The sequence below is a fragment of the Vicia villosa genome, linkage group LG7 (genome assembly GCF_029867415.1).
Source record: "Vicia villosa cultivar HV-30 ecotype Madison, WI linkage group LG7, Vvil1.0, whole genome shotgun sequence".
Classification (NCBI taxonomy): domain Eukaryota; kingdom Viridiplantae; phylum Streptophyta; class Magnoliopsida; order Fabales; family Fabaceae; genus Vicia; species Vicia villosa.
This window is the reverse complement of record NC_081186.1, coordinates 89,291,953-89,349,450: the sequence shown is the minus strand read 5'-3', so window position 1 is coordinate 89,349,450 and position 57,498 is coordinate 89,291,953. Positions and strand designations below refer to the sequence as shown.

The following is a 57,498-nucleotide window of genomic DNA, read 5'->3' as shown; positions in this document are numbered from 1 at the left end:
AATTTATATAATATTTTTCATTTGTAATTAAATTATTTATTAAAAATTTATATGTATCTAATTAATTTCATACAATATTAAATAAATTTACCCGTGCGGAAGCACGGGTATCTTACTAGTAATACTAAATAACCCTTTTCACACTCATTAAGAAAGTTAGTATTAAGAAAGTTAGAGCATCTCCAATGGTGGTATTTTTCAATGAGTTATCCAACTAGACATCAATATAATAATTAAATATCGAATCAAAATGCCATGTCATAGTAGAGTTGCATTGCAATGCAACTAGTAAAAAATTGTGGTACCCAATCAAATTAATTTATGAGGTAAAGTTGTGGGACCCATTTGAATTACGTTAATAAAATAAAAATTAAATAAATTATTTTGAGATGATATGACTGGTGGGACCCATAAAGAACTCAAAAATAGGTTGCACCATTGGAGATGGTCTAAGATATACTCCCTCCGTATTTTATTATAAGTCGTTTTGAAAAAATATTTTGTATTTAAATATAAGTCGTTTTACAATTCCAATGAATAGTTAATGCTGTTTTTCCTATTATATCCTTAAATATTTATTATTCCCTCTCCTTTCAATTATATAAATTTATCTTTCACATGTCATTAATGAAGGATAATTTTATAAAAACTTCCATAATTTCTTATTTTCATACAACAATTACTATTTTTCTTAATCTGTGTGTTAAAAGTCTAAAACGACTTATAATAAAAAAACGGAGGGAGTAATTAGTTTTTTTCATTTCATTTACAATGAAGGTAAATTTACTATAATATTCTTTGTTATAATTCATTAATCAAATAACATCATCAAATGCTTTTGAATTAAATAAAAAAATATAATAGTAATATAAGCATTAATTAATTTAAAACTTAATAATTTTTATTTATAATAGTGATCAAGATTTAATGTCACTTTTTATAATAGTGACTACAAAGAATATTTCATTTGAGTTTTTTTCAAATATATTTCTTGGTCAAAATTTTCAATCTAACAAGTTGCTTTAACAAATAATAAATAGATTTTCCGTTAAAACCTCTAGTTGAGTTTGTCCATAATTCCAACAATCGGATAAGATGGCACTGCTTTTGCACAGAGTATGGTTAGTGATTGTTTATACTTGTGTTTTCAGCAAGGCGCTTGAAGTTCAACTTGAATATCAGATGTTGAGTCTGTTCGGTGAGGTTTTATTTGAAATCTAGATTTTGATCCCATGGAATCTAAATGTCATGCTTCTTATATACAAGCTAATTAATTGAGTCAGAACCAAGTTAATAACTAGCTTTAATGAACATGCACACTTAATCAAACAATAGTATACCCTTTTGTTCTTTAAGTACTCTTGTTATCATCAAAATTAAAGGAGTATGAGCATGAACTTATTTTGTTCCAACAACTTCCTATATATGAGTTTTTCAATCTCTTGCTTTATATGTGATAACAATCTTCGGCGTGGTGTCCCTGCACCTTGTAGTACTTGCAGTAACTACTCGAGCTAGACTCTATAACGTCTCCTCTGGGTTGCTTAGCCTCCGGGTTGTGTAGGTCTCGTGTAAGATTCTTTCTCTGCTGGTGTTCAGTGGAGTTAAATATCCCAGTGGCTATCTGTTGAATCTCCCCGAATGAGGCGGTTTGTTTCTCCCGTACATTTGCACCTGCTGTTTCCTCTCCCAACCCTTAAAATCGGGTGGTCGGGCCCTTCTCCCTTGCATATTTGATCTTTTTTTCCGTGTTGCTTTCTTCACCTCAGATGTAACATTCTGCTCGACTAGTGATATCTTCCATGGAAGTGGTGGGCTTTTGGGCCAGCGATTCATTGAAGTGTCCGACCCTTAAGCTGTTCTGAAAATATCCTACAAACATTTCTTGTTTGGGATGAGCGAACTTTTTGGTTTCCTCATTAAAGCACGTTGCGTATTCTCGCAATGTTTCGTCCTGCCCTTACCAGACATTGAGAAGGTTGTTGCTCGAGACCATTCGGTGTTTGCTGGAGAAGAACTAGTGTATCAACTTCTTGGTTAGATTCTGGTAACCCGTCACTGACTGTTTAGGTAATCCCATATACCATCATAGAGTGGCTGGTCGAGAGAAGCCGTAGTATATCTAAGATTTTGTGTATTTGGGATTGCTTGCCGCTGCTGTTCCAAGACTACCTTCTTTATAGTGCTGGTCTGATATGGAATCATCTTGTATTTATGGTTATTCACTATCCCAGTTTCCTTGTCGTGTGGATATCATGAAGATATTGATTATATTTAACGAGGGTGTTTCCTGTCCTTTAAGGGCAGTTTGGTAGGAGGCGGGGTGTCTGGTAAATCTGAAATGTACATAAGCCTTCAAGGGCGGTCTGGTAGGAGGCAGGATGTCTGGCTAATCAAAAAATAGTTAAAGATAAAGAAGTAACAACAAAGATGCCATTGCAACCAAATAGTGAATAACAACTTTTTTTTTGTGTAAGCAAGATATATTAAACCGGAGAACCAAGGGTTCTCCAACCCGATTACACAGAGAAACGGGAAAACCTGACAAAAACAAAATTACAAACCAATTACAACTACGACAAAAAAATCAAAGGATCCTTTATGAATTCGTAGAAAGAGTAATTGGGGTGTGTAATTTTCCCACAAAAAGACCACCTCCATACCAAGTGCTTGATATTCCAAACCGTATTATTCACATTCCAAGCTTCCTTCCGAAAGCAACCACCATTCCTAACTAACCAAATAATCCAAGTGGTAGCCATCCATACCACTCCCGCCTTCCTAACTTTCACCTTTTTACTAACAAAAAATAAGTGCCAATCCGTAAAACTCGACAAACACTCTTCAACTATCGTATCCCCTTTACCAACCCACCTAGCAATCTCACTCCAAATATTTTTCACCACCAAACAACTAAAAAATAAATGATTACAATTTTCCAAATCAACACCACAAAAAAAGCACTTTAATTCATCCAACGGAAAATGAATACCTCAAATCTCCAACAAAACTTTCACCGGAAGCCTATTAAGAAATAATCTCCAACCAAAAGCCTTGATTTTGAACGGGACCTCAAATTTCCACAATAACTCAAAAGCATCATCATACCTATTAGGAGGACCAAAAGGCATACGAAGATTATTATAAAAGTTGTAACAAGAAGCTACCGAAAACTCCGATTCGTTAGTGTCTCTCCACACCACGGAATCGCAACCTTCCTTCCAACCTCTAAAACCTTCCAAACAACCTCTAAAAATCGCAAACACCTCCTCCAATCCGCATTGATCAACATCGATACCGGACACACCAAAATCCCCCCATTGCCACTCCTCATCCTTCCATCCGCCCATCACCGCCACCGAAATAAATTTTAACCGAGAAAGCTCATAAATTTCCGGAAACATCTCTTTTAAAGAACACTCACGTAACCATCTTGCCTCCCAAAACGGAGTGGAGTACCCATTATGGACGGAAAACCTACAAAAATTCTCAATAGGATCAAGGGAAGTAAAATGAACACTATTAATGATATCTTTCCACCAAAACGAACACTTCGATGAAAATTCTATTTCCTCCATCTCCAAAAAACATAAAGGAAGAAACATCTCCATAACGAGATTTCAAAACATTCAACCACAACGACTCTTGCCTTTGAATTATCCGCCATCTCCATTTATTAATAAGAGCCAAATTAAACAAAACAATGTTTTTAACTCATAGTCCCCCTTTATTCAAAGGTAAAGTGACATCCTCCCATTTAATCCAATGAATTCTTCTCCTTTCCTCTACTCCTCCCCAAAGAAAATTGCTTTGAATACTAGTAATCTTCTTAGCTACCTTTTTCGGAACTTTATAGAAAGACAAGGTGAAGATGGCTAAAGAACTAAGCACGGACTTTAGAAGAGTTATCCTTCCTCCCAAATTAAGGAAGCGGTTTGTCCACCCTTCCAACCGGTTCTTTATCTTAGACAAAAGAGGATTCCAAGTGGCTTCTTTCCTAGGATTGAAAGCAATAGGAATACCAAGAAAATAAAAGTTGCTATTTTCTAATTTGCAAGAAAAGAAATGAGAAACCGCTTCCAAAAAATGAATATTAGAATTAATGCCAATCAACTTACTTTTGTGGTAGTTAATTCCAAGACCCGACACAAGCTCGAATGCCCGAAGAACCGCTCGCAAAGCCCACACATGTTTCCAATTGCTTTCCCCCACAATTAAAGTGTCATCCGCAAATTGGAGAATATCCACCGAACAAGAGCCATTTATGTTGAATTTTTGGAATTCACCCACCTCAATGGATTTCTTTACTAGTCTCGTAAGACCTTCCGCCACCAACACAAAAAGGAAAGGAGAAAGAGGATTCCCTTGTCTAAGACTTCTATTAACCGCAAATTCCTTAGTTGGACAACCATTAACTAGCACGGACATGTTACTATTAAATACGAGTAATTCCATCCACTTCTTCCACTTGTTTCCAAAACCCATTTTGTTTAACATAAATCTCAAAAAATTCCAACTTACCTTATCGTAAGCCTTCTCAAAATCCACTTTAAACATGTTGCACTCTTTTCCTTCCTTTCTCGCGTAGTCCACCACCTCGTTAGCCACCACCACTCCGTCCAATAAATACCTACCGGGAACAAAAGCACTTTGGCACGGAGAAACAATAGAATGAAGCACACCCTTTAACCTTCCCGCCAAAAGTTTCGCCGCCACTTTATACATACAACCTACTAGGCTAATAGGCCGGTAATCATCTAATCCGATAGGATTATTAGACTTCGGAATAAGGGATAAAAAAGAGGAAGTGATCGCCTTGGACATGGGTCTACCTTGGAAAAAATAATTAAAGAAATTGATGAAATCTTCTTTAATAAAATTCCAACACTTCTTAATAAAAAGAAAAGAATATCCATCCGAACCCGGACTCTTCGAATCACCACAATCCCACACCGCCTCCTTAATCTCATTTTCAAGAAAAAGTTTCTCAATATTCATCGCCTCCTCCCTACTAATAGAATTAAAGTATATATTTTCCAACACCGGTCTAACCACCTCCGGTTCGATGAACTTGCTCCCAAAGTGCTTAAAAACCTCCTCTCTAACATCCTCCACCGACATCACAATCATTAATAAATAAAATATAACTTTTATTTTTAGATGATAGTATGAAAATTTTAATTCTAATAATAATTTTGATAAAATTAAATATTTGTAATAATTTAACTATTAATGTGACTTATAGTGTAAAAAAATTCAGATTTTAAAAAATATGTATGTTTTGCAGCAAAGGTATAAGTTCCATTGGTTTCTATATCAGTTTTATTCTTTGTTATTTTCTTCTATATCTTTTGAATGAATCAGGGAGAAACTTCAAAGTCCATGTGTCACTAGATTAAACCCTTTGCTAAAATTTAAACTTAAGACATGCGTAGAAGTGTTGCGATGCTAGAATATACAAAATTTAAAATGAAAAATGTGAGTGTAAGATATTGTTGCGAGTGTTTTGAGATAAGCAAGAAGTAGAAGGGAAGACAATATCAAACTTATTACGTTTATTTATTACTTTCTTAAATTTAGAATGTTAAGACACACTCTGTTTTTTCTGCCGTTTTTTATTCTCAGCTAAAATAATGTAAATTGGCAGGTAAATCTGAATGAATCAAAATCTGCCGATAATGTATTTCTAAAATAAAAAAAGTTGAAGTGAAATTTATTCTACTAATAGGTCTAATCATTGTTGTTTTCAATACTACTACGGCCTAATAGTTACCTTATTCTAAAATATTAGTGATGACTGACTCCTTCCATTTGTAGCAGTGAGGGTGACTTGAGTTACAAACATGTAAGTAACTATTTGATTTCAGAGAGAGAAGCTCCTACTTCTCTCTAAGTTTGATGCCTATCTAGGGCTTCTTCTTCAAACATCATGCAGCGCCCAAACGATCGCGAAGGGGGATGGAGGAAGGTAACGAGAAAGCACAGCGTGAGAGAGATGGTTGTCTGGGATGTTGCGGTAGAAGGTTCGAGGAGAGATTCTCGCGAAGGGGTCTCATCTATTTTCATAACTGAGTTCGGAGAGGGGTGGAGAGCAAGCGACTTGCTTTTTGAACTGAAGGATTATGGAGAGATTATTGAAGTTGTCATACCTGCTAAGAGGGACAAAAGGGGACGGAGATACGGGTTTGCACATTATGTTAACATGGAGGACGAGAGGATCTTGGCAGCAAAACTTGATAATGTTTTTTTGGACGGCAAGAAGATTTTCGCCAACCTTCCCAGGTTCTAAAGGAATGAGAAGCAAGGAAATAGGGTACCCAGAAGGGAGCATCTGCAAAGGGGAGCCACGGCGTTCCGGGACGGACCAACACACCAGGGTAATAATTTAGGAAGTTGGGTGGACAAAAGATCTTTTTCGGAGGTTTTGGCGAATATAAAGTTCAAGGAGGAGACGAAGGATGCAGATTTCCAAACAAGAACTTTGAAGATGTTCTCGGATTCGGAGGATCAAATCAGATATGGAAGAGCATACACAGGTGTTTTAAAGGATTCTAGAGACGCTTCAGAGATCAAAAGAATTTTCTTGGAAGAAGGAGTCTTTACAATCAGAGTCACTTTGCTGGGGCCAAATTTATGTTTGCTTGAAGACCTGGTTTTCGGAGAAGTGGAGGTTTTCTTATCAGAGAGAAAAAGCTGGTGGGAAAGATGGTTCCATAGTATCAAACCGTGGGATATAAAGGATGTGGATGCGGAAAGATGGGCTTGGATTAAGATCTCAGGAATATCGTGCCATGCATGGGGAGATAAGTTCTTTAACTTAGCGGCGGAAGCATACGGATCATTAGTAAGATGCGATGTTCACACTATCAATAAGGTGAGAATGGATGAAGCGAGGGTTCTTATTAAAACGAAGAAGCAACTATAAACGAAGAGGTTCAACTTTTGATAGACAGAAAATCGTTCAGAATCTATATAAAGGAGTTCCATTCTAATCTCTTTGAGTCCGAAATCGCGCCTGCCTTCAGGGTTGAGGATGGAGGATCGTAGGCGTTTTCTTCGCCGGCGGAGGGAAGCCTCCGTGGTGATGATGTGGATGAACAGTACGCGGCTCCCGATATCCTGCTGACCAAGAAGGGCTCGAAAGCGATGTGTGAGGGAGAAGGAGAATGCAGAGGTATAGAAGTTATAGAGCTAGGGCTGGAACCTACAAATCTTGATGAGATTGTCATGAATAAGGAGAAAAAGGCAAATTTTGTTTCTATCGAAAAAGTTCTTTTGCACGAAAAACATGCAAAGCAGACACTTTGCATTTAATGATAGCCATGATGGTCTTAATAGGAGCAGTGGGGGTGTTTGTAAAGACAAAATTGACCCTGGGGAGAATTCTTCTGCGAACAGTTATGTGGCGGGGTCCACTTCAGTTAGCAAGAGGTATAATAATGACTTTGGGCTGGCAGATGAATTGGTGTCCTCAAAAGGCCCAATTTCTTTCGACCTTGAATGTAGGAAGGCCCACTCTGCAAAAACAATAAACACGGCCAACAGATTGAAAACAAGAAAAAAGAAAGCAGTGCAGAATTTGGGGAAGGTTGTAGAAGCAAACACTTCGTACTTTGCGTGTATAGCTCCGAGGAAATCCATTGTCAATCAAGCAGGAACCTCTTCGGCGAACACTCATATGGAGGAAGAAGACGATGACATTTCAAATGGTACGTTCTATCCCTGTCTCTCCCATACTGATTCTGAGGTTAATAGATGTAACCAGAGACTGCTGAATCCGCCAGTACCGGATGTTGGAAGGAATATATGGAAATCTATAATCAATTTAGGAGTGTCGGGAAAGAGGGGTGATTGTGATGGAATTAAGAAAATGGCTTTGTTGGAGAGGAGAGGGCATGAGGAGCTGAAGGTGCGGAGGGACGTAAACAGTGTGGTGCCATGATTTTTTTGTCATACAACATTAGAGGGGGAGGTATAGCCTCCAAGAGAAGGAGGATAATCCATCTTTTAAATTCCAGCAAGGTAGACTTTTGTTTCTTACAGGAAACAAAGCTGCAAGATTTCAATGATGGGTTGGCGAAGTCTTTCTAGGGAGGAATCGATTTAGATTGGACGACCAACAATTCTATTGGGGCGGCGGGTGGTTTGGTCATTTTATGGAAGAAGGGCATTCTGGATTCAATTTTCATTTCAGAGGCAGAAGCTACGTTGATATTCGGGTTCGGTGGAAAGGATTGCAAATTAATCTGGTGAATATATATGCTCCCGGAAGCACTTCGGATAGGAGGGTCCTGTGGTCTGAGTTACTCGTTTTAGGTGCTGCTAGTTCGGATGTGTTATGGTGTCTTGGGGGTGACTTTAACGAGGTCACGGCTAGAGAAGAAAGACTGGGAGGTGGTATTAATTCAAGCAGGAGAGGAATGGAGGAGTTTCGGGATTTCATAGGTAGCATGGGGGTGGAAGATATTCCTTGTGTGGGAGGAAAATTCACATGGTTCAAGGACAATGGGAAATCGATGAGCAGGATCGATAGATTTTTGGTTTCGAAGTCTCTTCTAGATGTTTGGGGGGTGGTGGACCTAAGGATTGGTAAGAGGGATATTTCCGATCATACTCCTATTCGGTTGAAATTCAAATTTATTGACTGGGGGCCAAAACCATTTAGGTTCAACAATGCTTGGTTCAAGCATGATGAATTTAAATTTTTTATTAAGGAGGAATGGGCGAAGTTGTCGGTCAAAGGTCGGGGGGACTTTGTGCTTTTTGAGAAGTTAAAAGGTCTAAAGGAGAGCCTTAAAGTTTGGAATCGGGAGACATTCGGGTGGATTGACTTAAAGGTTGAAAAGGAAGCGGAGATGATTAATGACATGGATGTTTTGGTGGTGGATAAGTTTGGGGGCAGCATTGACGACATAATTGAGAAGAGGAGGGAAGCGTTTAGTGAGTTTCGGAACATGATTAACTTAAAAGAGTGTATGCTTAGACTTAGGTCAAGACAATTATAGTTGAAAGAAGGGGATAAAAACACTAGATTTTTTCACAATGCCATGAAGAAGAGCTACCGTAAGAATGCGATATCGGCTTTGGAGGGGATGAATGGTATGGTGGAAGGAGTAGAAGAGGTGAAGGTGGAAGTGAAAACTCATTTTGAAATTTTTTTCAAGGAAGAGGATGTCTTTAGACCGGTGCCGGGAGATTTGAATCTCAAATGCTTAAACGCAGGAGATAGGGTGAGTCTTGAGAGGGAGCCTACGGAAGAAGTGATAAGGGAAGCGGTTTGGGATTGTGACGGGAATAAAAGTCCGAGTCCGGATGGATTCACTCTCGAGTTCTTTCAACTTTGTTGGGAAACGGTTAAAGACGATGTTGTCTCTTTTGTGAAGGATTTTTTTCATTAAATCTAGACTGACTAAAGGTTGCACTTCTTCTTTTTTAGCTCTAATTCCTAAAGTTCAAAATCCTCTTTCTTTAGCGGAATTTAGACCTATTTGTCTAGTGGGGAGTCTATACAAGACCTTAGCGAAAATCTTAGCAAGAAGATTGAGAAATGTTGTAGGGAAGTTGGTTTCTAGGAACCAAACGGCTTTTATACCGGGGCGAAACATAGCGGACAGAGTGTTGGTGGTGAATGAGGTGCTCGACTTAGCAAAAAGAAGTAAGCGAAGTTGTGTGGTTTTGAAGGTGGATTTTGAAAAGGCATATGACCGTGTAAGTTGGAAGTTTTTAGCGTTTGTCCTAACAAAGATGCGGTTCGGACCAAAATGGTTAGCTTGGATGGAAGGGACTATCTTTTCTAGCAGCATGTCCGTTCTTATAAACGGAAGTATCACGAAGGATTTCAAGACGGAGAAAGGCCTTCGCCAAGGGGATCCTCTATCTCCTTTCTTGTTTGTTTTGGTCACGGAGGTTCTAACGGCATTGATGAATAAGGCTATTTCATTAGGAGATTTTCAAGCTTTCAAGATTAGTGAAGTGGAGGAGGTAAGTATGCTTCAATTCGCGGACGATACCATAATCATTGGGGAAGGAGATACTTCTAATCTTTGGAGCATGAAATCGATTCTAAGGGGTTTTGAAATCATGTCGGGTTTGAGAATTAACTTTCATAAAAGTAGCGTTTACAGAGTGAATGTGGGAGAAGGATATCTTGAGGCGGCGTCAACCTTTCTTTCTTGCAAGATAGATAGATTACCTTTTAAATTTCTTGGTGTTAAAGTGGGAGATAGTCCAAGGAAATATTCCATGTGGAAGGAGTTGATAGCGGCTATGAAGAATAGATTAGCGGTGTGGAAGGGCGTGCATCTAAACTTGGCCGGGCGGATTTGTATGATTAATGCAGTGTTAAATGCTCTTCCAATTTACGCCCTTTCTTTTTATAAAGCTCTTACAAAGGTGCTTAAAGAAATTAGCTCCATTCAAAGAAAGTTTCTGTGGAGCGGAAGCGAAATTAAAAGTGCCATAAATTGGGTTAGTTGGGAGATTGTTTGCAAAACTACCGAAGAAGGAGGGTTAGGAGTTAAAAATGTGGAGGTGATGAACATTTCGCTTCTAAGCAAATGGAAGTGGCGGATCCTTACGGAAGAAAATGCGGTTTGGAGGGGTATACTTACTTCTAGATACGGAAATATAAGGAGGAAGGTGTTGATCGGGGTCGTTTCAGTGATAGAAAAGGCGGACTCTATATGGTGGCGTGATCTTATAATATCTGACAATTATGAATCTATGCTGCTCCATAATTTTTCAGGTGCGGTGAAGTGTACTCTAGGTGACGGGAATCATGTTCCCTTTTGGTACGGCTGCTGGGCTGGAAACACTCCTCTGCTGGCCCTTTTTCCAGAGCTGTTTGCTAGAGCCAAGGATGACGGATTGACGGTGGCTGAAGCTGGCAGACCTCGTACAACCGGATGGCAGTGGGAAGAAAACAAGCTGCTGGCTGACAGTAGCAGCAACTCTTCGCTGCAATGGCAGGAGCTGCTGGAGTATATCGGAACGGAGGCCCCTCTATTTGGAAAACGGGACGTTTTCTCTTGGCATATAAACAAAGAGGATGCGTTTTCGGTAAGGTCCTGTTTCTCTTGGTTTTATGCAATGCTGTTCGGTCCAGCCATTGATGAACGGGTTGCTAAAGCCGCTGCTTTCGTGTGGACAATTAAAGCTCCTTCAAAATTCTTGTTCTTCGGTTGGAGAGTGATCCATGACTGGATTGCCACCAAGAAAAACCTCCTCAAAAGGTGTATTTTAAATGGTGCAGAAAAAGGTTTATGCTTGGCTAGGAAACACAATCGAGATTCCCTTGGAGGAATTCATTCTCTTTCCGTTCTTTTCCGCAAATATTAAGTCCTTAGCCAAAAGGAAGGTTGTGGGTGTCATTTGGCTCGCGACATGTTGGAGCATATGGTTGAGCCGTAACAACATCATTTTCGAAAAGGGGAAGTTTAGTTTCCTAGAGTGCATGACGGCGATAGAATACCGATCGTGGACATGAATACAATCGGGTTCTAAGAAGTCTTCTTATTGTAATTTTCATATTTGGCATGTTCTTCCGCTAACTTGTTTCGAATAGCGGTTTATGTATTTTTGTAATCGGGTGGAGCATCCCTTTTGCTCTTTGATTAATTCCATTGCCTATTTAAAAAAGAAAAACATGTAAGTAAAGCTTCAAAGAATGCAGCACTTCAGATGAGAATTTAATAACCAACTATCGACACATTGTGGGAAATTCAATGGCATATATGAAAAATAAATAAATAAATAAATAGAAAAAATTCAATTGATTGCAAAATGACACCATAATTTATTACATGATAAATCTTAGAATAGTGGTTAGGTCTACATAAACATACATAAATGGTGGGTGACCGGATAGCGGAAACCTAGAAACAAATCAGATAGAAAGCATAATTTCCTCTGGTATTTACCCTCCCCTCCATCTACCCGAACCACATAGATGCTCAAAGACCTTATAAATTTAGAACTCATAAATTTAGTACACCAATTTGAATTTCTATCATTGGAGAAAGTGTTAATTGAAAATTGCATGTTAGAGAATATGTTGTTAACATAATTCTTTTGCCAAATGTTATTATTCATAAGTAGAAAGCAATACATTGAACTGAAACTACCAACAGAAACCTTGCTATGTTGTTTTGAATTATCTTAAGGAACCTAATGCAGTTTTTCCCAGTAAACATGTTATGTAAAAATATATAAAAGATAATGGAGCTGATATTTTAAACAGAGTTTAACTTCTTTTTTATATATCCATCAGGAACAGAAGATAGTTTAAGAAAAAGAGTCATATAATATGAATTAAAAGACAATGTTTTTTACTTATAATACAATATATATTTTGACATACATAAAAATCTTAACAAGAAGAATAGCAAGAAACACACACAACAATAACAATAATGAAAAACTTATGCAAGTAAACTAGATGATCAAACAAGAATGATCAAGCTTATTTTAAACATAATATGAAAAACTAACACAGTAGAAAAAATAACCACAACAAGACAATTATGACATTTGTATCATCTGATTCATGGTTGAACCATTGGTCCTCCTCACTCTTGCTCTTCTTCTTCTCACTCTTCTCTTTGGTTGGCCACCAAATATCATCACAAGCCATCTTGGCCTTCCAATTAAGAACATGCAATATCCAAGGCCCATTCCAAACACAAATCCACATCCATATCCAATTGCCACTGGCTTCCATCCAAATCCAAATCCAAATTTCTCCTCACTCCAAAGCTTGTCGGGTGAAGGTGGCGAATGTTGTTCAGGTCCACAGTTCTTTGACAAGGGAAATCCGCATAACCCCAGGTTCCCTTCATATGAATCATTTGAAAATGTATTGAACTGACTTCCTTGAGGTATTTCTCCCACAAGATGGTTATTGGAAAGATTCAAGACTTCAAGGCTTTTTAGATTTGTGAATTCGGCAGGAATCATACCATTTAACATATTTGAGGAGAGATCCAACCATTCCAAGTTTGTCAAGTTTCCCATGGATTGTGGAATGTGACCAACTAGTCTGTTATGAGAAAGATTAAGTCCTTTGAGCGAATGAAGCTCTCCAATATCATTTGGAATCTCTCCTTCAAACTTGTTTCTTGACAAATCAATACTTACAAAGATTGTTAGAATTTTTTTCATTTCCATATTGTTTCCTTTCATTGTCAAAATCATAGAATCATAGTATTCCTGAAAAACCACTGGTCCATCTTTAAATCCAAGTCTATCTCTAACTGTGGCATTCATTAGTTCAGAATTAATAGCCTTTTCCATATATGAAATGCCTTCCGGAACTTCAATAACACTTTTCATGGCTTCAAACTTTTTAAAATAATTTGTTGGTAGTGGACCGCTAAAGTTGTTGCCTGAGATATCAAAAATAATTAAACCATGAAATGGATAATTGATCCTTACATTTGCAATGGAACCATGCAATTTGTTGTCTCGCAAAACCAACACTTTCAAATTTTGCAAAGTTTGAAGCCAGTCAGGAAATTTGTCTTCTATTCTGTTGCTGCCAAGATTTAAAACTTCCATATTTCCGCATTGGGACAAAGTTTTCGGCAAATGACCTTCTAATTGGTTGCCAAAGAGATTCAGAGTTAAAAGTTCGTTTTCCTTTGAAAAGTTATTTGGCAAAGTGCCATGAAGTTTGTTCATTTGTATATCCAAAACTCCAAGAGACGGTAAATTAACAAGCCATTTCGGAATGATACCAGTCAATTTATTGTGTGCAAGATTGAGAAATGTCAGTGAAGTCATGTTGCAAATTGACATAGAAAGTTCACCTTGTAGTAGGTTATAACTAAGATCAAGGGAACTGAACCGATAATTACTTGTTGAGATATGATCTATTGATGTAAACAAGTTTTGAGAAAGGTTTAAAACTCCATTGTCATTCATTGTTTCAAGTAACCAATTGGGCACTCTTCCAGTTAATTTGTTATTAGACATATCAAGATGATACAAACTTACGAGTTTTCCTATGAATTTGGGAAGTTCATTAAAACTGAAAGAAGACAATTCTAATATCTGTAGTTGGAAAAAATTGTAATTGACATTGGACTCAATTTTCAATGATAATTGGGTATTATGTGAAAGAGACAGAGACTGCAAATTTTGAAGTTTGGAAAGTTTTTGAAAATCAACAACACCACTCAAGTTGTTTGATGATAGACATAATATGGTTAGGTTTGAAAGGTTGAAAATGGAATTTGGAATATTTCCCTGTAGTTTGTTGTCGCATAGATTAAGTTCTTCTAAGGAATAAGATGAAATTGCACTTATATGCCCGGTAAATCGGTTGTTTGTTAGAGATAAACTTTTCAAACATGGCAAAGATAACATGGAGGAAGGAATTGTTTCGTTTAACAAGTTGTTATGTAAATTCAAATCAGTTAGCTTTTGAAACCCTGAAATTTTGTCGGTTAGGGGACCCACCAGTTTATTACGAGAGCAATCTAATGTGAGAAGTTGATTCAAGTTAAATAATGAAGAAGGAATTCGTCCTTCTAAATTGTTTAAACTTAAATCGAGTTGTTGCAGTTTAGTCATCCCGCCAAACACATCAGGAATCTGACCCTTAAATGAATTGGCTGAAAGGTCTAAGCTAATGAGATGTTGAAGGTTTGAAAGTGATATTGGAAGCTCACCACTGAAATGATTTTCAGAGAGATGGAGAGAAATTAGAGATGGAAGAGTCAAAAGTAAGGAGGAGATTGAACCGTTAAGGGAGTTCCATTTGAGATTTAGAGAAGTAAGATGTGTGAGGTTAGAAAATGATGGAGGAATGGGTCCTTGAAAATCATTATCTGAAAAATCCAAAATTCTAAGAAAAACACTGCAACTCAATTCTGGAAGGTGGATTTGAAAGTCGTCAGTACCACTACACATGTATAGTTGTTGAATACTTGGCAAGCACAAATTACATTTTTGGAAGGATCCTCTTAATCCTGTGTTTCCAAGATTTAGAGTAACCAAAGTGGAAGAATGATTGAAGATAAAATCAAGGGAGTTTATTTTTATTGAAGACATGTCTGTTTCCTCTAAAAATAGCTCCTTTAAATTTGTTGCATTTTGCACAAGCCTCTTCAAAGTGCTCTCTTTCCAAACTAACACATAATTGTAAGAGAGATCAAGTGTTGTTAATTTAGAAAGGTGTGAGATTTGAGGAGGAACTTTACCTTGAAAGTGACAATAAGACAAGTCAAGATGTGTAAGACTCATAAACGCCCCAAACTTAGAATGAAAATGGGTGTCATAGAAATGATTGCCAGAAAGGTTGAGTGTTTGGAGATGAGAAAGATGGAAAAGGGTACTGTTGGGATGTAATGTACCAGAAAGGCCTTCACAGCCAAGGTTGAGGCCAATCACATGACCAGAGACAGTGTCACAAGTCACCCCATGCCATGAACAACAATCACTCCCATTTTTCCATGATGTTGTTTTCACAGGAGATTCATAACAAGGATAATAAACAGTATCTATAGTGAATGAGGACTTGAATTGAAGCAAGGCGGAATTCTCATGATGATGACATAAGAAATTGAAAGAAGAAGAGAAGGATGGAAAATGGAAGAGAAAAAGATGTAAACACAAAAACAACCACCCCATTGGATGATTAATTCAGCTTTTGGGGAAACTTTATTGGTTTATTTGAAAGAAAGGAAACTGAGAGAAAACAAAGTGTGGATGAAAATAGAAAGGAAGGTAACATAAATATTTATAGTCAAAATTAAAATACAATAATATATCTCTATTTTAATTTTAGTTCTATGGCTGGAAAATATCTATCCACATAAATTATATTTGGCCTAATCATAATAAAATAAATAACATACTTCTTTATTTAATTAATGATCCATTGCTGATCATAATAATATAAACTTAGTTCTACTCCCCCCGTATGATTTTATTTAGACCTACATTGAATTTCGGCTAGCAGGTTGTGTGCAATTTCTTCCACTTTATATCTATAATATTATTTTTATGATATTTAATTAATAATTTAGAGTGAAAACAAATTCTAATTAACGAAAAAAATTATATGATCCAATTTAATTCTTAAAAAGAATTTTTTTTAATATGTTCGTCTAGTGATTTTGGGTGTAGTGGTTCATCTCTATTAATTAGGGCAGAAGTGTCTTCTAGTTAAGATTTTTATCATATAGTCACTAATAAATCAGTTTTATTGGTTATACATATATCTCATGATTCAGATTCAAAATAACTTTCTAGTGGTTCTTTGGATAGGAATTTTTCATTAGTGGGTCTTCTTTCGAGACTTTTTTATTGTACAAGGATGAGGGAAATGATCACACAGTCAACTCTACGCTTGTATTCTCCGAAATTGTAGAGGCTTTAGCTTCTCCCACTTTGCTTAATTTGGAGATGGAGGTCGTCATTTTGAATAGGGAGGATACCATATATTTTATCAAGACTTACCAAGATGTTTAGGACTAGGATCAGAGTGATATTGCAATTATGATTCATCTGGTGTGTGGATCTTAGTCAAAAGGTGCCGATTACTCTATCCCTTTAGAGTCTTTAAGGCTAATGAGATACTTCTAAAAGGAGTTACGTTAGTGGAGCCGAACGATGCAAACAAATACAGTTATGTGGACTCAAAGATGGTGGGAACACCTATTGCATTAAGGCATTGAATAATCTGTTTCGTCATTATCACTTATATATCATCATAATTTTTAGGCTAAATTACCTCTAGGGTTCTTTAAGTTATTTAGTTTGTAACAAGTTAGTCCTTTATGTTAATTATAGGCTAAATTACCTCCAGGGTCCTTTAAGTTATTTAGTTTATAACAAGTTAGTCCTTTATGTTTTTTTCGCTACATGTGAGTCCTTTATGTTAACTAGCGCCTGCACAATTGGCTTTTTCTCAAACTCCTATCCAAAAAAGCTGAAGTGGCACTAATGGTACTGATATGTCCCTTAACATAGGTCAGAGACCATCATTGAATCATATAATAAAATTTTCAAAATTTTTTAGTGCATCAAAGTATTTTTTTTTTGGAATAAAATAGACTTTTATTAGAATTTCAAAAACAGGAATTACAAAGCGATCAGTCGATCCAGCTATCAAGAGGACAAACAAACAAACAAAAAGGAGAAATTAAAAAGCCATATAATTCACAATGTGGCTCTTTAAGTCTTTACATCCCCAGCTTCTATAAACTATTTTTTTCAAAATATGCTCCAAGACTTTATCTCTGTGCATGGCCTTGCCAAAACAAGTGCCATTTCTGTATAACCAGGCCCCATATATAGTTTCAGTAATGGCAAGTCTATGGAGCTTTGCCCTCCATCCTTTGCCTTTTCCTTGCTTTTGAATCCACACAATCTCTTCTTCCCATCTTCTAGGAGAATGATGAATATTCAGCCAATGTAGAACTGAACTCCAAATGCTCCTCATTTCATCACACTCGAAAAAAAGATGATTCACAGTCTCCTCATTATCACAAAAGCCACATTTGTTGTCACTAAGCAGCCCAAATCGACACAGTCTGCTCTTAGTAGGAATTTTCCCATGACACACTAGCCAAAAGATAAACACAGCTCGGGGAGTAGGTGGATTAAACATAAGGAGCTTACTCCATGAAATCAGAGGAGAATCCTGAAAAGCTTTATAGAAATCACTACACTTAAATTTCTGCCTTATATTCATATCTTCCCAGATGGGTTGGGCATCAAAGTATTTTTAAACTAATTAAAATGCACGCAAAAGAATAAATAAAAAAAATAGTAAAATAGAAAAGAAAATTCTCATAAAATTACACGATGTGTAAAATGAGAAGAAATATTTTTAGGAATTTTTTCATAGTTTTTGGACAAAAAAACGGATTTAATATGAATTTTAGAAGTTAAAATAAAATTAATAGAATAAAATAAAGGAGAAAAAGGTCAACGTTGCATGCATTAGTTAACATAAAGGACTCACATGTTGCAAAAAAAAAAACATAAAGGACTGACTTTTACAATTAAATAACTTAAAGGACCCTGGAGGTAATTTAACCTAATTTTTATGACGATAGAACATCATAAAAATTACGATTCTAAGTGTTGATGACGAGACAGATTATCCAATTAATTGTTGTTATTGAAATTTTACTATAATCGAAGATAACAATGCATCTAAGGAGCCATGTCATTATACCATATTCTATATGTAAAAGAACACGAAATGAAAGATAAGACGCAATCATTTCGTAAAACATGGATTGATATAAGTTGATTTTAAAAAAACAATTGGGGTACCCCTCGAGGCCAAGGGTTAAAGCTCCATCCACTTGACAAATCCATAGGAAACCTGTTGATAAACCACTGCAATATTTTAAAAAAACAAATGAAAAAAATAGAAAAGTGATTAAAATAAAATCAAAAAAATAAGATCACGAAACCTACAAATTTTTTGAGAATTTTTTGAAAATATGAAAATAGAAATTAAATCAAATAAAATAGAAAAAGAGGAATTTGCGATTTTCAGGGTCGAATTCCTTTAGGACTCTATTCTAAAGGAGTATTGTTCCGCGATTTTTTTTCTGAACTTCTGGAAAAAATTCGGAGCAAATCGAAACAATAGTTTCAGAATTCGGCCGATAGGCTGAAAAATTTATCACCATGCTGAGGAAGGAGAATTCGGAGAGGATGGCGTTGTGGATCCGTTTTGCTTCTGAAAGAAAATCTTCTTGTTCCTTTTGATCTTTCAACCTGCAAAACAAAAAAAGAAATTGTTACCCGAAAAAATTATGTGATTTGGGGTGTTTGATTGTAATTTTTTAGAGTGACGGAAGGTTATTCGTAACGGCCAGAAAAGATGGTGAAGGGTGTTAGTTTGTGAATAAGGGTTGAAAAATTGTTAGTGACAAAGAATAAATGTTAATTCTGTTTTTCTTTTGAGAATGAAGAAGTGTCTGATTATACACAAAAATTAGGTTAAATAAAAAAGAAAAATTATAATAAAAACTAATGAATCAAATCAAGGCCAAAAAGTTAATTTATTTTAATTCTAGCAAAAAATAAAATCAAAATAAATCAATGAGATTGACTTGTTCCCTAAGATATGAAAAATGCTACAAATAAAACAAATAAGATTAAAAACTTCCCTTTTTTGGATTTTTTTGAATATTTTATGATTTTTGGTGATTTTTTGACTAAAAGTGCATAAAAAGTAAAAATTGATTATTTAAAAAATGGCTATTTAATTAATATGAAAATTAAATAGTAAGAAAAATGCAATTTTTGTGTTTTTTGAATAAATGGAAATAAAGTTAGAACTAAAATTAGAAAGCAAGTAAAAGAGAAAATGTTAGAATTGAGATTCGAGCTCGGGACCTCACTCTTGTACCTTTTAACCTCAAATGCTTACCAACTGTGCTATGCCACTTATTCGAAATAAAATGACATTTTCAAATATATGAGGGCAAATTTTGGGGTACAACACAACTTTTCACACATTTTTCGAAATTGAACCACAAATTTTAAATGGACACTCGCATTTCCTAGTATCCGTGTGGTCTCTTTTAAAATTCTTTAGAGGAGAATGATATTTCCCGCTTCTTTCGCACAACATTGTTGAAAAAGCATTTCTTCTTGTCGTACCATTATCCGATCTTCCTATTACTGCACAAAAACCAAGGCTAGTTGCATTCCTACGAATCCATGTGAGGATGCTTTCACGATCATCAAACTCTAGCTTGTTATTAGAGTCACCGCCGACATCTACCGCCTTTACGACTACCCCTTCAACACTTGTAGAAACATCGACTAAAGGAACTAATTCTCTTGAGATATTATCCGAGTGCATCATACCTATTTGCAAACAATTACCAAAATAACAAAAAATTACAAGAGTGCTGAAAAAACAACACAGACATGTTCCGTAGATGCACTTCCGAAACATGTTCATCTCCAACACGTTCCGTAGATGTACCTACGGAAGTGACAAGACCTTTTTTTACAAAAAATAGATGCATAGTGTGAGCAATGCAATTGATAAAGATGAATATTTACGTGAAATTCAATCTTCTCTCGCTCCCTTTGATTTGTTACACCAAAAGGTTGGAGTTTTGGAGTGGAAAATGATATTGATGTTGTAGGTTTTTAGGTTGTGGAAAGGCGAGTTTAAGGAAGAAATGTAGAAATGAGGGAGTGATCAAGATGGTTCAAATTATACTAGATGCATCTACGAAATATTCTGACGATAAGTCATTCCATAGATGCACATACAGAATTATCCCTAAACTGAATTTATGTGTATTCTTTCCCAACATACATTAGTTTAAAATACTTCCGTAGATGTATCTACGGAAAAAAACAAATTTTTTAAAAAAATGCTTTCAGATGTGCATCAACAAAAACATGGCATATAATTGAAATTTCGCCAAATGACTAAGAGATTCAAGGGATGAATTGAGATATCTCCCCTTTCAATTCATATATTTTTTAATTGCTTAATTAAATAGAAATAAAATCTTACTTATTTTTTTTCCATCAATAACGTTATAAAGGTGGTCCACCTAAGTGTTATTTCTATTTTGAAGGTGAAGTTGTCTTTGATTAGAATTAGGGGTGTTCAAAACCAAACCAACCCATAGAAAACCGCAAACCAAACCAAAATCTCAAAAAATCGCATTTGGTTCGGATTTGTTTGGGTTATCTTTTAACAAAACCGCACGGTTCGGTTTGCGGTTTGTATTTTGTAAACCGAATCAAACCGAATCAAACCGAATCAAACCGCATTATGTTACAACCTAGCTTTTACTTAAATCACATCCAACCCAAACTTAAATCTATTATACCTTACCTTTATGATTACGGACAATTTTCTCATCCTTACACATATGATTTCAGTTCCGATCTTCTCAAATATCTAATAGCATTATCGTTCATTCTTTGCCACATACATCTCCCCTCTTTTTCTCTAATCTCTACTCTCTTATATTATTTCTTTCCACCTTCTCATTTTTATGCAAATGTTTCCTATTTCAGTTTCGTTTTTATCGCACATCTTCTTCTCTAATCTCTCAACTCTTATGTTTTTTCTTTTTCATCTTCACTAATCTCGTCTCTTCTATTTTTTTGTTTCATTATAATAATTTTTATATTGTTTTATGTTTATTATTCCACTTTTGTCTAATTTAATTTTTACATATTAAATGGAAAGTTGTTGTCAAAATATGACGAGTTTTGTTGTTATTTGATAGTGTATGAATGTCTAAATACAAAGTTATGTTGTCATCAATATGTGTATGTATCGTTCAATAAAATATTTGTAAAAAACTGAATCATCCGAACCGAACCAAACCGCATTGATTTTGTTTGGTTTGATTCAATTTTTTTCTAAGAGCCAACCAAACCAAACTAAACCGCGCGGTTTTTCTCTTACGGTTCGAATAATTTTTTCGTCAAAATCGCACAATCTGCACCACAAACACCACTAATTAAAACTAACATTTATGGAACATGTACTTTTTGTCGTTATCTAAATTAAAAACTTACTCATAATTTAAAGAACACGGTTATATTTTAAATATAAATAGACTTTAGTGCTGATTATGAAGTTCTTGTCAGAATTGACTTGGAAGTTGGAAGTCGTCATTCTTGTCTTATAAAAAGAATATTATTGTTGATTATTATAAAATATTTTTTAAATTGTAAGTATTAATCACAAAAATCCTAAAAACTATTTAAAAAAAATCTAACATAACATCAAATTAATTATAAGTTTCTCATTGATAAAATTAGAGAATTTCCAATGCACCCCATGTTTCTCCTAGCCACCACACAAATTTTCAATTTGTCCATATTTTCGTAGATTCACATCTGGAAGTAGCTTTTAAAAAAAAAATTGGTTTCCTTCCGTAGGTGCATTTACGGAAGTATAATAAACTAGTGTATGTGGAGAAAAAATACACATAATTTCAGTTCAGAGATTATTTCGTTGGTGCATCTAAGGAATCACTTAGCGCCAGAATAGGCAGTAGATGCACCTACGTAAGCATCTGATATAGTTTGAATCAACTTGATCACTCCCCATTGTTACATTTCTTCATCAACACTCACTCTCCACAACCTAAAAATCCTACTTCTCCAATACCATTTTTCACTCCAAAACTCCAACTTTTTAGTGCAACCAATCAAAGAAAGTTAGAGAAAACTGAATTTCAGGTAAATATTCATCTTCAATGGACCATTGCATTGTTCATATTATGCATTTAATTTCTGTAAAAAAAAAATAATGTTACTTTCTTAGATACATCTACGAACTTGTTGAGATGTATGAGGTGAGGTTAGAAATTCTCTAAAATTATAAAAAATACAATTTTATTTAGAGTTTGATGGATATGCACTGACAGTATAAAATAATTTTACACTGTCATCCAATAGAAAACAAGCAATTTGTCATGTCATTAAAAAATTTTAATGATAAAAGTGTGATGGAATTGAATACATAGTTGTGATTGGTTAATAGTGTAAAACTATTTTACACTGTCAGTGCATCACCTATTTTCTCTTTTATTTAATCTTAAAAAGTATTTTTTAAAGGGTTATGAACAAACTCCCAAATCAGCATATTAGACATGCATAACCTGCCATCTAATCGGTTAAACTTACGCGGACTAAAATTTAACAAAGTTAAAAAATGTAGTCTAAGATCTGTGCGGTCCGCGAGTTAAACATGGTGATCTACAAACTTCAGTTTATGTATCATATTCTAAGGCAATTTCTTTTCTCACCCTTATACTTTTTCCCTCACCCTTGAAATCCAAAAATGCATGTCTTCGAAATTTTTTGGAGATTTATCTTCAGACGTACCTTAAATCACCTCATCCTTCATAAATCAAGGAACCACCCTGTTTTTGTTAAAAATTGGTTCGAAGATGCATCTCCGAAACTTTCTAAGGTAAATTCGGAGATGTATCTTCGAAAACACCCATGACCTCATTTCCTGCACGTATTTCATTGAAATTGACGTCGTTTCCAGTGACTCTCTGTCGATTTTAATCAATATTAGAATTATATGAATTGTATTCTCGCGTTCTAGCCCTTGCGTTCCTGTATTTCTGACCTTTACGCGACCTAACATAAAAAACTCATGTTTTAAAAAAAAGCGACTCTAAATCAAAATTTTACAATTCCAAATGCCTTGTTTTTCTATTTTAATTATTTATTTTTTCAAAAAAAAATAAAATAAAAATTGTAGAGACTTAATTTAATTTTACTTGATTTTTCATTATAATATCTTTATAATTTTATTTTAATTCTTTTTGTATTTTCTAATTGTTTATTTTAATATGGACATTGTTAATATTTACATATTTGTTGCATTGTTGATGCATGAATACTAAGTCTGCTTATATGAATACACCAAATACTAACTTAAAAAAATACAACAAATTTTCTTTTAGATATGAATATTCTAAAATATTTTTTTCTGCAAAAAATAGATTTATTCAGATATGCATCTCCGAAATTAAATAAAATATGGATGATTTGCTCGTTTGCGTTTAATTTTACAAAAAAAAATTTGATGCGTTTAAAGATGCGTGTCTGAAAATTCAATACATTTTTGAATTTTTGTAAAGGACTTGAAAGAAAAGATAAGGGTGAGAAAAAAAATTGTCAAATTTTCTTTGGATCTGTGTCAAAGTATTTATATTGAATTATGTAAATAAAATTAGGGTTAATACCACTTTATCCCCCTGTCATATAGGCGTGTTTTGCTTTACCCCCCTCTAAAAAAAAAATTTATTGGACAAACCTTACCAAAAAAAGATTCCAAAAAATTTGACCATGGATCAAAATTCCAAGAGAATCTGCATACGTGGCATGCACATGTTGCATTTTTTTATTTTTTATTTATTTTTAATTTCCATGTGGAATTTTGTTTTTTTTTTTTCAATTTTTTTTATTATATATATATATATATATATATATATTAAATTTTGTTTTAATTATTTTTTTCCAAATTTTTTTATTGTTGTTTTTTTTTTTTAAAATTTATTTTTATTATATATAAATCCGCAGGTATTGTCAAATCTGCAGGTATTTTCAAATCCGCAGGTATTTTTAAATTCATATGTAAATTCGTGGGTATTGTCAAATTTGTAGGTAAATCCGGAGGTATTGTCAAATATTTTTTAAAAACGTAAAAAAAATATTAAAAAATAATAATTTTTTTAAAAAAAAAATTAATAAAAATAATTTTAAAAATAATTTTCACGTGACAGTGCTGACTGTGCCACATCGCTTATGTGTTGTACAGTCAGCACTACAAAAAATGCCACGTAGGCAAGATTCTAAGAATCTTGGCCAAAAAAATTGATCAGGATCAAATTTGATGGAATCTTTATTTGGCAAGGTTTGTCCAATAAATTTTTTTTTTAGAGAGGGTAAAGCAAAACACGCTTATATGGCAGGGGGTAACGTGGTATTAACCCATAAAATTATTATATGCTTAGATTATGAAATAATATAATACAAGTTAATTACTTTAAAAAAAATTGCTCAAAGGAAAATGGAACGAAAAGATTATAAAACCAATTTGTAACCTCAATTCCATTTTAAATTGGTTTAAACGAATATATTGGTTAAAAAAATTAATTTTTATAAACGTGACTCTTAAAAACTTAATCAAACTATTTATTAAAAAAATCTCAAATAGTATATTAATTACAGTTTGAAAAAAAGTTTATATATCAAATAATATCACTCACCAAACTAGTTTTCTAAAAATGAGTTAATCTAAACTTTACTTCTAATATTATTTAATAATGTTCAATTTAATTGTAGAATAATAATAATAATAATTATTTTTATTTTAATTTTATCAAAAATAACTTGTTGAGAATTTTATTTAAATATTAAATTATCAATAATTTTACACTTAAAAAAATAAAATATAACTATTTTTTATTACTAGATTCCTTTCAATTGTTGACGAGGACAACAAATGTAGAAACAGACTTTTACTTATTTTCTTGCCAGTGCAATACGTTATCAAGGTGGTCCTCAAAAACACCATTTCCATATTTGTCTTTATATAGTCATTGTCTAAATTGAAACTAAACGAATATTCTAACATGTCTTCCATTTATACTTGCTAGGGATTATATTTTCAATTTTTTCTCTATATTGAGCCACACATTTTTTTTATCATGATCTAATTTAGATATTTACTATTAACTTAAAGAATACTCCTCCACGAGTCACTTGAGTCATTGACAAGCTTTAGTATTGATCAAAGATTAATTACTTTAAGCACAATAAACAAAGGAGAGTGATTTTTATGATGATGATAAGAATATAGGAGACGAGAAATGGAGGAGACAAAGAGAATTGAGAAAAGAAGAAGAAGACGGTGTGTTCATGGTAATCAAAACCCAACCAGACCAGGAACTAGATCCCTAACTGGTTTGTTTAGACTCGAAAACCAGCATGCAGAAGAACTGAGATTTAAACCGGAAAACCAGTCAAAAATCGGATAAAAATCGAAAAATCGACGGATTAGGTGATTTTTAGGGTCGGACGCGATTTCGCTTATGATTTATAAAAATATGATAAATAAAATTAGTTTTGAATCAAAATAATACATGATTTAAGTTTTATTTTTCCAATCACTCTTGTACACATTATCGTAGAAAATTCAAAGTACAAACAATTTTAAATTCTTTTGTTATTATCTATTTATTCGATGAATGAAATTAGATTTTGTATATATAATACATATATACGATAAAATACAGTTCATCGCATAAGAAATGTCGTGGACAAATAATTGATAAAGTTATTAGATTATTTATTATTATTACCATTATATTAAAATGAAAGTTTTGAGCTTACTTATCTAACCTATTAAAAATATAAAAGACTATAAAAAAATTAAAAAACGCTTAAGTATTAATTATATAGAAATTCTCAATAATTTCTTTTATTATTTAAAAAAATATAATTTTTTTTGCATTGATATTCTTATATATATAATAAAATATTTATTTATATATAACCGGTTAAACCTGAGTTCAACTCCGGTCAAAGCTTAAAACCCTAAATCCATATGTATACCTATTCAATGTTTGGTTACCTTTTCAATGTTTGGTCCAGTTTTGGTTACCTTGAAAACAATACATTATACCATGAAAAAAAAAATTCCACTTATAACTCTTCATCTCCTAAAATATTAATTACGGTTTTATAAAAACATACATGCAAAATCATATAATTATATATTGAATAATATATTATATATAAAAAGTAAATAATATGGCCGAGGTTGGGAAGTCTACGGTGCAAATGGTAATTTCCCGATCCCCTGAAGACTCATTAGAAAAACTTTTTTCCATCCTTGTCTCCACGGGATAAAAGAATCCCCAACTTCAAAACTCCACATAGATAATTCTCATGGAAACTTTCATTAACAAATATAAATTGACATCTGTATCACTAATAAACAACGAGCAGGATTAACAAGATTATAGAGAAGGGTTTGAAAGGTTTTTTTTTTTTTTTTAAATTTTTTGGTTGATGAAAATGATAAAAATAAAGAATCCTAACAAGTTTAAAATTATTTAAAAAAAATTCAAAGTGGTCTATTTTTTTAAGATCGACATTTTAAAAATTAATTATATAAACATTAAAATTTTATCAATTTACAAAATGTTAAAGACCGATTTAATAAATAGGTCAAAACAAAAAATATTGCAGTCTAATTATTTCTATTATTTATATAACTTTACAAGTTATTAACTAAAAGTTGTTATACTGATTATTATAAAAATACTTTTTATATGTGCTCCCCAAATTATAAATTGTCACACCATCATAAAAATATTATTTAAAAATTTTAATTTCTATACATTGACGTGTAGAGAAATTTTACACTATCAATTAATCGTGACCGTTAGATTTTAATTAAAATTTGAATTTAATTTTAATCATTTATAAATTTATAAAATAACATATATGAATGGTTGTGATAAATTGATTGTATAATTTTTTTTACAGTATGTAACAATTAATCTCTTATCTAAATTTAAAAGAAAAAAATCATAATGAACATGTGATAGTATGGCCTAGTTCTAATATGTTGATATGAAAGGTATGTTTTGATCTATGTTTAAATTGACTTGGAAGTCTTCTAACAGGATGGAGTTCGTCTAATTTATTCTTTTATCTCATAAATTGCATGCATGACAAAAAAATTCCTATGATAGGGTGGAATGGTCTTTTCTGGATGCGGTTGGGGTGTCGGGTGACTTATTAACTATGTGGAAGAAGGATGTCTTTAATCTGGTCTATAGTTTTAGAGAAGAAGGTTTTCTTGGTCTTTGTGTGGAAAAGGATGGAAAATTGATTTACTTCATCAATGTATACGCTTCGTGTGATATCAAGTGTGGACTGAAGTCATGGAAGATGATGGTTGAGTTTAAGAAGAGTAGTGCTAAGGGAGCTTGGTGCATAGGAGGGAATTTCAATTCCATTTCTTCGTTGGAGGAAAGGGTAGGTAAATCCGGTAGGAGTTATAGAAAGGAGATGTTGAAGTTCATTGGTTTTATAGAAGAGATGGAGGTGGTGGACCTTCCAACAATAGGAGGAAAATTCACTTGGTTCAATAGTAATGGCAAAGCTATGAGTCGGATAGATAGATTCCTTCTATCGGAAGATTTTATAGAAGATTGGAAGGTGGAAGGACAAATTATTGGAGAAAGGGACATTTTCGATCATCCTTCGATTTGGTTGAAAGACAATAGAAAGAATTGGGGACCCAAACCATTTAAATTCAACAACTCTTGGTTCAATCATGAGGATTTCTCCTCTTTTGTGAAGAAGGAGGGGGCAACCATAAGTAAAAAGGGGAGAGGCGATTTTTGCTTGGTAGAGAAGTTGAAAATTCTCAAGGAACATTTATCTTCGTGGAAGAAAGAGGTTTATGGTTGGATCGACCTCAACATCGAAAAAACCGGAGAGGAGATGCAACTTTTAGATAACTTGTTTGCTCATTTTGCAAGTAACGTTCCGGAGGAGGTGGTTCAAAAGATATCTAAGCCGATGGCGGATTTTTGAGATAATCTTAACAAAAAGGGAAGCATCCTTCGGCTTAAATCTAGACAACTTTGGTTATCCGAAGGAGACGGTAACACCCGATTTTTTTCATAATTATACAAGGGAGAGAAGGAGGAGAAATTCACTGTGTTCTATAGGCTCAAACAGGGGTAGATTGGAAGTTGTTAGCGAGGTTAAAGACTTCATTTGTGCACATTTCAAAGATTTCTTTAAGGAGGAAGTAGTTTGTAGGCCGGAGCCTATGGGGATCAGCCTGAATTCTTTGTTGTCGAATGAATCAATGGATATGGAGAGGCCGTTTTCAGAAGATGAAGTTAAGGAGGCTATTTGGTCGTGCGATGGGAACAAAAGTCCGGGCCCAGATGGTTTCACTCTTGAGTTCTTCAAGAGATTTTGGTCTCTACTAAAAGGGGATTTAATGGCTCTATGTAATGATTTCCATTCTAAAGGAAAGCTTGTGAAAGCTAAAATTTCCTTTTTTCTAACTTTGATTCCTAAGAGCAAAAATCCTCAAGATTTGTATGAATATCGTCCAATTTGCTTGGTGGGGAGTATTTACAAGATTTTAGCGAAACTTTTAGCTACTAGAATTAAAGTGGTGATTGGGAAATTGATCTCTCCTAATCAAACCGCTTTTGTCCCGGGTAGAAACATGATGGATGGATTTCTAATGGTTAAAGAGATCATTGATTGGTCTAAAAGAAAGAAAAGAAGTTGTCTATTGCTTAAGGTTGATTTTGAGAAGGCTTACGACTCCGTTTCTTGGAATTTTATTAGGTACTTAATGAAGAGAATGGGTTTTGGAAAGAGGTGTATGAAATGGATGGAAGCTTGTGTATTTACAAGCCATATGTCCGTTTTGGTAAACGGAAGCGCTACTAAAGATTTTTCGGCTCTAAGAGGTTTACGTCAAGGGGACCCTTTGTCTCCATTTCTTTTTGTTCTCGTCATGGAAGGACTAACAACCCTTGTCAAAAAGTCGGTTGAAGTGGGGGATTTCAAACCTTTCAAATTTGGAGAAGAGGACGTACGTAGTGGATATCCTTCAATTCGTGGACGACGCTGTTATTTTAGGGGAGCCTACTTGTGATAATCTTTGGAGCTTGAAAGTGTTGTTGAGAGGTTTTGAACTTGTGTCGGGGTTAAAAATTAACTTCACTAAAAGTAATATTTTTGGTGTGAACGTGGGAGATTGGTTGATGCATACGGCAACATCGTTTCTTTCTTGCAAAAAAGGGAACTTTCCTTTCAAATTTCTTGGTATTTGGGTGGGCGCTAATCCTAGAAGCTAGAAGACGTGGAAGGAAATTTTAAACAACATCAAGAGTAAACTAACATCTTGGAAGGGGAGGAACATTTCAATAGGGGGAAGGTTGACTCTCATTAATACGGTACTTAACGCTATTCCTACTTTCACTCTTTCTTTTTACAAAGCTGCGAAGAAGATCATACAAGAGATAAGAGAGATCCAAAGCAACTTTTTATGGAGTGGTAATGTGAACAAAAGAAGCATTCATTGGGTGAAGTGGGAGATAGTGTGCAATCCAAAAGATAAAGGTGGATTGGGGGTTAGGGACGTTAGAGAGATGAATATGGCTCTTCTTCTAAAATGGAAATGGCGAATTCTAACGGAGAAAGATGCAATATGGAGGAGATTCATTGATTTGTGGTATCACAATCCCAAAATCAAGGCGCAAGCGAATAATGGGGATACCATTAATCAGGATGATTCCATATGATGAAGGGATGTCATGACAAATAATGTGAACATGGAAGGTTTAGAGGAAGGCTTCTCTAGTTGCGTTGACTGTCATCTAAGGAATGGTAAAAACATTCTTTTCTGGGACAGTATTTGGTTGGGAAATCAATCTCTTCGCGACAAATTTCCAGATTTGTATGATTTATCAACCGAAAAACTGTGCTCGGTAGCTGAGATTTTTCACAAGCAGGATGAAGCTGTTCTCTGGCCAGCGAACAGTCTGTTCGGTCATAATTCCTCCACTGTCCAGGGGCCGGATCAGGTTATGGCAGTAGCGGGAAGAGCATCCGTTCAGCAACAATGGCAGGATTTGCATACAAACTTGCAGCCGGTATTGTTGAATAACTTGGAAGAAGATCTTTTTGAATGGAACTTGAATTCTAACGGTGAGTTCTCGGTTTCTAGTGTTTCAAATTTGGTGGAGGAATCAAAAGAACTAGCATGGTCGTATTCAACTGTTTGCTTGATGAAAGTTACATGGTCTTTGAAATTACCTATTAGAATAAATGTGTTTTCATGGAGGTTCTTGTCTGAAAAACTTCCTCTAAAAGACCTTTTGATTCAAAGAGGAGTTCCAAGCATACCTTCGATTAATTGTCTTTTTTGTGAGGTTCATTTGGAGAATTTGAATCACTTGTTCTTTGATTGCTTGTCGGCGAAATCGGTTTGGAGAAGAGTTTATGTTTGGTTGGGAGATGATTCTATTTTCTCGTTCGCAGAGTTCTTGAATTTTGGTTCCATCCAAGAGAAGGTGAAGATAGTCAATCACAAGAACAAGATTAACATCATTTGGATATCAACTATTTGGAGCTTATGGATCATGAGAAATGCCATGATCTTTGAGAATAAACCTTATAGCTTTGAGATGGTTCTTAATAATGTAATCTTTTTTTCCTAGAGATGGTTGGCTTTAAGTCAACCTTTGTCCAATTGTAGTTTTTATGATTGGTACAAGTTACCCTTGTCTTGCTTCAGCACTGTTTAGACTTGTCTGTTGTAAGGGTTGCACCCCTAGTGCGATTTCTTATATATCAATTGCTTATTGAAAAAACATTTTAGTAAATTGAACTAAAATTTTTGACCACCTTTATGTCAAATGATACTGAAAGTTTTAAAGAATTTATATGACATATCATAATGATATATTTTCATGACAGTGTAAAACTATTTTACACGTATATCCATTAAATCCAAAAAAAATTGTCTCAAATTATAACACTTTACAATTCCAATACAATGTTAATGACATTTTTTTTAATATATTCTTTCAATTCTCTTAATTTCTCTTTCCTCTATAATTAATAAAGAACAATGGTGTAAAATGATACATAATTTCTCTTTTCATTATTGTAATAATGCTTATGAATAAATCCACTCTATTGGATTCTCAAATAAGTAGAAGTATAGATATCACTTAGGATACATATAAAAAGTGTTATCAGAAAGAATAAACAAAGAAAATTTACTTTCAGAGGAGGCACAAACTTAACAAACCCGGAAAATATACCTCCAAGGATAAAACTAGGACCAGACATGATAATACCACAATTTATTAGTGGAAACGGAAACGGAAACGTATATATGAGCTCATAGAGTTTGTTGGATATGAGATTAAACTTTATCTTACAATAGTCTTGCAATGTCCCGAACACCGATTCCCTTCACATGACAATTTTTCCTACATGATTTGAATGTCATTCTTTCAGCAGTGAATTGTACTCTTCCTTTAACAACACCAAGTGGGATACCAGCTTGTTCGAGCACTGGACTCTGCTCAATGCGGAAAGAACTCTCACCCCAATGCCAATGCACCTGACAACTGTGAGAGAAAACCAAGAAGAGCAGATATCAAAATTGCAGATGAGCTGTTAACGTTCCACATCAATCTACAACAATATATTTTCAAGTCTAGTTATTGAAAACTTAAATTTACGTAGGCAAAATTGGATAGTATCGGCTAGTACTTACGAGTTACGCCAAAGCTGTCCAGTTTCCTTACTGCTGTAAATTATACCATAAAATTTTATTTATAGCACTTGGAATTATCAATATAACTGCGTGTATGTTTGGTGCAGCATTGGATTTGCCGCAGATTTGATTTTAGAGAAGCTACTATGTGTAGCTTTTGCGTCAAAGGTCCCAAATAACTACCAAAATGCCACTGCAGATGTGATTTTGCTAAAAAAAACGCATTACCAAACATATACTGCAACTATAGCACCAAATAAATTGAACTCTAAATCTGATACAGTTGCAACTGCTACACCTACTGATACATAAACAAATAAAGGGTTGAAACTTGAATGAAGTCGTTGTTTTTTTTTCTTCTAGATATATGAAATGCTTTGTGAAATAGAACAAAAAAAGGTGAAAAGCAGAACCCAAGGAGGGACGTAGTGAACAAACGTGAGGAAAATTGGGCCTATCAACAACAAAGTTATAACAAAAATTCATAATGATGATAAATTTGTTAGCCATTATGATACCAACTGCAACCATGAAGTTAACCGATAATGCGACCACACCAAACGTTTGAAGCAAAAGTTTCATATTATTTTGTTATTAAAAAGAAAAACCAAAAGTTTCATCACCACACCAAATGGTTGGTAGCATTGGCCCTTATTATTACAGTATTTCTTAAATTTTATGTAATTAAGTACACTTTTTCATTTAATTCCAATTCCAATCTATTTGTTAAACTCAAATAAAACAAATACAAAACACATTACAACTTTAACAAGAACACCTCAACAACAACAACAACAACAATGGAAAGTTTACGACACAAAATTAAACTAGCTGATCAAACAAGAATGATCAAGCTTATTTTAAACTGAATTAAAAACTGACACAGTAGAAAAAATAAACACAAGAATAAAACTATGACATTTGTATCATCTGATTCATGGTTGAACCATTGGTCCTCCTCACTCTTGTTCTTCTTCTTCTCACTCTTCTCTTTGGTTGGCCACCGAATATCATCACAAGCCATCTCGGCTTTCCAATTAAAAACATGCAATATCCAAGGCCTATTCCAAACACAAATCCACATCCATATCCAATTGCCACTGGCTTCCATCCAAATCCAAATCCAAATTTCTCTTCACTCCAAAGCTTGTCGGGTGAAGGTGGAGAATGTTGTTCAGGTCCACATTTCTTTGACAACGGAAATCCGCATAACCCCAAGTTTCCTTCATATGAATCATTTGAAAATGTGTTGAACTGTTTTCCTTGAGGTATTTCTCCTACAAGATGGTTATTGGAAAGATTCAAGACTTCAAGGCTGTTGAGATTTGTGAATTCGGCAGGAATCATACCAGTCAACATATTTGAGGAGAGATCCAACCATTCCAAGTTTGTCAAGTTTCCCATGGATTGTGGAATGTGACCAACGAGTCTGTTATGAGAAAGATTAAGTCCTTTGAGCGAATGAAGCTCTCCAATATCATTTGGAATCTCTCCTTCAAACATGTTTCTTGACAAATCAATAATTGCAAAGATTGTTGGAATTTTTACAATAGGTATATTGATTCCTTTCAATGTCACAGTCACAGAATCATTATATGTCTGAACATACCCTATTTCAGATTTTATGATACCCACTACTACACCAATAATGGAAGCAGTTTTCCTATATGAATCGCCTTCCAGAGCTTCATTAACATTTTTCATGGCTTCGAACTTTTCAAAATAATTTTTTGGTAGCGGACCGCTGAAGTTATTGCCTGAGATATCAAAAATAATTAAATTGGGAAATGGATAATTGACCTTCAGATTAGCAATGGAACCATGCATCTTATTGTCTCGCAAAACCAACACTCGCAAATCTAACAGAGTTTGAAGGAAGTCAGGTAATTTGTCTTCTATTCTGTTGCTGCCAAGATTTAAAACTTCAAGACTTCGGCATTGTGACAAAGTTTCAGGAACACGGTCTTCTAATTGGTTGTCAAAAAGATTCAGAGTAGAAAGTACACAAAAGTTTGAAAAGTTATTTGGCAAAGTGCCATAAAATTTGTTCATTTGTAGATCCAAAACTTCAAGATCCGATAAACTAACAAGACATTGTGGAATGGTACCTGTCAATTTATTGTGTGCAAGATTGAGAAATTGTAGTGAACTCAAGTTGCAAATTGAAGCAGAAAGTTCACCTTGTAGTAAGTTATAACTAAGATCAAGGTAAATGAGCCACTGATTACTTCTTGAGATCTGATCTATTGATGTGAACATGTTTTGAGAGAGATTCAAATATCTAAGTGAATTTACTGTTTCAAGTAGCCAATTGGGCACTCTTCCATTAAACTTGTTATTGGACATATCAAGAGAATACAAACTTGGGAATTTTCCTAGAAATTTGGGAAGTTCATTCAAACTCAAAGAAGACAATTCCAAAGTAGTTAGTTCAACAAAACTGTAACTGACATTGGATTCAATGTTTAGTGATAATTGGCTATTATGTGAAAGGGACAAATATTGCAAATTTTGAAGTTTGGAAAAGTGTTGAAAATCAACGGCACCACTGAAGTTGTTTGATGATAGACATAATATAGTCAGGTTTGAAAGGCTGAAAGTGGATTTTGGAATATTGCCTTGTAGCTTATTGCCGCATAGAGAAAGTTTTTCTAACGAATATGATGAAATTTCACTGATATGCCCCGTAAATCGATTGTTTTTTAGAGATAAACTCTTCAGACACGGCAAAGATAACATGGAAGAAGGAATTGTTCCACTTAACATGTTGTTATCTAAATTCAAATCAGTTACCTTTTGAAACCCTGAAATATTGTTGATTAGGGGACCCACTAATTTATTATGAGAGCAATGTAATGTGAGAAGTTGATTCAAGTTAAATAATGAAGAAGGAATTGTTCCTTCAAAATTGTTTGAACTTAAATCAAGTTGTTGCAGTTTGGTCATCCCACCAATTCCAAACACATCTGGAATCTGACCCTTAAATGAATTAGATGAAAGGTCTAAGCTAATGAGATGTTGAAGGTTTGAAAGTGATTTTGGAAGCTCACCACTGAAATCATTGCCAAAGAGATCTAGAGAAATTAGAGATGGAAGAGTGAAAAGTAAGGAGGAGATTGAACCGTTAAGGGAGTTCCAGTTGAGATTTAGAGAAGTAAGATGTGTGAGGTTAGAAAATGATGGAGGAATGGGTCCTTGGAAATTATTTTCTGAAAAATCCAAAATTCTAAGAAAAACACTGCAACTCAATTCTGGAACTTGGCTTGGATGGTCGTAATAATTAGCTTGTATGTATAGTTCTTGAATACTTGGTAAACACAGATTATATTTTTTGGAAGTTGTTCTTAATTTTGTGTTTCCAAGATTTAGTGTAACCAAAGAAGATGATTGATTGAAGAGCAAATCAATGGAATTTAGTTTCATTGAAGACATATCTGTGTAATCCAAAAACATGTCCCTTAAATTTGTTGCATTTTGCACAAGTCTCTTCAAAGTGCTCTCTTTCCAAATTAACTCACTATTGTAAGAGAGATGAAGTGATGTTAATTTAGAAAGGTGTGAGATTTGAGGAGGAACTTCACCTTCAAAGGAATTAGAAGAAGAAGCAGAAGACAAATCAAGATGTGTAAGACTCGTAAACCCCCCAAACTTAGAATGAAAATGGGAGTGATAGAAATAATTGTGAGAAAGGTTGAGTGTTTGGAGATGAGTAAGATGGAAAAGGGTACTGTTGGGATGTAATATACCATCAAGGCACTCACCACCAAGGTTGAGGCCAATCACATGACCAGAGACAGTGTCACAAGTGACACCATGCCATGAGCAACAATCACTTCCATTTTTCCATGTTTTTGTTTTCATGAGACAAGTGTCATAATCATCAATAGTGAATGAGGACTTGAACTGAAGCAAGGCAGAATTCTCATGATGATGACATAAGAAATTGAAAGAAGAAGAGAAGGAAGGAAAATGGAAGAGAAAAAGATATAAACACAAAAACAACCACCCCATTGGATGATTAATTCAGCTTTGTGGAAACTTTTGTGATTTTTTTGAAAGAAAGGAAACTGAGAAATTAAACTGTGAATGAAAATAGAAAGGAAAGTAACATTAATATTTATAGCCAAAATTAAAATACAATATAATTTTAGTTCTATGGCTGAAAAATGTCTATCCACATAAAATAAATTTGGACTAATCATAATAAAATAAATAACATACTTCTTTATTTAATTAATGACCCATTGCAGATCATAATAAAATGTTAAGGGACGTATATAAACTTAGTTCTACTCCCATTATTACAAAATAATCGGAATATTATAAAATAATATATATATATATATATATATATATATATATATATATATATATATATATATATATATATATATATATATATATATATATATATATAACAGTACTTTAATAAATACTATAACATGATTATTTAAAAATACTATTACATATTTATTTTAAAAAATATTTATTATATGTTAGTTAACATTTTATTGTATTTAATATTATTAATTTATTATTTAAATATTTATTTCATATTTAATAAATTATTTATTATATATTTTTAATTTAAAATGTTTAAATAATATTTTCTTCTATAAATATTGAAATATATAATTATAATGAAAGTATAATTTAAAAATAATTATTTTCCTCAAATAAATATTATATAAAATAAATATTATATTTGAAACACACTATTACATAATTATTATGAAAAACATTTCATATATGTTAGTTATATAATTATTTTGAAAATTATTAAAATATATAATTAAAATGAAAGTGTAGCTGAAAAATATTTATATAATATGATGTAATTGAAACAGTATTTATAAATATTATAAATTAGAGATCTATTTAAACATTTATATAATAAACATTTATTAAATGTGAAATACATATTTATATAATAAGTATTTTTTAAATAAATATTTATTAATTCTGTCAAAAAATAAATAAATATTTATTAAATAAATATGTCTTCATAAAATATGTAAAACATTTAATAAATATAAATTATATAATTATATAAAAAAATTTTAAAAACTATTTTTTGATAATTATTATATAATAAATATGAAATAAAAATGAGTTTAATGGTAGTACACTGTCAGTGTAAAAAAAGATTACACATACATTCAATTAGAATATTTTAAGAGTTTTAAGATAGTGCACTGTCAGTGTAAATCAATTTTACACATACAACCAATTAAAATGTTTTAATTTGCCATGAAATTACAATTTTTTAAAATTAAAAATGGGCATTATTCTAATGCATGTCTCTCATTGGTTGACAGTGTAAAAATATTTTACACTCTCAGTGCATTTTCTTTTTTCCCATATTTTAAAGTGTCACATCATAAAAGTATTTTTAAATTTATAGTATGACTTGGCGCTTTACATGGTCGTCATTGATTGACAGTGTAAAAAACTGTCAGTGCACTATCCTTTTTCTCAATAAAAATATAAGTATCGAGCCTTTTATAAACCTACAATCCAGCAGACGCAAGCAATTATATTGGATGCAAGTATGAAATAAATATGAAATACATATTAGATGCAAACAATTATTATACAAATGAAACAAACTTTATATGATAATAAACTTTAATGCAACGGTGAATTCATTTGAAATATTACTTAATAATTAAATAGAAACAAAATCTTAATTATTTTCCTCCCCGTCAACAACATTATAAAGCTGGTCTACCAAAGTACTATCTATCTATAATATAAGATATTTTTATATATGAAAAGTGATATTTATGATCTAAAATTTTTTATTAAAAAAAAATATACGGTAAGAAATTATTATTGATCTAAATATTTTTATATATAAAAATTTACTATTGATTCAGATATTTTTGTATACATAATAATATTTGTATATGGGAAAAATCTATTAATGATCTAAATATTTTTATATATAAAAAATGGTATTTGTATCAAAAAAACTTGATACAAAAATAGTATACCGAAAAAAATCTATTATCGATTTGAATATTTTTATATACGAAAATTTACTATTGATCAAACTATTTTTTTAAATGATACATAAACATAAATAATATTTTTATACGTGAAAAAATATATTATTAATTTAAATATTTTTTTTAACCATAGAAGATATTTATGATTCAAAAATAATATATGGAATTTTTTATTTAAATATTTTATATAAGAAATTTTTTATTATTAATTTAAATATTTTTTTAATTTTTAATTTTAAATAAATATATTATGTAAAAAAAAATCTGTGTGTATGGACGACTTTGTTAGTGGTTTCTATTTTGAAGTTGAAGTCATTGTCTTTGTCTTGATTGGAACTACACAGACAAAGGAACAGTTATGGACCATGTACATGGACCATGTACTTTTTATCGTTATCTGAATTAGAAACTTACTCATAATTTAAATAAAAAATATATATAACTGTTGATTATTTTAAATAGATTTTAGTGTTGACTATAAAATTGTTGTCAGAATTGACTTAGAAGTCATCATTCTTGTCTTAAATAAAAAATATATATAACTGTTGATTATTTAAAAATAATTTTTTAAATTGTAATCACAAAAATCCTAAAAAAAAATTAATTTCTTTTTAACATAACATCAAGTTAATTATAAGTTTCTCATTGATAAAATTATAAGGAATACAATTTTATTTAATCTTAAAAGTATTTTTTAAAGGGTTATAAACAAACTCACAAATCAGCATATTGAATTTGTACTCCTTCAATTTAATCGGTCAAACTTACACGGACCCAAATTTAACGAAGTTCAGAAATGTAGTTCAAAATTTGTGCGGTAGGGGTGGGCATCGGTTCGGGCCCAAATTTCCCAACCGAAGCAATCCTCGGACTAGACTTAGAGGCCCAATTCCGACCGGGTTATTATTCGGATGTCTCGGGTTTGGGTTAGGTCGGGTTCATAGGTCTGTTAACTGCGGGTGCAATTTTCTAAACAGGCTTATTGGATTTTCAAGACCAAATCCAAAATAATCACTTTAACTGTTTTATTTCTTAAATTTTATGGATTGCACAGTTGCACTAGTTCAGAATACAAGACTCAAGCCCAATTAAAAATTATTTCAATCTCATAATAAAAACTAATTGCTTGCAGAAGCATAAAATTCATTACAACTTTATAATTATAAATAATTGCAGTAGCATCTTGTTAGGCATAAAATTCTGTAGCAACAGAGTTTAGAATACAATTTTATAAATAAACTTGACAAGCTATATAATAACACAACCAACATCACTTCCAATTCTTATCCATCATCACTATTTCCAGTTTTAGCACCCAATCAGCACAACTTCAGTTGAAACAAAAGTTTATCTGCATAAAGTTGAAACATGGAACTTATTCAGTAACAGTTTTAAACATTAAGTTTGTTTATTCGGAACAAAAGTTTAAAACATAAATTTTCATACTCAAGTATCTCAAATTGCTTTCATACTGAAATTTACCTTCTGACAGTAGTTTAAAACCACTTGCATTCAGACTTGTAATCAATTTTTCTGCGACGAGAAATTCTTATAACCACTTGCTTTGGTGTAAACTTCCACATAAGCATCTGTTGCTGGGTGCTAGGATGAGTGAAAGCCAAAGAAAATTCAATGGCTATTCAAAAACAATTATATTATCATTAAATTTAAACCAGTACATCAACAAAAATATCATTAGTTTTATCCAAAATACAATTTTCCACTTTAATAGACTCTGCAAGATCCAAAATACCATTTTCTATAGGCTTTGCAAGATCCAAAATTAATAAGTGGCTATTCAAAAACTAGAATTCCTGTTATTCAAAAACTAGAATTATTTTTCTAAAAATGAGTTAATCTAAACTTTATTTCTAATATTATTAAGAGAAAAACTATATTGACACTATATTTGACCTTACATCGAATTAGTATCCATCAAATGTATTAGTTTTATTTTTTTTAAAATAATTTAACCAACTTTGATTTTTGTGCAGTATATTTTATTTGGAGTGTGTTTATTTGATGGATTCAATTTACAATTCTGAAAATGTTATTGTTAAAAAAATAATTCCAACCAATTTGTTTGGCTGAATATTTTAAATTTATTTATGGTTAAGTCTAGGGTGAGGGTTCAATTAAGTCCCTCACCGGTGAAACCCCAAAAAATAACCAACAGATTAAATGAATGATGTAGATCTAATATAATAAAAGTGAGAACATATAACATCACTTGTATCTGATTTTTATTTTCAAAATAATGTTACACTATTCTTAATTTTTTTTCTTTATTTCAGTTTTTTTTTTCTCATTCTACTCCATGTTCGTCATGCTTCTTCAACTCCCCTAATCTTCATCACTTCATACTGTCTACTTCAAGTTCTGCTTCTTTAACTTTTCTATTCTTCATCACTTCATTGTAAAACCTACTCACTGCTACATCACAACCTATTTATTTATTAACAAAATATTAAAATAGTGAATTGTTCATATTTGGAACTCAAGTCACCACTTGCGAAAATTACTAAAACTTGCAAGATAAAACTTAATTACTCTAGTTAAAATTTGAAAACTGGGTAGGTATTTTCCACAAACACTTAGCACCCATTCGCAATCGCTAGTTCAACACAAACATGCCCCCTCCCCAAGTTCGTTGTATCAACTCTCCAATTTTTGCATACGTTTGTGCTTTTCATTTTAGGTTGCAGAGAAACATAGTATCACTCTCTCCATCGAATAAGCAGAACGTGAAGTACGACAATGATTAAGTGACCAAAAATAGAGAATTTGAAGAAGAATTACATGAAATTGAATGAGAAACAAAACTGAAATCTAAGGGATAAAAAGTCTTGCGAATTGAAAATAAAAATCAGATACAAGTGATGTTATATGTTCTCACTTTTATTATATTACATCTAAATCATTCATTTAATCCATTGGTTATTTTTTTAGGTTTCACCGGTGAGGGACTTAATTGAACCCTCACCCTAGACTTAACCTTTATTTATAGTTTTAAAATTTTAAAAATAAATACAAAAATGTTAAAAGTAATATATAAGTGGGTAGTTATTGGTGGTTATTTTTTATTTCTTATGGGAATGTAGGATTCCCACTCATTAACATGAGAATAAATCTTTCAAATTCCATGAGTGAATTTTATTCCAAGGAATAAAAAATATTTAAGAATAATTTCTTAAACCTTCAGACAAACATGGTTTTATCAGATTCTCAACCTCATACTCCCGAGAATCCTGTTTGAATCCATCAAACAAACACTCCCCTTAATTATTATGTATGGTGTAGAATACGGTGTAAGAGAAGTGGTGTAAAAATATCACACCTCTATTATTAATAATGTTCAATTTAATTGTAGAATAATAGTAATAATAAATAGTTTTATTTTAATTTTTATCAAAAATAACTTGTTGAGAATTTTATTTGAATATTAAATAATTTTACACAAAAAAATTACAATATAACTATTTTTTATTAGCAGATTCCTTTCAATTGTTGACGACGACGACGACAAATGTAGAAACAAACTTTTACTTATTTTCTTGCTAGTCCAATACGTTATCAAGGTGGTCCTCAAAAACACCTTTTCCATATTTGTCTTTATATAGTCATTGTCGTCCACGAGCCAGTTGAGTGAGTCATTGACAAGCTTTAGTATATTGACCATTAAGTTCTTTTCTGCATTGACTTGGAAGTCATTGTTACCGTTTTGGTTGGTCCCATTGTTTTGATTTTGATTTTAACATTTTTTACTAAAAAATTATAATTCTTTTTATACATTTGTAGAAAAAGATTGGTAACTGATCGAATATCAATGTTAGTTAAAGATAGACTAATAAAATCTTTCAACCGTAATTTCGTTTCTTCCAGTGATTAGGCTGAGCAAATATTTTTCATTTCTTTGATTAACGGTTCTTTAGCAATAAATGCATAAATATAAAGCAAAATACGAAGTCGTTTATTTTTGCCGCTAATAGGAAAGTATGATGGCTCACCTTCAACTTATGGCAGATGACAGTAGCGAGAATTTATGAAGTATTTAAGCTATATTAACGGGTTTCGAAATGATCTCCGGTTTAAAAGTTAACTTTTACAAAAGTAAGTTTTATGGCATTCATGTGGGTGATTGGTTTATTAATGCTGCTTCGACTTTCCTTTCGTGCAACATCAACAATATGCCTATCAAATTCCTAGGAATTAAGGTTGGGGACAGCCCTAGAAGATTGTCTATGTGGAATAATTTAATTAAAAATATGAAGAGTATGTTGGCTGTTTGAAAAAGGAGACACCTATCTATAGCGAGTCGTGTCGTGTTAATCAATTCGGTGTTGAATGCCATCCCTATTTATTCTTTAACTTTTTATAAAGTGCTTTCAAAAGTGTTACTTGAGATTCGTGGTATCCAAAATAACTTTTTATGGCGTGGTTGTGAGAATAAAAGGACGATACATTGGGTGTGAGTTGAAAAGCTGTGTGCAAGCCTCATAATCAAGGTGGTCTTGGTATAAAAGATGTAGAAGTTTTGAATTTGGCGCCAATTAATAAGTGGAAATGGAGGATTTTGAAGAAGCAAATGAGATCAAAGTGTTGATCGGTGACAATAGCGTGCTGCATAATGGTGACTCAATTTGGTGGCGTGATTTGGTTCTATTCGATAATTCTATTGCTTCGGTTCAAAACTGATTTGTAGGTTCAGTCTTTTGTGTACGTGATTTCCAAAATATTATTGGAAAGTTGAATTTATGTATAATACATATATATTTCTACTAAACTAAATTTGCCCTCATTTTTTGCTGATGGAATTATTTTATTTCAGGATTTTTTGAGATTATTGCTATCATAAAAATGCTAGTTACCGTTAACACGACCTTTGGGTGAATGGATACCTCCTTAGCCAACTAAAACAACACGTTGATTGTTGAATATTTTGAACACGTTAAACAATAAAATGGTTCATTGTTCAGATGCATAATTTAATTCAAAGAGTGTTTCTCTTCACTAAATGACACAAACTTATCTATAAATAAGTGATACTTGGAAAGCATAAAGGACACACGAAAATAGAAATTTACACACCCATTTTTCATCATTTCAATTATTCTAAATCATTGTTTCACTTTATTAATGCATGAGTAAAGTGTAGAAAACATTTTTAGGTAAATTATTATCAAAAGATACGTTTAGTGTGTTTGTGCAATTCACATTAAGGAATTTAAAGTATCTTGAAGGGAATTTGCCAATAATCACAATTGCATCCAATATACAATAATTGGTGGTGGGGGCGAATTATTCCTAAAGGTTAGTGTGAAATTCACACGCTTTGAATTTTAAAGTACGATCTTCATCGACGCTTTCTTTGTTCAAGGGTTGCCACATTTCCACCAACAACCACAGATATCCAACAATCTTTAGGAACAATTTTTTATTTAATCAATGACGCCATCACTCAAAGAAATGACATCTAATTTTGTAAAATTGGAAAAGTTTGATCGAGACAATTTTATCCGTTGGCAGAAAAAGATGAAAATTTTGCTTACAACTTTGAAAGTCGTATATATATGTTATGAATACAACAAGACCAGAAGAAAGGGAAGAAGAATTAATCGATGAAACAAGAGAAAGGAAAAAAATGAGACAATGATGATTACATTTGCATGGGCCACATTCTCAACGGTATGTCAGATTCCTTGTTCGATATCTATCAAAATAGTCAATCTGCAAAAGATCTTTGGGATAAACTAGAGTCAAGGTACATGCAAGAAGATGCGACAAGTAAGAAATTTCTTGTTTCCCATTTCAATAATTATAAAATGGTAGATAATAGACCTGTTATGAAACAATTACATGAAATTGAACGTATTCTTAATAATTACTTACAAACGTCACAAATTGCACATGGATGAAACCATCATTGTGTCTTCCATAATAGACAAACTCCCACCTTCATGGAAGAATATAAAAAGGACCCTCAAACATAAAAAGAAGAGTATCATAAAGAAGATGATACTAAAGACCAATTTACTCATGAGAAAATACATGTTGTGGAAGATGGAAAATCTAAAAGGTCTCATGATAATATGAAAATAGATGGTGAAGATGTTCATGACAACAATGGAAATGTACAAAGGAAAATAAAGAAAGGAAGTTGCTTCTATTGTGGCAAACCGGGACATTTCAAAAGTGAATGTAGGTTCTTGAAAAAGTTGAACCAAGAGAAGAACTCAAATGCACGAAAGGATGATCTTGTTGCGTAGAAGTAACTTCTAGAAATTATTCACTTTTAAGACTTGTTTATCCAATTTTGGATAAAGTTAAAATTAAGGTTGTGTTGTATGTAATAAAGTGTGGATTTATTTGGTTTGTATAATTTTATTGTGTGATATATTTATATGTAAGTGAATTTGTTTTTATTTACAAAGAAATTGAATATGAAATTTGGTTGTTAATATTTTGATAAGTATTGATAATAAATTATTGAACTTGCCTTTAATAAAAGTTATGATATAAATGAATCTACATATAATGAGTTTAATATGTTTTCAACTAATCTCATTTGATTTATCTATAAAATGAATGTTGTTTTCTTTAGTTTATTAAATCCACTTAAAATTCAATCTTATTTAAAATATAATGAAGAATAGTTGTATAAATTTTTTTAAATAATGCATGTATGTTTTCTATAAATGATAAAAGTTTATTTAAGAGAATTAAATTAATCTAACTATTTGGATTTAATTTTGGCACGTGTTTATAATTTACATGGTTGAATATATGATATAATATATGACCATTATTGTTGTCTTAAGGGTTAAATATATAAAACCCCCTGTAATGTTAACGAGTTTTGTTTTTAGCCCCTGTAATTTTTTTTTTTTGCAATCAGCCCCTTGTAATTTTTAAATTCCTTCAAGGACCCCCTGACTGCCACATAGCAGAAAAGATTCTCTCTTGCTGCTTACGTGGCAGTCCACGTGGATTTTTCATTTTAATTTTAAATTCTATGTGGAATAAATAAAATTTAATTTTTTTTTTAAACTTTTTTTTAAAATTTATTTTTTAATAATTTTATTACTGTTTTTATTATGAACACCCCCCTGTAATATTAGCGAATTTTTATTTACCCCCTTATAATAAAAGCAGTAACAAAATTATTAAAAAAAAATTAATTTTCTTAAAAAAAAAAATTAAAAAAAAATTTATTCCACGTGGTATTATAAAATAATTAAAAAGAAGAAAAATTCAAGTGGACTGCCACGTAGGCAGCAAGAAAGAATCTTTGCTGCAATGTGGCAGTCAGGGGTCCCTTGAGGGAATCTAGAAATTATAAGGGGGGGATTGCAAAAAAAACTTTATCAGGGGTTAAAAACAAAACTCGCTAACATTACAGGGTTTTTATATATTTAACCATTGTCTTAAATAGAGAAATTTGATAACCATGTTAATTGTGGTTGATTTACATGTTTATTGTATTAACTATAATATGTAGTATGCTTATTAAAATAAAAATGAAACTTTAAATCTTATTTCTTGTTATTAAATGGTTTAATAACAAACGTTGAATGATTTAAAATGATACTACGGGATACAAAGTAATTCAATAACTTCATTGTCATGATTGTGTGATAGTTGGTTAAACTATTAAAAATAAATAAAAGATATATCTATGTATGTGTTTGAATATTCAAAATCAATTAATAAACTGAAAATATCTTGCAATTATTTGATGAAATAATTGACAAGAATACGATGTTGAAGACATCATGTAGGGATGTGAAACAAGCCCATATATTATTAATCACCAATGATGGAAACTCAACTCACACTCGTTTAACATCACGTCTTTAGTTTAATGATTAAAGTACATTATTAGAGTGATTGAAGTACTTGAAAAAAGATACATCCCAAGGGTTAAAAGTACTTGGACCATAAGAATAAATGTGATAGGATGAAGTTTTCTTCTTAATAGACATATAGAAATATACACATCCATTTTTTCTCATTTCAATTATTCCAAATCATTCTTTCACTTTATTAATGCATGAGGAAAGTGTAGAAAACATTTTTCCGTAAACTATTATCAAAAGATACACTTAGTGTGTGCAATTCACATTAAGGAATTCAAAGTATCTTGAAGGGAATTTGCCGTTAATCTCAATTGCATCCAATATACAATATATGGTGGGAGCGAATTGTTTATAAAGGTTAGTGTAAAATTCACACGCTTTGAATTTTCAAGTACGATCTTCATCGATACTTTCTTTGTTCAAGGGCTGCCACATTTCCACCAACAACCACAAATATTCAACATTTTGCAGGGTTAACAATAGTTGTGGGATATCATTTTGGCACTCAAATTGGTTGGGTAATAAAGCTTTGAAGATTGTGTATCCGAAAATTTACGATCTGGCTGTCAACAAGGAATGCAGTGTGGCGGATTTTGTGAGCTGGGCTGGAAACGCGTGGTCTTGGAATTTCATGAAAATCGTGGATAATATTGATGAAGTCGAGCCCAGTCTGTGGGGGGAATTTTCGGAGCTGCTGCAGGAGGTTAATTTGGAGAGGAATGCTTGTGACAATTATGAGTGGTTGAAAGAGGTTGGTGGTAATTTCACGGTAAAGTCTTGTTTCGATCTTTTCAGTGCGGGTACTTACAAATCCGTTCATTCTGCTGCTGTTTTGAATGCTCTAAATCATTTGTGGGAGATTAAGGTTCTGTCTAATTTATTAATTTTCGGGTGGAGATACATTCTCAATAGGATCCCTACAATGAATCATTTGTTTAGACGGGGAATTTTGAAGGATAGTAGAGACTTAAGTTACGCTTTTTGCTTTAGGGAAAATGAACCCAAATTGCATATTTTCGGGTTATGCGTATTCCCGGCCAAAATTTAAAGTAAGATTTATGATTGGATTGATACCCATGCGGATCTTTCCTTGGGTTAGCTTGCAGATTTCTTATTCCATTGCGAGAAGGTGAAAAATAAGGTTAAGAGGATAACCATTGTCGTGATTTGGTTAGCAACCGTTTGGAGTATTTGGTTGATGCATAATGACGTCCTCTTCAAAGGAGCCATTTTTAATTTTGACGAGTGTATGTCGGCGATTGTTCATAGGTTGTGGATTTGGTTGTGTTCAGTTTGTAAAACCGTTGATTGTTGTAATTTTTACGTTTGGAATACTATGCTCTTTAGGATATAGAGGTTTTCCGAGTTGTTGCTTCGGGCGGAGTATCCCGTATACTCTCTTTTATTGAATCATTGTCTATTAAAAAAAGTGTAAATAATTCTTTTTTGTTGGGGTTAGGTGTAGTCATCTTTTACTCATGTATTAAGTACGGTCAATGCGTTTTATGTAATTCTACTTAAGCTTGATTTCGATTAGCTACCTAAAACATGTTTCTCGACTTGACATTTGAGATGTGTCTATCATGACTAGATTCAAGTTTCCATCTATTGGATACTAATGCTTAAAGATAGGGTTAGTCACAACAAAATCTACTCATTCAACACAACAAATTCGATTCTTTGTTGATCTTCATCAGATAAATATCACTTACATTGTACAACTTTTCTAAATCCAATACATATAAAAGTGTCCATAAAAAGTCAAAAAAGAACTCCTATTAGGAGAGGAGGCACAAACTTATCATGTTGGGCCGAATTAAAAATGAAGAGAAAAATAAACATTTTATATCAATTTCTAATAGTAACAAACATGACATGTTTTCAACAAACCCCGGAAAATATTCCACCTACAATAGAACTAGGTGCAGAAATCATACAAAGTAAATGGAAAATCATAACATCAATATATAATAAGCAAAAGATAACATACAAAGAATATTTTCAATATGTATTCACAGATTAAGATTTTTCTTAAATTTAAATTTATGTCCGTTTCAAAGGAAGCATATAAAGAAGCAAATCAAACTAAAAATTACATTAAATGTAGTGATCTCAAGAATCTGATTATCTAATTTTCTTATCTGTTTAAATTTTCAATTAAGTAATTAATGTCTCCTTGCCATGTGTATTAATTCATATGACTTATCTTTAGAATACATTTAATTTACTATTTTCCAAATTTCTGAATGTTGAGACTGAAATTTTAAATTACTGTATACAAATATATACAATAATGACTTAAGAAGTCCAAAATAACAAACATGTTAGAGAGAAAGAGAGCCTGTTGTAGGCTTGTGTATGCAAGGCCAGATGCATAAACCATCATAACACCAGGCGCAAATATAGAAGAGAACAGAGTTGTTTTAGATAGAAGAACCGATATTGTTTTGAAAACTGCAAGCAAAACCCAATTCACTGGAAAATGAAGAATGCATGAATGTAGGAAAAATACAGTTTGCTATAAATCATACAAAAAAATAAACTCAATTACAATGATATTAAGAAATTAAGGGAAAAAAACCTGTTTCGCTTGCATCACTGTCTTTTCTTTTGCTGAATTTGCGTCCGTTTCCAAACAGTGAATCCAACCACCCCATTACAACCAAGTTTATTCATGGACACGGATCACATATTAAACCTAAATGCTTTATTTATTACACACCTTTTTGTAAAACTCAATTCTGTAACAATTACTCACAAAAACAGAATTGAAAAAGTAAAAGTCTCATATAAATATGAATCATGTTGCTTATAATACAATCAATCTGGGTATATTTTGATATACATAAAAAAGAGAGGGAAAATACCCTTTTTCGTCCTTTAACTTTGGCACGGGGTCCATTCTGGTCCCTTAACTTTTAAAAAGTGCAAATCAATCCTTTAATTCTTAAAAACGGAGCACGTTTGTCCTTTCCATCCATTTGGAACAAACGGCCGTTTGATTCTGCATACGTGGTACATGACATGGATCTTCTATTTCATTCTCCATTGCTCCCCCAGAATTTGCCTTAGCCGCGTCCAGAATTGGGATTAGGGATAACGTAAATTGGGTTCTTCTTTCAATTCGTCTCCATGAAACATCAAGTTAGGGATTTAGGGATAACATCAAGTTTCAATTCGTCCTCCATGAAACAGAAAAGCGAAGATAGTATGAAAACCAGTTCTTTTACGGTGGAGAATCTTCCATGGAAGCCAAGTTGTCATTGTGGAGATGCAGCTACTCTTCGCAGGTCATCAAGGTCGAAGAGCTATGGAAAATATTTTTGGGGTTGTTCTCATTTTAAGGTATGTTTGTATTTTCGAGGTTGTTCTCATTTTATCTCCATTGTTCATATTATCTCCTTTGTAAAATGCAGGGAACAAGGCAACCTGGGTGTGGATTTTTTGAATGGTTTTATGAGGATGTTCAAGATGACAAAGGTCATGTTATAATGGCCAGATTGGAAAAGTTATCAAAAAAATTGGATGATGCAACAATGGAGATTGAAAAAGTAAAGCTGACAAATGAAGAATTAAGGAAGGAGATAAACAAGATTATGAAGTTTAAGAAAATCTGGATGTTTGTTATCTTAGGTGCAGCTTTTGTGATTATTATGTTCTTGATGAAATGAAACGAGAAATATTGTATTGTAATTCTTCATCTATTGTAATGTAATGTTTAAGCTATAATGAAGTGAGAATTTTTGTTAATTTCAGTTGTCACAAAATTTCAGTTTAAATGTCCTTACGAACATGCTCTGATACCAATTTGTAAAATATTGACTGCTACTTTTTCACACTTTTAACACTATACTTCCACTGGTGGAAGACATGCTTTAAAACTGCACAGAACACTTTTTACACTTTACTTCCACTGGTGGATGTCTTACTTTAAAACTGCACTTTTTACTTTTTTGTGAAAAATAAAGAGTCTCTTGTAGTTGAAAGGCCAAGAGTTTTGTACTGGAAAAGCCAAGAGATAATGGCATATTAAGAGTATTTATTTGTTTTAATTTTCTAGTATAGCAGAAGTCTTTTAGGTCTATATAAGACTTGTTTGTATTTTCATTTTCAACAAGAAAGTAAAAAGTGCAGTTTTAAAGTAAGACATCCACCAGTGGAAGTATAGTGTAAAAAGTGTTCTGTGCAGTTTTAAAGCAAGTCTTCCACCAGTGGAAGTATAGTGTTAAAAGTGTGAAAAAGTAGCAGTCAATATTTTACAAATTTTTCAGAATTGTTGCTATACAGAATTTTTGTTGATTTCAGTTTAATCCTGTATTAGCATTGCAAAAGTAACAGAAAAGAAGAATATGATGTGATAACACAAAAGTAACATACTGAATTTCAGTCAATAGTGCCTTAACATTGCAACACAAAGTGCCACACATTTGCATAACACAAAATACCAGTACACAGATTGAGTTTCAACATGAAAAAGAGAAACAGTTAAGATAACCTTGTTCAACATGACACAAAATGACATCAGTACAAAATGACACAAAATGAGTTAAGACCATTACACAAAATGACATCAGTACAAAGTGCAATACATTAGCATAACATTAGACACTCCTCCTAATTTTTTTTCTTGGGTGTTGTCCTCTTGGTTGGTGTTGTTCTCCTTGTAGTTGGGCCAATCATATTCTTGGCAGCACTAAGTCGTGTAGTTGGTCCAGGGGGAACAAAAGGGGTTGTTGGTCTTCTAACACCCAACTTTGCTGGCCTTGTAGTTGTCTTCTTGGATGGTTGAGTAGATTTCTTGGATGGTTGAGTAGATGTCTTGGATCCTTGTGCAGATGCAGGCTGAGACAGGTTCACAGCAGGTTGAGACACAGATTGAGACAAATTCACTGCAGGTTGAGACACAGTCACTAGGGGTTTGGACCTTGCTTCAAGAATAACACTGTTGAAAGATTCAGACAAGTTATTCACTACAACATCACATTTATTAGTCCCTCTAAAGTAAGATCTACTCCAAAATCTTGGAGGTGTCTTCATCATATGTAGGTATGCTTCTTCATTTATCAGCCTCATCCTCTTCATCTCTCTTTCCCAGGCCTGAGCATAAGTAGCCTTAGCAGCCCTCCAGATTATTTCCTTAAGCATTTTCCCAGGATATCTTTTCCTGAAATTGTTGTACAAGTGCCTGACACAGAATCTTTGCTCTACATTGGGCAACAGTTCATCCATGGCTGGTAATAATCCCTGCAACACAGTCAAAGAAATAGAAATAAAAATACAAAATTCAATAGAAACCATAATCAAATTAATTAAAAACAAAAGAAAGGTAATACCTTTTGCTGGTCTGACATGAAGGTGTATGTGAGGCACTCATTTTTTCCACCAAGGTCATCAATCAATAACTCCAAGAACCATGTCCAACTGTCTCTATTTTCTCCTTCAACCACTGCAAATGCTATAGGTAGCATTTGATCATTTGGATCCCTACCTATAGCAGCTAGTATTTGCCCTCCACATAGCCCCTTTAGAAAACAACCATCCAACCCTATTACATGCCTAGAAAACTTAAAACTTTGCTTACATGCTGCAAGGCATATATACAACCTTTTGAAGTATGGCAAATGATTTTGTGAGCCTTCTTGAGATGGTTCAACACCAACCTTCACTGTGGAACCTGGATTTGTTCTTAGTAATTCATGACAATAATCATAGATTCTGGTGTAGTCCCCTAGGAATGACCCATCAACCATATCTCATGCTTTAACTCTTGCCCTAATTGCCTTGGTTTTGTTCACACCTACATTCCATTTCTTTTGTGCCTTTGCCTTGATATCTTTGATTTTCATCCTAGGATTGGTTTTTAAGGATTTTTGTAACCTCTTGCTCAGCCACTTGGTAGTCATCATTTTCACATTATAATCCCTACTGCAACTATGTACATCATTCACCTTCCTTAATTGCCAAGTTTCTTCCCTTGAGGATTTAGCACAATAGGCTTCCCAATCACATCCATCCTTACACTTTACCCTCACTCTTACATTATCATTTTTTGTGAACTTTAGGTTTCTTCCACTATGAACAGCATATGATGTGATTGCCTCTTTGAAATCATCTTTTGAACTAAAGTAGGAACCCACCTCCCATTTGAAATCAGCCATATTCTTTTGAATCTTAAACATAGGGATATGTTTTTTTTTGCACACCATAACTGTCATCACTGTCACACCCACTAACCAAACCTTCACTCTCACTACCACTCCCAATTTTAACACCCTCATCTCTCTCTTCATCATGTTCAACTAGATTGTCCAATTCATCCTCATCTATATCTTCATAACCATCAGAAGAATCATTAAATTCAACATCAAGAGCACTGTCATATTTGTACTCACTATCATCACTACTTATGGAATCATCCACTTCACCACTATCAGAACTGTCATCTTTCTCATTTTCCATACAATCTTTCTCAGCCTCCCAAATAACATGTTCAGCATGTTCAGCCTCCAACACAACCTTCTCAGCCTCTAACACAACCTTCTCAGCCTCCAAACCAATATTCTCATCCTCATCCTCCAGCTCAGCTTCATTAGAGTTACCAGTCACTTCTTCATGCAACTTAGAAAGCATTTCTTCAACTACCCTCTCCTCCTCATCTCTTACATGCTCCTCAGTGACACCATGCTCCTCACCTACAACATTTTCTAACCCTGCTGGGTCCGCAAACTCAGCCTGCCCAATTGTGTGTTTAATAAAAATGTCTACACCTAAATGAACCTTATACAGATCGGCTACTTCTAATGCTCCTGCATCATCATTCAGTTGTTGCATCCCAAATGTTGGGTCTTTGTAATAGATTTTCTCAAAATCCCTATACCCTAAACACTTAAGTGAATCTGTCAGCTCAAAGTAACTCCATGTGTCAACATCTATTTTCAACTCAGAAACTTCCCCTCCTTTATAAACTCTAAGATCACCATCAACAAATTCACCACTATGGTGAATTGTGAGTACGATATACTCGTCCATTTCACCTAAAATCATAAATATGTAAAACCCTAATTACTCAGATTAAATACATACATGCAAACAATCGATTTACTATGAAACCCTAATTTATCAGAAGAAAAAACGTGGATTTCCAATATTTAGCAAAATAAAACCCTAAATTCTAACACTGAAACATGCAAAAACCCTTATTTCTACCACAATCAGACAAGCCACATATCATGAACTTTCTAACCTGGTTGCAAAAGCTTTGAGGATGGCCTCCCTCACTGCACGACGATTCTCCTTCAACGTTCTTCGCTGCACCACGAGCTTTTTCTTCACAATGGGTAAGTACTTGAAATGTTCAGAATGAGGTGTTTAGTTCACAACACTTAAGATTATAACAATTAAATGCCACGTCAGACAATCAAAATGCCACATATGCAATTAATTTGAACGCTTACTAACAGAGTCAGACGGAAGGACAAACATGCTCCGTTTTTAAGAATTAAAGGATTGATTTGCACTTTTTAAAAGTTAAGGGACCAGAATGGACCCCGAGCCAAAGTTAAAGGACGAAAAGGGGTATTTTCCCAAAAAGAGAAAGAAAAAAGAAGGTAAGTAGATTTAATTTGATATCTAAACTAATAATTCTTAGTAACAATTGTTTGATGTATGATAGAAAATTGATTTACGGAGAAGTTAAGTTAAGATAACATCATGATCATCATCCATGAAATATTGTTACAGGTGTCATACCCCAAAATTTGCCCATCATATTTTGACTCACATGCACAAGGCTACACAAGAATTGGGGCATGCTCATCCTTCTCCTAAGCAAAAGGACCCCAATTAGGATTCTGTTTCGTCTCAAGGAAAAGAGATTTTTGACACCTCAAGTGGACTCCATGTTCTCTCATATGATTCAAATAATCCTCATGCCAAGCTTCAAGCCCTGGCTCAAAAGATTGCTCACTCAATGGCCCGAACGATCAATAATCGACTGGTTAACCTAAAAGTCAAATTATGGTCAAACCACAGTCAAAACTCCCGATTTTTGGGCAACATCAACATTTCTCTGATATATTCATCATTTGATCAACACTTGATCATGATTCATCAAGAAAAAGGTTCTAAATCATCAAAGGAAGAAGGGAAAGTCAACCGAACTTTGACCGATCATAACTCTCACATGGTTCATCAAAAATTCCCCAACCAAAGCCTATTCTCAAGGAAATTTCATTCTCTACAATTTTGGTGTTGGGCCCAGAGTCAAGAAATGCACCAGTTGAAAGATATGGACTAATACATTATAGGTCCCTTTGAAAGTCGACAAAAAGACGTTTTTTCTCAAAGGATGGTAAATGAACATGGCAAGTTCAATGAAGGTGAAACCAAAAGAATCTTTTAGAAGACTCTTTGAGCTTTCTAAAATGTACAAAAACACCTTCATATGATAAAAAACGAGGGAGATATGATTGGTACAAGGTGGACGATTTTCATGAAAGGCGCAAAAACCTAAGTGATGAAATTTCATATTTTTGAGTAATGGGCCATAACTTTTTGATCATCCACGAAATTACAAGTCTACAAAGGGCCCAAAGACCATTTGATATTTATTTTATGGTTTTATTCTATTAATTTTTGAATTTATTAATTTAAATTCAATTTTAAAAGAAATAAAATCATAACTTAATGGTAAAGAGATCATATGTGTAATTTCCAAATACTTAAGGGCCCCACATGTGTGCAAAGTCGTATGAAAATATAAAAGGAAGGTTTGAGACAAAATCTTGGAGTTTTGGAAAGTTTTCAAAAAAATGTTTTGGAAAGAAATCAAGATTTTTCCACACTTTCAAGACAATGTTTCTTTCCATTTTTTTTTTTAACCCTAATATGGCCTATTATATATTCAGAACAGCTACAGCCTCATGAAAGGGGACCCCTAGCTTCTCAAGCGCTTCCCAAAGTTCCAAATAACACATAAAAGAAGTTTTTCGTTTTCAGGGTTGCAGCCCCTCTCAAGGCCAAAAAATTCTCCTAAACATCTCTCAAGGTAGACTAAAGTGATAATAGACCATCATTGAGGTTCCATAACACGCAAAAAAGCTTGCATGCTATTCATATTTTTTATGTCATTCTTGAGTTTTGGTTTGTTATGTTTTAACGTCTTTGCTTTGGATCTAACGACTTGTATGAGTTCCTGGTATTATTTAGGACAGGTTAAAGCCATTGGAACGATGCCATAATGCATAGAACATGAATCACCATTGTTAGGGCATTAAGGTCGTGCACTTTCGTTTTCGTAGCTATGAGCATTATTTTTGAAAACTAATGATTCCATTGAATTCGTAGCGCCAAGTTTAGTGGATCTGGGTGGTTTTCGCGTTCGTTTTGATGTTATTTTGCAGGCTGCAAAAAGAGCCTCGTCGGAGAAGATGAAGGCCTCACCGGATTCTGCATTTCAGGGTTTTGGGACGTGATATTACAACCTGAGCGTGATTTAATGTCACGAATTGCATCCAGTCCAGTTGGTGAACGTGTGCGTTTTGCAATGAGTGCAGGGGGGTGTGTTCGAGCCCTCTCCACGACACTCCATTTTATTTTTAACTTAATTGCTTTGTTTGCATACAGATCCAGCGTTTCAGGTCAGTGCACGTCCATGATAGACTCTCACATATCGACCATACGATCTCCACCTGATACAAATCTAAGGACTCAGCATTGTAGCCCCCATGGTGCACTCTCCAGGAGGCGCCGCACCAGATCCCATGACATTTATCTCTTTATTTTTATTTTGTTCTTTCTTTCCCTATTTCAATTTCCTATTTTATTAACCACTTTTTAATTAATCAAATAACCAAATAAAAATTCAAAAAAAAATAAGATCAATTTGAATTAGGATTAGTTTTTTTTTAACTATTTAGTTTTTTTTTATCTTAAATAATTTTATTCAACTTAATTCAATTTAATTAGAATAATTAGCTCTTAGGATTTAAATTATTTAGACTTTAGGTTTAATTTTAACATAATTTCTTTTATTAATTAGTGATTAGGTTTTAGATAATTAATTTAATCAACCTACAAAAATTAATTAGAATTAATAAATTTAGTTAATTAGGTTTGATTTAGTTAGGCCAATTAGATTAACTTTTAATTATTAACCTAAGTTTTTTTTTTTACTAAACCCTAATCTATCTCGATTTCTCTTCTCACCTCAAACTCAATGAATGTCGCATGCTTGTTTCGAATTATGTCCTTTGATTATTTATTTACTTATTTATCTAAATACTAGAAATCAATGTATAGGTCGCAAAGTTTTTTTTGTAATAGCTTAGGATTTATTTTTCTCGCACATTTACCTTTCGCACATTATAACTGTCAATATTATCTGTTTAGATGCATGACTAATAGGATTGTATGGCAAGATAAAATCAACCGTTAGTTCACTAATTTCAAGATAAATATATATTTGAATCAATACACTTGCACTCACTCACCTCTAAGGTGCCCCCCCTCTTGGTTGCCTTTCGTAAAATAATAGTCAAGTCCCTTCGAATGTAGGGATATCTTAGCCTATGTTGCCTACGATTCAAAAATCACCATGTCCCTCCGATTTAAAAGATCATAGTCCCTTCGATGTCGCCTCAGTGTAAATGATCTTGTCCCTCGATTAAATGGTGATAGTCCCTCCGATGGCTAAGGTATCCTTACATGTTGCCTTTATGACTATTCATATCTCATAGGACTTCCTACCCTCTTTATGGTATGGATAGTCTCTATGACGATTCGATGACCCTTCGATGACCCGCACATCCAATGTATAGGACTACCTACCCTCAAATGGTATGGATAGTACTATCGCCCAAGGAAAACTTTAAAGTATGGGAAAGACCTTACAAACTTAGGGTAGGAACTCTTAAGTGCTTGCTCACAACAATTAAACTTCAAATGCTTTTCACACCATGTTTTTTAACAATGTCTTTTCAGACATTTCAAAACAAAAGTGTTTTTCTAAACACACACTACTCTTTCAAACGAATCAAACAAATCAAAATGAGCTAAGCAACTAAGAGCCCGTAGATAACTACGGATGAAAAGGGTGCTAACACCTTCCCTTTTCATAACCTACCCCCCGAACTCAATCTCTTTTCAAAGAAGGTCTTTCCTGTTCTTTTATACCTTTCCTAATTGGATAAAATAAAAGTCGGTGGCGACTCTTGCTCTCACCGCAACATTGTTGCTTATTAAAGATAAAAAGTCAGTTCACCGTATTACAGAACTGGCGACTCTGCTGGGGACAAAATAAAAAGAGGGGTTTACCTTAGGGCTTAGATCACTATTGTTTGTTTGTTTGCTTTACTTTTTCAAGGTTGCTTGGGAATTAAATGAAGGACGAATCCTATACCCGGATTCAAGTACACTTAAGATAAGAGTGGCATAGTCATGGCGACCTCTTTCACATATGTGGGAGATGAGTCAATATGAAGTTCACGCTTGAGTTAGGACTCCATAGATATATGCACACCTTTCTCAAATGAGGGGGGTCTATGTATATAACTTTGGGTGCGCCGGAGCTCAAGGACCTTTAGTCACCTTTAACCCATCTTGGCCTTTAGGAACGTAGTGGGGGGACTACTCTTGACAAATGTTGAGAACTAGTCGCTACCCGATGCTACAATTCAGATAGGTTCTCTCTCAAAGTATCATTACATGGTGCAAATGCATCATGTCTGAGGGTGCTTTAGAAGGGCTGGCAATTCTGAATAACTCGGTAGAACCCGTTGCTGATTTCATCTCATCCTTAGAAGTACCTATT

General features: G+C 33.3%; 4 protein-coding genes across 4 annotated transcripts; 1 reads left to right on the top strand and 3 right to left on the bottom strand.

Annotated features, from left to right (window-relative positions):
* The first annotated feature begins 8,156 nt into the window (after positions 1 to 8,156).
* LOC131619638 (uncharacterized) lies at positions 8,157 to 9,005 on the top strand. The gene has a single exon (XM_058890712.1). The coding sequence runs from the start codon at positions 8,157 to 8,159 to the stop codon at positions 9,003 to 9,005; it is 849 nt and encodes a 282-aa protein (XP_058746695.1).
* Positions 9,006 to 12,400: 3,395 nt separating this feature from the next.
* On the bottom strand, positions 12,401 to 15,693 carry LOC131617762 (receptor-like protein 7). Its single transcript, XM_058889015.1, has one exon. It carries the CDS (start codon positions 15,628 to 15,630, stop codon positions 12,520 to 12,522), a length of 3,111 nt encoding a protein of 1,036 aa, XP_058744998.1. The 5' UTR covers positions 15,631 to 15,693; the 3' UTR covers positions 12,401 to 12,519.
* Positions 15,694 to 32,394: 16,701 nt separating this feature from the next.
* Positions 32,395 to 35,892, bottom strand: LOC131615690 (receptor-like protein 7). The gene has a single exon (XM_058886838.1). It carries the CDS (start codon positions 35,831 to 35,833, stop codon positions 32,735 to 32,737), a length of 3,099 nt encoding a protein of 1,032 aa, XP_058742821.1. The 5' UTR covers positions 35,834 to 35,892; the 3' UTR covers positions 32,395 to 32,734.
* A 14,411-nt stretch (positions 35,893 to 50,303) lies between these two features.
* On the bottom strand, positions 50,304 to 51,847 carry LOC131619636 (uncharacterized). The gene is made up of 3 exons (XM_058890711.1): positions 51,487 to 51,847; positions 51,023 to 51,363; positions 50,304 to 50,933 (listed from the first exon to the last, which is right to left on the bottom strand). Exons 1-3 carry the CDS (start codon positions 51,845 to 51,847, stop codon positions 50,304 to 50,306), a joined length of 1,332 nt encoding a protein of 443 aa, XP_058746694.1.
* Positions 51,848 to 57,498: the final 5,651 nt, after the last annotated feature.

Coding starts and splice junctions, on each gene's coding strand:
- LOC131617762 (XM_058889015.1), bottom strand. CDS start 15,630: ATGGGGTGGTTGTTTTTGTGTTTACATCTTTTTCTCTTCCATTTTCCA.
- LOC131619636 (XM_058890711.1), bottom strand. CDS start 51,847: ATGGCTGATTTCAAATGGGAGGTGGGTTCCTACTTTAGTTCAAAAGAT. Junction 51,364..51,486: donor ACAAAAGAAATGGAATGTAG/GTGTGAACAAAA, acceptor GAACAAATCCAG/GTTCCACAGTGAAGGTTGGT. Junction 50,934..51,022: donor TCATGTCAGACCAGCAAAAG/GTATTACCTTTC, acceptor ACTGTGTTGCAG/GGATTATTACCAGCCATGGA.
- LOC131619638 (XM_058890712.1), top strand. CDS start 8,157: ATGGAAGAAGGGCATTCTGGATTCAATTTTCATTTCAGAGGCAGAAGC.
- LOC131615690 (XM_058886838.1), bottom strand. CDS start 35,833: ATGGGGTGGTTGTTTTTGTGTTTATATCTTTTTCTCTTCCATTTTCCT.